Source organism: Hevea brasiliensis, chromosome 15, assembly GCF_030052815.1.
Source record: "Hevea brasiliensis isolate MT/VB/25A 57/8 chromosome 15, ASM3005281v1, whole genome shotgun sequence".
Taxonomy (NCBI): Eukaryota; Viridiplantae; Streptophyta; class Magnoliopsida; order Malpighiales; family Euphorbiaceae; genus Hevea; species Hevea brasiliensis.
In genome coordinates this window covers 52,107,392-52,178,716 of record NC_079507.1, presented here as the reverse complement: position 1 = coordinate 52,178,716, position 71,325 = coordinate 52,107,392, and the positions used below count along the sequence as shown (strand labels likewise).

Sequence of the window (71,325 nt, the reverse complement as noted above, 5' to 3'; positions counted from 1 at the left end):
AAGGCTAGCTAGCTCAAATATATGGATATCCATTCACATCCTCTTCTACTGGCACACCTCAATACTTCTCCAGAGAAGGAATCAAAATTCGAAACTAATTACCCCCACTAGTCGTGCTAGTGAGGTGTTCAAATATGTGGTCATGATATTGTGGTTTCAAAACTTATCTTAACAATTTGCTAAACATTGTCATTTCAAATATACACAATAACTTCCAACAATTTAAGTCAAAACATCATAACTAATGTCACAATTAAATTCTCAATAATTCAAAGCAAATGTAAAATACATATTTCATTCACTTTATCAACACATTTTAAAGCATAGTGATGTTGTGCACAAACCTCAAACGAGTCGTCCCTTAGCCTCGACTCGGTTCCTCGGGTTCCTTCCCGATATTCTTTTCAACTGAAACACACAATTTTACAATGTTTCAGTACTAGAACTTAACATAAATCCAAAATAAATTTAGCTTCACTTATACCTAGCTCTAACGTGCTAAATTCGACGTTCTTTAAATTTTGTGTTTTGGGTTACTATTCACTGTACTATTCAAGTCAAATAGTTGACTTTCTAAGACTTAATAGGTATAGGAACTCACACTTCACCCACATACCACATTTTGGTCATTAAACTTGTTGGTTTTGGTCATTTTCTCAAAGCTTAGGTCATTTCGGCAAAATTGCCAATTTTCGGTTTTGGTGCACTTAGTTGCACTGTTCCATTGGTCGATCTACTGTTGGAATTTGACAAAACTTCCTTCATAGAAAATGTTCCTTATTGTCTTAAGTGTATTCTCATTTTTGGATCACCTCAATCGGAGTTTTGTAGCTCAAGTTATAGCCAAAATAAATTTACTGTTCACGTGCACTGTTCATACTGGTATCTGGGTTCTAGCAGATTTTTGATCCAACTTTGTTCAGTAATTTGGTCAAGTTAAGTTCATAATTTGGTCTAACTTTCTTCATATGAAATGTTCTACTATGTCTTAGGTTTCCATCGGTTCAAGAATCGCCTAAATCGGAGTTTTCTAGAAAGAGTTATAGCCATTGGAACTTTACTGCTCAATGGCAATTCTGCAGAGTTGCAGGTTTGGTAACTCAACTTTGCTCAATAATTTGAATGGGTTAGTGGCATAATTTGGGGTGGTGTTCTTCATGAAAGTTTTAAGTCTATATCTTATCTAATTGCTGGAAAAATTTCAGGTCAATTTGACCTGTTCCTCGAGTTATGACTTGGTCAGTTTGGTGCAGTGGCAGCCTGCTCTCATTTCACTTTGGTCAATTGTTTCACTAAGTTTTGGTCAGTTTTTGGGCATGGTTCCTTAATGAAAATTGTGTTATTTTATGTCTATTTTCATCTCCAATTGGTGACATATCAACTGGACTTGTAAAATTTGAGTTTTGGTCCTTCAAAGTGGGTTGGGTCATGCTGCCAGCAGCATGACCATTGGACCTACGAATTTGGTTTTCATTTTCACAATTTCCACACATCTCTTTTGGTCATTAATGACCATTTTTCATCTCACAATAGACCAAAATCATCAGTTAAACATTTCTCCAAAATTTGCCTCAAAACCCTAGGCCTCCAAACCCTAATCTCACTAATTTTTGCATTTACTTGAATTCTAATTGTATATGTGATACTCATCCATTCATTTACACTTAACAACTTTATTGTTTGCATCAAAACATCCATTTCAAACATAACCCTAGCTGTCCAATTTCATACATAGTTCCTCAACAATTGTTTTTCTTTTCATATTTTCCATGCAATTCACATTTATTCAACCTCATATCCATTCATAATACTTAATTTAAAAGAGAAAATGGACTTACCTAAATTTGTGAATTTCCACTTCTTCAATCCTTCAATTTTCCTTATCTTTTTTTTTTTAATCTTCAAATCAAAGCTCAAGGGAAATTTTTTTCTTAAGGGAGTTGTGAAATTAATGGAGGTTTTTAGGGTTGTGAGAGCTTAACACAAGCTTTCATGGTGGAGGAAGAAAATGAGAGAGATGAGAGAAAGAGAGGAATCGGCAATAAGGAGAAAGAAAGAAGCAAAATGAATTTCTTTTTGTTTTTTTATGTTATTTATCTCTTAAATTAGCCATTTGACTTGGTCAATTATTGGGCAAAATTAATTTTTATTTTGACATCATTTGTGATGTCATCAAGATGATGAAATAAAGCTTTTTTTTTTCTTTTTCATTAATTTTTTCTATTAGTTCTTTAATTTAATTCTCGATTCCGAAATTTTCTTTTCTCCGATTTTATTTGACAGTTAGGTCAGAAGTCAGCTCTCGGGGTCAATTGACCAAATTGCCCCTCGCCGGTTCATCCCGGTTTGCAAATAATTCCATATTTCTTTTGGTTCCTTGACCTAATTATTTGACTGACTTAACAGTTCTTTTTCGTGATTTTCTCTTTTCCACTGTGTCCATAAGGGTCCTAAGGACCGCAGCGTCACTTTTTACGGTTCGAAATTTGAGTTTAAAATGACTTCGCAGTCGTTCCCGAGGAGGTCACTCATCGCTGTGACTCTCGGCTCGTTTAACCTCTTATGTTCTGTTTTTCTTATTTATAGTTAACTAATTAAACATTACTAATTATTTGTGTTTATGGCTTCTCAAGTTGTCTTAAGTGTGGCTCTAATCTCTTTAATTGTCCGGACCGACACCGGTCACCGGAACAATGAAATATACCAGGCTATACCAATAGGGGTGTTACACCAGCTCATTTAACTCGACTATATTTTATTTCTAAATTTTTCCTAAATTTTTCTTATTAATATTTGAGTTAATTATGATTCCTCACTTTAGTTTAAATATTTTTCCAAATGTTCTAGCTATCCAGACCGACACCGGTTACTGAAACAGTAGAATGTACGGAGTTGCTACAGTGAGAGTGTTACAACAAGTGATATAATTTGAGTTAGCATATGTGCTGATATCTGTCATAGTGATATGTATCCTAAGAGATGATGTGATTAGTCTTTATAAGGCCATATGGCATGTCTAATTAGTTTAAGGCACAAGTACATAGAATGAATCATGATAGTGTAGCTGCCCTAAGTGAGGGTGTGAGTACCACTATGACTGTTATCAGTCGCCTAGTTAAGGCAAGTTTATGGTATTAATTGAATGTTCTATCAGGATAATTTTTCATATGGTTTTTATTGAGGTGTAAGGGGTTAGAGATAATAGTCTGTTGGGACGTATCATAGTAACCTATGCAATGCTCTCATTGTTTATGCTGTAAGCTGCAGATTACAGTACGTACATTATATTATTGTGTAGAGCTGTATGCATCCCTACGGTGTTTCATGATGAGGTTTGGCAGATAGATTCTGTTTTGGTATAGTGGCACTATAACAGAATTATGGTCTTATAGAGGAGTTAGGAAACTCCTAATTATGGTTTAAATTCTTAAGATGAAGTATCAAAGGTCACGGTTGAGCAATAACCAGAATGAGTGCTCTATTATCCTAACATGAATATAGAGTTACAACATGAGTAGTCATGGGATTAGACGTTTAGTATGGTTGCAGTGCAAGGATGGCACCTACGAAGTGAGATCATTTGGTTTTTGGTATGGGATCTTGGACAATTTTAATATTATGATGGATGATTTGCCTAAAATTTAATAAAAATAGTATCTCTTTTGTGTGACAATGAGGTACAAAGTACGATTTTGCTCCCTAAAGGAGACCGTAGGTTATGAATAATGTTCATAACCTATGAAATAACATTTTAAGAAAGTTTATAATATGATAATGAAGGAGCGGAAGCATGAAAAATATAAGTTTAGATCATTGAAATAAAAAATTTTCATCTAGAGTCACATGCATCATGCAAGATTCATTTTAATTTATTTGATTACAATGATAAACAGCATATTAAAACTCTTTTAATATGTCTTTGGATCTGTATTTGCTATTTAATATTTTAGAATTAATCAGATTAATTTTAGAACCCTAGATTAGATCAAGAACAAGTGCACTAACCTCTTGATTCACTGCAGTGTGTTTGGCACCTTTGGGATGCGTCTTTAGGACACCAGATGTTATCCATCTAGCTTGTCCACACCAAACAGAACACTATAAACAATTTCTAGTATTTTTAATTCAAGAGATTATTTACTAATCTCTTAGAATTGATGAGAGATGAAGAAGAAGAGAAGGGAGAGGTCTCCAAGGTGGCGGCACAAAGAGAAAGACAGCAGCTTGTTATGTTTTTCTTTTCATAACAACACTTATATAGCTAGGTCACTACTTAAAACTCTTGCCACATGTCACCTTCTGATTAGCTCTAGGTTTAATGACTCAATCACATTGTGCCAAGTGTCAAACCTATATTTAATCTTGACTTTGATCATCTTACATGGTTAAAAGACATTTGGCAAGCTTATGTGTAGTGCTATATGTTACCATCTCATGGTGCCACATGTCACCCTGTGAAATGACCAAAATGCCCCTGTGTCTTAATTTTGAGTTCTCAACCCAAAATAATTATTTCTCTTCTTCTAATCAATTTATATCAAATATAAATTAATTAATTAATTTCTATCAATTAATTTCTCATTAATTAAATTCATATTTAAACACTTTAAATATAAGTTTAACTTATACATCCAATAACCTAGATTTGGTTTTAAGCCATGCTAGGGACTTTGCAATCTAATTATAAACCAAACATATTTAATTAATCAATTAAACTCTTTAATTAATTAATTAAATCATATTTAATTTGGTGATTACTTGTGTATGTGTGTGACTTACAAGGCTCATCACTAATTGGCAATGAGACATGATATCAACTCTTAATATCACCAGAACTCTTTCTTACCATATATGATTTCTCTAAACCATTTTATGCACCTCATAGACCATGGTTAACACCTAGCATAGCATGTCATGGCCACCCAATCAGTAATAAGGTTTACTTTAAATGAACCTATAATCATATGTTACCATGCACTAGAATCTCTCTATTACAAAATCCCAACTCAAGCTGGAGTCATGGTTTATGTCAAACCCCATTTGCTATGAATATTATGTTCTCTTTTAATTCCAGTTCTTGATTAAAAGATTTTCTCATCAGAAACTCTTTTCTGATTAAATCTATCTGTCTTGGCCAGGAACTTGAAACATCAAGAACAATTAAATGAACATAGGGTTTTATCCCTATTTACTTAGAGGAACAGATTCCATCTTGATCAACACCTACCTCCATATATAACTAATAAGAGCCAACACATGCCCATATACCCATACACAGTACAAGTATGAAAGCAGTATCAAACTCAAACCACCTATATACAAGATAACTGTGCTACCTCAGGTCTAAAGATTATATGCACTAATATGATTTGTGACAATACATTGATAAGAGTAAACTCTATGTGCTTGTCATAAGTGTCACTGGTTCGGCCTACTTATCATTTATAAGTGCCTATCATGTTTGTTATATGGCATGAGACTCACCATTCCATCTTATTTACATCCCATATAAATAACTTGGGAACAAACATGATTACAATCTTTCTAGATAAGTCATGTCCTTATTGTGAAGTATCCTCGATTGTGAATCTATTTATGATACTTTGTGCTAGAAATACTATCACTCATATTCTTAACAACTTAAGAATAGAATTTCTAATAAAATATCAATGGACCTTTTTTATTACACATAAATATATTATGTAAACGGAAAAGTAAAAATGCCTTTTATTAATAAAAGATATACAAGATACATACTAAATGATATGCTCTAGGGCATACTACTAAAAATCTCCCACTAGCACTAGAGACATTCATTACAATATCTTAGACCCATATTCTCAAGATGTCGGTCTAGCTGAGTCTATGACATGGGCTTAGTGAATGGATCAGCTGGATTTTCAGCTGATGCTATTTTCTGCATGGCTACATCGCCTTGCCCAACTATTTCTTTGATAATGTGGTAGCGCCTTTCTATATGTTTGGATTTCTGGTGAGACCGGGGTTCCTTAGCTTATATGACTGCTCCATTATTATCACAGTGAAGTGGAACTGCTGACTCAATGGAAGGAACTACTACAAGTTCTGTCACGAACTTCTTTATCCAAATAGTTTCCTTTGCAGCATCTGATGTAGCAATATACACAGCCTCGGTAGTGGAATCTGCAGTCGTACTCTATTTGGAACTTTTCCAACTGACTGCACCTCCATTACAAATGAACACATATCCAGAGGTAGACTTTCTATCATCGATATCTGATTGAAAATTAGAATCAGTATAACCATCCAATTGCAAGTCTCCCCCTCCATATATCAAGAATAAATCCTTAGTTCTTCTCAAGTACTTAAGGATATTCTTGACAGCTATCCAGTGTTCCAAACCTGGATTGGATTGATACCTGCTAGTCAAACTAACAGCATATGTTATATCCGGCCTAGTACACAACATTGCATATATTAAACTTCCAATAGCCGAAGCATATGGAATCCTGGCCATTTTATCTCTTTTTTCAGGTGTCTTTGGAGACATCTCTTTAAAAAGGTGGATACCATGTCTCACTGGTAACAATCCTCTCTTGGAATCAAGCATGTTAAACCTCTTTAACACCTTTTCCAAGTATAGACTTTGGAATAAACCAATTATTCTTTTCGCTCTATCTCTATAGATGCGAATCCCAAGAATATAGGTTGCCTCCCCTAAGTCTTTCATGGAGAATATATTTGACAACCATACCTTTACAGTTGTCAACATACCTATTTCATTACCCATCAACAGTATGTCATCCATATATAAGACAAGGAAAGTGATAGCACTGTCACTAACCTTCTTATATATACATGGCTCATCCTCATTTTTTATAAAACCAAATGACTTAATGGCTTCATTAAAACGGATGTTCCAACTTCTCGAAGCTTGTTTCAACCCATAAATGGATCGCTTTAGCTTACATACCTTGGAACCATCTTGGGATTCAAAACCCCTAGGTTGTTCCATGAAAATGTTTCCTTCAATGTATCCATTGAGAAAAGCTGTTTTGATATCCATCTGCCAAATCTTATAATCATAGTCTGCAGCTATTGCTAATAGAATCCTAATTGATTTAAGCATGGCAATAGGTGAGAAAGTCTCCTCATAGTCGATTCCTTGCCTTTGGTGAAACCCTTTCGCTACTAGCCTTGCCTTATAGGTCTCTACCTTTCCATCAGAACCAATTTTCTTCTTGAAAACCCATTTGTTCTCTATAGGTACAATACATTTAGGTGGGTCAACAAGATCCCAAACTTGATTCTTATATATGTAATCAATCTCGAATTTCATAGCATCAATCCATTTTGAAGAGTCTATATCTGATATAGCTTCTTCATAGGTAAGTGGATCATCTCCTGGATCTACTTTTTCATGACTAGACAACTCTTGTTCTTCTTTATGAAAGAAACTATATCTCACTGGTGGGTGAGATACCCTGGTTGTTCTACAAGGAATAGCTGTAGATGTTTCATCAATGGGTGTAGGTTGACTAGATGGATCTATATCCATCTGATCTGTTGGTTGATCAGAATTCTCCAATTCTAACTCCATTTGCCTTCCTTTGCCTCCTTCTTGAACAAACCGTTGTTCCAAAAATGTGGCATCTCTACTTATCACAACCTTTTGTGATGTAGGCAAATAAAAATAATATCAAAAATTATCTTTTGGATATCCAACAAATCGACCCTTTTCTAATCTAGTTTCCAATTTATCAGTATTCAGCTTTTTGATATAAGCTGGACAACCCCAAATCTTAACATGCTTAAGACTTGGTTTTCTTCCATGCCATATCTCATAAGGTGTGGAAGAAACTGATTTTGATGGAATCCTATTCAGAACATACAAAGCTGATTCTAATGCAAATCCCCAAAAGGAGATTGGCATATCAGTATAGCTCATCATACTATGTACCATATCCAATAGGGTACGATTTCTCCTTTCAGATACACCATTCAGCTGTGGTGTTCCTGGAGGAGTTAGCTGGGAAACAATGTCGTTCTCTCTCAAGTATTCATCAAATTCAGTACTCAAATATTCACCTCTACGATCTGATCAAAGAGCTTTAATACTCTTTCCTGTTTGATTTTCTACTTCAGATTTAAATTCTTTGAACTTTTTAAAGGATTTATGTTTGTATTTCATCAAATACAAATACCCAAATCTTGATTTATCATCAGTAAAGGTAATAAAGTAATGAAAATTGCCTCTAGCCATTTCCTTAAATGGACCACATACATCACTATATATTAGCTCCAAAATATTTTCAGCTCTTAGCTCTTATCCAACAAAGGGTGATCTAGTCATTTTGCCCTGAAGGCAAGATTCACAAGTTGGAGTAGGCTCAGAGCCCAATGAGGATAGAATCCCCATTTTCTCTAGTTTTGCAATCCTGTCTTCTGCAACATGATAAAACCTTAAGTGCCAAATATATTTTGAACTTGAGTTGATTTTCACCATGGCATTGCATTCATTTAGATCACTTGCATTCATTTTGTGTTTGTCATTATTATCCAAATAATAAAGACCATCATTCATATAACCCGAACCAATATATTTATTTTCAAAATAAATATTGCAAATATCATCTGTGAATTGAAATTCATAGCCATTTCTAGTCAAACTAGACATATAAATGATGTTCTTAAAAGCATCAGGTACATATAAAATATTATTCAAACACAAAACATGTCCAAACATGTAAAAAGATTTATATCCTATGGCTAAAGCTTCAACAGTTGAGCCATTGCCAATCTGGACTCTAATATCTCGAGAACGCAAGCTGCTACTATTTACTAGTTCCTGCATATCATAAGAAATATGAGAACTAGCACCAATATCTAAAACCCAAGCTATAAATGAACTATGAGTATCATCAGAATCTAAATAACAAGATATGGACATACCTTCCGAAGGTGTATCCTTCTTGTTCTTCAGAGAAGTAAGATACTCGGGGCGGTTCCTTTTCCAGTGCCCATCCTTCTGGCAGTGGAAACACTTTCCTTTGCCTCCATTAGCTTTAGTCTTCCCTTTCTGTTTAGCTATTTTCTTGAAAGGACCAGGAATCTGAGGTTTCTTTTTCTTATTGCCCTTCTTCTTATTGGACTTTCCAGCAGAAGAAGATGCAATCAAAGCTATCTCTTTTTCTTTATTGCCCGGCATATTCTTTTAAGCAATAACCAGAATGTTGAGTAAACTAGCCAAGGTGCATTCCTGTTTAGTCATATGGAAATTTGTTATAAAATTCCTAAAAAACTCAGGAAGGGACTGAAGGATCAAATCCGTTTGCAGTTGGAAATCTATGTTAAAGTCAAGATGTTCCAACTGCTCAATTAGCCCAATCATCTTGTGGACATGATCTCTAACATTCTGTCCCTCAGACATCCTCATGCGGAATAGCTACCTAGATATCTCATACCTAGCATTCCTGCTGTGCTCACTATACAACTCTTGTAGGTGAAGGAGGATCTCACTGGCACTCTGCATGTTCTCATGCTGCTTCTGTAACTCATTACTCATGGAAGCAAGCATGTAACACTTAGCTCTCATATCATGCTCCTTCCACTTGTCCAAAGTTTCATGTTCCTCTTGAGTGGCCTCTGGAGGTAAGGGACCAGGAACATTTGAGTCTAGAACATATCTTATATGTTCAAGGTTCAGGACAAGTTTCAAATTTCTTAGCCAATTAGACAGATAAGGTCCTGTCAAACTATTGCGATCAAGTATGCTGGCAAGGATATTGGATGGTGGTGGTTGTTCTGTGCTCATTATTATCAGAAAATTAACTGCAAAAAATAACCAGATTAATTAGTAAATATATCATATAATTAACCAAAATGATTATGGTCTTTTAATCAAATTGGTCCTCCCACTAACTTAGCGAATCCTACACTTCCAAAATAGAAAACGGAAATCCTAGTTGGATGGATTTATAATGGGTGATTGAATTCTTATAATTTTATTGATCAGCCTCAGGTACATCCATTATTGGAATTACAATAAACTATAAGTGAGCAACTCCTTGCCCATCACATCTCATGTGAGGTTCAATCCTTTACCCAAAATCTCAGGTACATCCATTATTGACTTATCTTGCATTAGTTAAGTTGATCCCATTGAGCCAGTAATTATGCAAATAATTTTAACGTCCTCAGGTACATCCAATATTGGCCACTAAAACATTTACATATTTACAATATCTCATGCTTAACAATTATTTTTAAGAAAATCTCTTAAATTAATTGCATCTTATGCAAGTATTTAAAATTTCTTAAAATAATTGCCTCAATGGAGGGTCCATGTTATAATTACTTTAATTATAGCATTTTCAACTTAATCATTTGTTTGGAAGATTTTATAGTCGTCCTAATTACTATTATGGTCTCACTTTGCGCATTATCCATTTAGCATACATATATCATATAGTTGCATACATTCCCATACATCTCATGCATTCATGGATAAACAGTAAATGTGGTATGGTCATGGACTTTTCTAAGGGATTCAATTCTGAGCCACCAAGAATTGAATCAGGGCATTCCTAGGTGCATTTCATTCATTCATATTACAAGAGTTGCTGAATGAGTACATAATCAATACTTGATATTGAATTCCTCCCACTGGTCCCACCAATGCTCTTGACCTCATTGATCTTCTTGCAATCCAATTACATAGTAATCCTTGGCATACCAAGGCGAATTTACTGAAGGAACGGAAGCGTGAAAAACACAAGATTATACCATTGAATTCAAAAATTTTCACCTAGGGTCACAAGCACCATGCAAGATTTATTTTTTATCTATTTGATTTCAATGATAAACAACATATTAAAACTCTTTTAATATGTTTTTTGGATCTGTATTTGCCATTTAAGATTTTAAAATTAATCAGATTAATTTTAGAACCCTAGATTAAATCAAGAACGATTACACTAACCTCTTGATGTCAGGCGTGTCTGCGCTTTGAGATTCGTCTTCGTGACACGGATGTTGTCCCTCTAGCTTGTCCACACCAAGAACACCTATGGCAGCCCTTGAACAGCTTCTAAAGCCTTTTCTATTAATTAGAAATTCAAGTTCTGCCTTTTAAGAGATTAGAGATGCAAATAGGACACTAGAAACAATTTCTAGTGTTCTTAATTCAAGAGATTGATGGCTAATCTCTTTGAATTGATGAGAGATGAAGAGAAATAGCTGGAGAGGCTCAAAGTGGCGTGACATATGAGAGGAGAGGCTGCTGGTTGTGTTTTCTTTTCATAACCCCACTTAAATAGCTAGGTTAACACATTAAACCCTAGCCACATGTCACCTTTTGATTAGCTCTAGGTTTAAGTGACCCAATCACATTGTGCCAAGTGTCAAACCTATATTTAATCTTGATTTTAATCATCTTACATGATTAAAAATATTTGGCAAGCTTATGTGTTATGCCATGTGTCACCATCTCATGGTGCCACGTGTCACACTGCAAAGTGACCAAAATGCCCCTGTGTCTTAATTTTGAGTTCTTAACCCAAAATAATTATTTTCTTCTTCTAATTAATTTATATCAAATATAAATTAATTAATTAATCTCTATTAATTAATTTCTCATCAATTAAATTCATATTTAAACACTTTAAATATAAATTTAATTTATACTACACATCCAATAATCTAGATTTAGTTTCAAGTCATGCTAGGACTTTGCAATTTTATTGCAAACCAAATCTATTTAATTAATCAATTAAACTCTTTAATTAATTAATTAAATCATATTTAAATAGGTGATAACTTGTATATGTGTGTGACTTACTAGGCTCATTACTAATTGGCAATGAGACATGATATCAACTCTTAATATCATCGAACTCTTTCTTACCATAAATGATTTCTCTAAATCATTTTATGAACCTCATAGACCATGGTTAACACCTAGCATAGCATGCCATGGCCACCCAATTAGTAATAAGATTTACCTTAAATGAACCTATAATCATATGTTACCATGCACTAGAATCTCTCTATAAAATCCCAACTCTGCCGAGTCATGGTTTATGTCAAACTCCATTTGCTATGAATATTATGTTCTCTTTTAATTCCAGTTCTTGATTAAAAGATTTTTCTCATCGAAACTCTTTTACGAATAAATCTATCTGTCTGGCAGGAACTTGAAACATCAAGAACAATTAAATGAACATAGGATTTTATCTCTATTTACTTAGAGGAACAGATTCCATCTTGATCAACACCTACCTCCATATATAACTAGTAGGAGCCAACAGATGCCCATATACCCATACATAGTACAAGTATGAAAGCAGTATCAAACTCAAACTACCTATCTACAAGATAATCTGTGCTATCTCAGTCTAAAGATTATATGCCTGATATGATTTATGACAAAACATTGACAAGAGTAAACTCCATGTGCTTGTCATAAGTGTTACTGGTTCGGCCTACTTATCATTTATAAGTGCCTATCATATTTGTTATATGGCATGAGACTCACCATTCCATCTTATTTATATCTCATATAAATAACTTGGGAACAAACATGAATACAATCTTTCTGGATAAGTCATGTCCTTATTATGAAGTATCCTCGATTGTGAACCTATTTATGATACTTTGTGCTAGAAATATTGTCACTCATATTCTTAACAACTTAAGAATAATATTTCTAACAAAATATCAATGGACCTTTTCTATTACACATAAATATATTATGTAAACGGAAAAGTGGAAATGCCTTTTATTATTAAAAATATGTACAAGATACATACTAAATGATATGCTCTAGGGCATACTACTAACAATCTCCCACTAGCACTAGAGCCATTCATTACAATATCTTAGACCTATCTTCTCAAGATGTCGGTATAACTGAGTCTGTGACATAGGCTTAGTGAATGGATCAGCTGGATTTTCAGCTGATGCTATTTTCTGCATGGCTACATCGCCTCGCCCAACTATATATCTGATAATGTGGTAGTGCCTTTCTATGTGTTTGGATTTTGGTGAGACCTTAGTTCCTTAGCCTGTATGACTGCTCCATTATTGTCACAGTGTAGTGGAACTGCTGACTCAATGGAAGGAACTACTGTAAGTTCATTCACGAACTTCTTTATCCAACGACTTCCTTTGCGGCATCTAATGCAGCAATATACTCGACCTCTGTAGTGGAATCTGCAATCGTGCCTTTATTTGGAACTCTTCCAATTGACTGCACCTCCATTACAAATGAACACATATCCAGAGGTAGACTTTCTATCATCGATATCTGATTGGAAATCAGAATCAGTATAACCATCCAATTGCAAGTCTCCACCTCCATAAATCAAGAATAAATCCTTAGTTCTTCTCAAGTACTTAAGAATATTCTTGTGACTATCGATGTTCCAAACACGGATTGGATGGATACCTGCTAGTCAAACTAACAGCATATTCGATATCCGGCCTAGTACACAACATTGCATACATTAAACTTCCAATAGCCGAAGCATATGGAATCCTGGCCATCTTATCTCTTTCTTCAGGTGTCTTTGGAGACATCTCTTTAGAAAGATGGATACCATGTCTCACTGGTAACAATCCTCTCTTAGAATCAAGCATGTTAAACCTCTTTAACACCTTTTCCAAGTATAGTCTTTGGGATAAACCAATTATTCTTTTGGCTCTATCTCTATAGATGCGAATCCCAAGAATATAGGTTGCCTCCCCTAAGTCTTTCATGGAGAATGTATTTGACAACCATACCATTATAGTCGTCAACATACCTGTGTCATTACCCATCAATAGTATGTCACCCACATATAAGACAAGGAAAGTGATAGCACTGTCACTAACCTTCTTATATACACATGGCTCATCCTCATTTTTGATAAAACCAAAGGATTTAATGGCTTCATCAAAACGGATGTTCCAACTCCTCGAAGCTTGTTTCAACCCATAAATGGATCGCTTTAGCTTGCATACCTTGGAACCATCTTGGGATTCAAATCCCTTAGGTTGTTCCATGAAAATGTTTTCTTCAATGTATCCATTGAGAAAAGTCGCTTTTGACATCCATCCGCCAAATCTCATAATCATAGTATGCAGCTATTGCTAATAAAATCCTAATTGATTTAAGCATGGCAACAAAGCAGAAAGTCTCCTCATAGTCGATTCCTTGCCTTTGGCGAAACCCTTCGCTACTAGCCTTGCCTTATAGATCTCTACCTTTCCATCGTAACCAATTTTCTTCTTGAAAACCCATTTGTTCCCTATAGGTACAATACCTTCGGGAGGGTCAACAAGATCCCAAACTTGATTCTTATACATGGAATCAATCTGATTTCATAGCATCAATCCATTTTGAAGAGTCTATATCCGATATAGCTTCTTCATAGGTAAGTGGATCATCTCCATGATCTACTTCTTCATGAGTAGACAACTCTTGTTCTTCTTCATGAAGAAAACCATATCTCACCGTGGGTGAGATACCGGTTGTTCTACGAGGAACAGATGTAGATGTTTCATCAATGGGTATAGGTTGACTAGATGGATCTATATCCATCTGATCTGTTGGTTGGTCAGAATTCTCCAATTCTAACTCTATTTGCCTTCCTTTGCCTCCTTCTTGAACAAACTGTTGTTCAAGAAATGTGGCATCTCTACTTATCACAACCTTTGGTGAAGTAGGCACAGAAAAAAAATCCAAAACTATCTTTTGGATATCCAACAAATCGACCTTTTACGATCCGGTCTCCAATTTATCGGTGTTCACTTTTTGATATAAGTCGGACAACCCCAAATCTTAACATGCTTAAGACTTGGTTTTCTTCCATGCCATATCTCATAAGGTGTGGAAGAAACTGATTTTGATGGAATCCTATTCAGAATATATAAAGTTGATTCTAATGCAAATCCCCAAAAGGAGATTGGCATATCAGTATAGCTCATCATACTACGTACCATATCCAATAGGGTACGATTTCTCCTTTCAGATACACCATTCAGTTGTGGCGTTCCTGGAGGAGTCAGCTGAGAAACAATGCCATGCTCTCTCAAGTATTCATCAAATTCAGTACTCAAATATTCACCTCCACGATCTGATCGAAGAGCTTTAATATTTTTTCCTGTTTGATTTACTACTTCAGATTTAAATTCCTTAAACTTTTCAAAGGATTCATGTTTGTATTTCATCAAATACAAATACCCAAACCTTGATTTATCATCAGTAAAGGTAATAAAATAATGAAAGCCCCCTCTAGCCATTTCTTTAAACGGACCACATACATCACTATGTATTAGTTCTAAAATATTTTCAGCTCTTAGCCCTTGTCTAACAAAGGGTGATCTAGTCATTTTGCCTTGAAGGCAAGATTCACAAGTTGGAGTAGGCTCAGAGCCCAATGAGGATAGAATCCCCATTTTCTCCAATTTTGCAATCCTATCTTCTGCAACATGACATAACCTTAAGTGCCAAATATATTTTGAACTTGAGTTGGTTTTCACCATGGCATTGTATTCTTTTAGATCACTTGCATTCATTTTGTGTTTGTCATTATTATCCAAATAATAAAGACCATCATTCATATAACCCGAACCAACATATTTATTTCCAAAATAAATATTGCAAACATCATCTGTGAACTGAAATTCATAGCCATTTCTAGTCAAACTAGATATAGAAATGATGTTCTTAAAAGCATCAGGTACATATAAAATATTATCCAAACACAAAACATGTCCAAACATGTAAAAAGATTTATATCCTCAGGCAAAAGCTACAACACTTGAGCCAATGCCAAACCTGACTCTAATATCTTGAGAATGCAAGTCGCCATCGTTTGCTAGTTCTGCATATCATTAGAAATGTGAGAACGGCACTTGATATCTAAAACCCAAGCTATAGATGAACTATAAGTATCATCGAATCTAAATAACAAGATATGGACATACCTTCCGAAGGTGTATCCTTCTTGTCCTTCAGAGAAGCAAGATACTGCAGGCGGTTCCTTTTCCAAAGGCCCATCCTTTTGGCAGTGGAAACCCTTTCCTTTGCCTTCATCAGCTTTAGTCTTCCTTTTCTGTTTAGCTATTTTCTTGGAAGGACCATGAATCTGAGGTTTCTTTTTCTTATTGCCTTTCTTCTTGTTGGACTTTCCAGCAGAAGAAGATGCAACCAAAGCTACCTCTTTTCCTTTATTGCACGGCATATTCTTTTGGGCAATAACCACATGTTGAGTAATTCGGCTAAGGTGCATTCTGTTTAGTCATATGGAAATTTGTCACAAAATTCCCAAAAGACTCGGGAAGGGATCAAGGATCAAATCCGTTTGTAGTTGGAAATCCATGTTGAAGTCAAGATGTTCCAACTGCTCAATCAGCCGAATCATCTTGTGGACATGATCCCCAACATTCTGTCCCTCAGACATCCTCATACGGAATAACTGTTTAGATATCTCATACCTAGCATTCCTGCTGTGCTCACCATACAACTCTTGTAGGTGAAGGAGGATCTCACTAGCACTCTGCATGTTCTCATGTTGCTTCAGTAACTCATTACTCATGGAAGCAAGCATGTAACACTTAGCTCTCATATCATGCTCCTTCCACTTGTCCAAAGTATCATGTTCCTCTTGTGTGGCCTCTGGAGGTAAGGGACCAGGAACATTTGAATATAGAACATATCCTATATGTTCAAGGTTCAGGACAAGTTTCAAATTTCTTAGCCAATCGCATGATTAGGTCCTGTCAACCTGTTATGATCAAGTATGCTTGCAAGGATATTGGATGGTGGTGGTTGTTTTGTGCTCATTTTTATCAGAAAATTAACTGCAGAAAATAACCAGATTAATTAGTAAATGTATCATGTAATTAACCAAAATGATTATGGTCTTTTAATCAAATTGGTCCTCCCACTAACTTAGCGAATCCTACACTTCCAAAGTAGAAAACGGAAATCCTAGTTGGATGGATTTCTAGTGGGTGATTGAATTCTTATAATTCTATTGATCATCTTCAGGTACATCCATTATTGGAATTACAATAAACTATAAGTGAGCAACTCCTTGCCCATCACATCTCATGTGAGGTTCAATCCTTTTACTAGCCCCTAATGCTCAAAATCTTAGGTACATCCAATATTGACTTATCTTGCATTAGTTAAGTTGATCCCATTGAGCCAGTAATTATGCAAATAATTTTAATGTCCTCAGGTACATCCAATATTGGCCACCAAACCATTTACATATTTACAACATCTCATGCTTAACAATTATTCTTAAGAAAATCTCTTAAATTAATTGCATCTCATGCAACTATTTAAAATTTCTTAAAATAATTGCCCCAATGGAGGGCTTATGTTATAATTACTTTAATTATAGCATTTCCAACTTAATCATTTGTTTGGAAGATTTTATAGCCATCCTAATTACTATTAAGGTCTCACTTTGCACATTATCCATTTAGCATGCATATATCATATAATTGCATACATTCCCATACATCTCATGCATTCATGGATAAGCAGTAAATATGGTATGATCATGGACTTTCTAAGGGATTCAATTGAGCCACCAAGAATTGAATCAGGGCATTCCTAGGTGCATTTCATTCATTCATTTTACAAGAGTTGCTGAAGGAGTACATAATCAACACTTGATATTGAATTCCTCCCACTGGTCCCACCAATGCTCTTGACCTTCCTTGAACTTCTTGCAATCCAATATTACATAGTAATCCTTGGCATACCAAGGCGAATTTACAAGAACTTAAATAAATGAAATTACAACCCAAAAATATTACAAACTTAATAATACATGCCCAAAATAAATTAAAATAAATTAATTAATTTACAATCCCAAAGAAACATAAAAGAAATAAATCCAATCACATTGGTCTTTTATAGTCCATGATCATCCATCATGCATATCACTATTTAACAATTAAATAAAACATACATTCTTAAATTAAATTGAATATCTCATATTCAACTTAAAATTCCAGATTTGAATATGATTCAAATAAATTTAAAAATTCAGATTTGAATCTCATTCAAACAAATTTAAAAATTCAGATTTGAATCACATTCAAACAACTTCAAAAATTCAGATTTGAATCACATTCAAACATTTTTTAAAAAATCAGATTTGAATCACATTCAAATATTTTTAAAAAATCAGATCTGAATTTTATTGAATCAATTTTAAAAAATCAGATTTAAATATGATTCAAACAACTTTAAAAATTCAAATTTGAATCTCATTCAAACAACTTTTAAAATTCAGATTTGAATCACATTCAAACATTTTTTAAAATTCTGATTTGAATCATAATTTAATTGTGTGATTAAAACAACTAATTAAACACTTTAATTAGTCAAAGAATAGGCCTTAGATCATACAACAATTGCAGAATTAAAAGCCAAACCTTGAATCACCCATGGAACCATTGTTGCCGCCACCAATGGTGGCTTCTCCATGTGTGACGCCACATCTCATGATCCAACCAGCAATGAATCTCTTGATCTCATGATCAAACACACAATTAAATTATATAATCAACAATCTAAATGGCAAATATAGTGGCTCGATACCAATTGAAGGAACGGAAGGCGTGAAAAACACAAGATTATACCATTGAATTCAAAAATTTTCACCTAGGGTCACAAGCACCATGCAAGATTTATTTTTATCTATTTGATTTCAATGATAAACAACATATTAAAACTCTTTTAATATGTTTTTGGATCTGTATTTGCCATTTAAGATTTTAAAATTAATCAGATTAATTTTAGAACCCTAGATTAAATCAAGAACGATTACACTAACCTCTTGATGTCTTTGCAGCGTGTCTGCGCCTTTGAGATTCGTCTTGAGGACACGGATGTTGTCCCTCTAGCTTGTCCACACCAAGAACACCTATGGCAGCCCTTGAACAGCTTCTAAAGCCTTTTCTATTAATTAGAAATTCAAGTTCTGCCTTTTAAGAGATTAGAGATGCAAACAGACACTAGAAACAATTTCTAGTGTTCTTAATTCAAGAGATTGATGGCTAATCTCTTTGAATTGATGAGAGATGAAGAGAAATAGCTGGAGAGGCTCAAAGTGGCGTGACATATGAGAGGAGAGGCTGCTGGTTGTGTTTTCTTTTCATAACCCCACTTAAATAGCTAGGTTAACACATTAAACCCTAGCCACATGTCACCTTTTGATTAGCTCTAGGTTTAAGTGACCCAATCACATTGTGCCAAGTGTCAAACCTATATTTAATCTTGATTTTAATCATCTTACATGATTAAAAATATTTGGCAAGCTTATGTGTTATGCCATGTGTCACCATCTCATGGTGCCACGTGTCACACCGCAAAGTGACCAAAATGCCTCGTGTCTTAATTTTGAGTTCTTAACCCAAAATAATTATTTTCTTCTTCTAATTAATTTATATCAAATATAAATTAATTAATTAATCTCTATTAATTAATTTCTCATCAATTAAATTCATATTTAAACACTTTAAATATAAATTTAATTTATACTACACATCCAATAATCTAGATTTGGTTTCAAGTCATGCTAGGGACTTTGCAATTTTATTGCAAACCAAATCTATTTAATTAATCAATTAAACTCTTTAATTAATTAATTAAATCATATTTAAATAGGTGATAACTTGTGTATGTGTGTGACTTACTAGGCTCATCACTAATTGGCAATGAGACATGATATCAACTCTTAATATCATCGAACTCTTTCTTACCATAAATGATTTCTCTAAATCATTTTATGAACCTCATAGACCATGGTTAACACCTAGCATAGCATGCCATGGCCACCCAATTAGTAATAAGATTTACCTTAAATGAACCTATAATCATATGTTACCATGCACTAGAATCTCTCTGTTACAAAATCCCAACTCAAGCCGAGTCATGGTTTATGTCAAACTCCATTTGCTATGAATATTATGTTCTCTTTTAATTCCAGTTCTTGATTAAAAGATTTTTCTCATCAGAAACTCTTTTCTGAATAAATCTATCTGTCCTGGCCAGGAACTTGAAACATCAAGAACAATTAAATGAACATAGGATTTTATCTCTATTTACTTAGAGGAACAGATTCCATCTTGATCAACACCTACCTCCATATATAACTAGTAGGAGCCAACAGATGCCCATATACCCATACATAGTACAAGTATGAAAGCAGTATCAAACTCAAACTACCTATATACAAGATAACTGTGCTATCTCAGGTCTAAAGATTATATGCACTGATATGATTTATGACAAAACATTGACAAGAGTAAACTCCATGTGCTTGTCATAAGTATCACTGGTTCGGCCTACTTATCATTTATAAGTGCCTATCATGTTTGTTATATGGCATGAGACTCACCATTCCATCTTATTTATATCTCATATAAATAACTTGGGAACAAACATGAATACAATCTTTCTGGATAAGTCATGTCCTTATTATGAAGTATCCTCGATTGTGAACCTATTTATGATACTTTGTGCTAGAAATATTGTCACTCATATTCTTAACAACTTAAGAATAATATTTCTAACAAAATATCAATGGACCTTTTCTATTACACATAAATATATTATGTAAACGGAAAAGTGGAAATGCCTTTTATTATTAAAAATATGTACAAGATACATACTAAATGATATGCTCTAGGGCATACTACTAACATTTACAAGAACTAAATAAATGAAATTATAACCCAAAATTATTATAACCTTAATAATACAAGCCCAAAAATAAATTAAACTAAATTAATTAATTTACAACTCAAAGAAAACATAAAAGAAATAAATCCAATCACATTGGTCTTTTATAGTCCATGATCATCCATCATACATATCACTATTTAACAATTAAATAAAACATACATACTTAAATTAAATTGAATATCTCATATTCAACTTAAAAATCCAGATTTGAATATGATTCAAACAAATTTAAAAATTCAGATTTGAATCACATTCAAACAAATTTAAAAATTCAGATTTGAATCACATTCAAACAAATTTAAAAATTCAGATTTGAATCACATTCAAACAAATTTAAAAATTCAGATTTGAATCACATTTAAACAAGTTTAAAAATTCAGATTTGAATCATATTCAAACAACTTTTAAAATTCAGATTTGAATCACATTCAAACAACTTTAAAAATTCAGATTTGAATATGATTGATACAACTTTAAAAATTTAGATTTGAATCACATTCAAACAACTTTAAAAATTTAGATTTGAATCACATTCAAACAACTTTTAAAATTCAGATTTGAATCACATTCAAACAATTTTTAAAATTTAGATCTGAATCACAATTTAATTGTGTGATTAAAACTCTAATTAAACAATTTAATTAGACATAAAATGGACATAATTATGAGCATTAGATTATACAACAATTGCACAAACATTGCCCAAACCATGAGCACCATAAGAAGTGCTCAAACCATGTGCACAAATGGAGTCTTCATCAAGCCACCACCTTTATCATTGCAACTAGCAATGGATCTATCATCTCATGATCAAACCACACAATTAAATCACATAATCAACAATTTAATTGGCAAATATAGTGGCTCTAATACCAATTGAAGGAGCGGAAGCATGAAAAATATAAGTTTAGATTATCGAAATCAAAAATTTTCACCTAGGGTCACATGCATCATGCAAGATTCATTTTAATTTATTTGATTACAATGATAAATAGCATATTAAAACTCTTTTAATATGTCTTTGAATCTGTATTTATCATTTAAGATTTTAGAATAAATCAGATTAATTTTAGAACCCTAGACTAGATCAAGAACAAGTGCACTAACCTCTTGATGTACTGCAGTGTGTTTGGCACCTTTGGGATGCGTCTTTAGGACACCAGATGTTGTCCCTCTAGCTTTTCCACACCAAGATCGCCTATGGCAGCCCTTGAACAACTTCTAAAGCTTTTTCTATGAATTAGAAAATCAAGTTTTGCCTTTTGAGAGATTAGAGATGTAAACAGAACACTAGAAACAATTTCTAGTATTTTTAATTCAAGAGATTGTTTGCTAATCTCTTAGAATTGATGAGAGATAAAGAAGAAGAGAAGGGAGAGGTCTCCAAGGTGGCGACATAAACAGAAAAGCAGCAGCTTGTTATGTTTTTCTTTTCATAACAACACTTATATAGGTCACCACTTAAAACCCTTGCCACATGTCACCTTCTGATTGGCTCTAGGTTTAATTGACCCAATCACATTGTGCCAAGTGTCAAACCTATATTTAATCTTGACTTTGATCATCTTACATTATTAAAAGACATTTGGCAAGCTTATGTGTAGTGCCATGTGTCACCATCTCATGGTGCCACATGTCACCCTGTGAAATGACCAAAATGCCCCTGTGTCTTAATTTTGAGTTTTCAACCCAAAATAATTATTTCTTTTCTTCTAATCAATTTATATCAAATATAAATTAATTAATTATTCTCTATTAATTAATTTTTCATTAATTAAATTTATATTTAAACATTTTAAATATAAATTTAACTTATACTTATACATCCAATAACCTAGATTTGGTTTCAAGCCATGCTAGGGACTTTGCAATCTAATTGCAAACCAAACCTATTTAATTAATTAATTAAACTCTTTAATTAATTAATCAAATCATATTTAATTTGGTGATTACTTGTGTATGTATGTGACTTACTAGGCTCATCACTAATTGGCAATGAGACATGATATCAACTCTTAATATTATCAAAACTCTTTCTTACCATAAATGATTTCTCTAAACTATTTTATGCACCTCATAGACCATGGTTAACACCTAGCATAGCATGCCATAGCCACCAAATTAGTAATAAGGTTTACCTTAAATGAACCTATAATCATATGTTACCATGCACTAGAATCTCTCTGTTACAAAATCCCAACTCAAGCTGGAGTTATGGTTTATATCAAACCCCATTTGCTATGAATATTATGTTCTCTTTTAATTCCAGTTCTTAATTAAAAGATTTTCTCATCAGAAACTCTTTTCTGATTAAATCTATCTGTCCTGACCAGGAACTTGAAACATTAAGAACAATTAAATGAATATAGGGTTTTATCTCTATTTACTTAGAGGAACAGATTCCATCTTGATCAACACCTACCTCCATATATAACTAGTAGGAGCCAACACATACTCATATACCCATACACAATACAAGTATGAAAGCAGTATCAAACTCAAACCACCTATATACAAGATAACTGTGCTACCTCAGGTCTAAAGATTATATGCATTGATATGATTTATGACAATACATTGACAAGAGTAAACTCCATGTGCTTGTCATAAGTGTCACTGATTCGGCCTACTTATCATGTATAAGTGCCTATCATGTTTGTTATATGGCATGAGACCCACCATTCCATCTTATTTACATCCCATATAAATAACTTGAGAACAAACATGATTACAATCTTTCTGGATAAGTCATGTCCTTATTGTGAAGTATCCTCGATTGTGAACCTATTTATGATACTTTGTGCTAGAAATATTGTCACTCATATTCTTAACAACTTAAGAATAGAATTTCTAACAAAATATCAATGGAACTTTTCTATTACATATAAATATATTATGTAAACGAAAAAGTGAAAATACCTTTTATTAATAAAAGATGTACAAGATACATGCTAAATGATATGCTTTAGGGAATACTACTAACAGATAAGAGAGCAGATAGCCTTACATAGTTGTGGCAATGTGATAGATGTAGTACCTCTCTTACAGTCAGTTGTGCTACAAAGTATAGTAATGTCTTTTTAGGAGAGACAGAAGAGTATTAACGATGTTGGTGACCTATTGAATGGCATCTCAGATGGTATTATAGTGTGATATAGAGTTGTTGGCTCAAGTATCTTAGGGAGGGTACAAGCTCCATTGTAGGAATCATAAGTGATCAAATCAGGATAGATGTAATTCTTTTGAGCTTAGTGATGGGAATTTGGTACTCAGTACCTTAATTTCAACTGAATAAGTTGCAATGGTAGAAGGGATCCCCCTCTTTGGGGTAGTAGAAGGTAGTCTATAGTCTAGCAAATAGGAATAGAGATCACGCAATGTCACACCCTACTCCTCGTAAGATGTAACATGTTCCCGTAGTACACCTAATGAATTACCATACTTCACCTACCGGTAACCCATTAAATATACTACAAGGGATTTTAAAATAATTTTCGTTCATTTTGGAATTGGTGGGTAAAATTTTTTTCAAATATTAAAAACCTTTATTTAAAGTCCAAACATAAATTAAATTTTTGGATATTTAAGATTTCCGCAATTTTTACAAAAATTTCGGCAGAGTGCCGTCTGTATTTTGAGAAAACAGTTCTTCAAAACCTGAAAATAAAAACACTCCCAATATTTTTCTCAATCACAACTTCATTTGCAACCACCAAATTTCAAATCAACAACAATGACAACACTTCAACTCAAAATCTAAATTTCAAATCAAAACTTAATAACTCAAAACATTTCATAAACTCATGCACATTGCATTTTAAATATTTAATTTACATTCACTATTAAATTTACAAACACAAAATCTCAAGAATAATATTATTACAATTTTATCTGTACAACTGCTCAAACTACAGAGATACATATGCATACCATCATATTTACATCAAACTAAACTACCAGAGTATAGACAATACCCATACAGAAATTCTTCAACCGTGCTCCTCTCTGACTGTAGCAGCTCACTCTACTGCTATGTCCTTTTCTCTATCTGCGACAGTAAGTTAAAGCTATCGCTGAGTATATAAATACTCAGTGGTGCACAATAAAGAATAAAATGTATAATATAAGACATTTATGAACAAATCATCATTCAAAAATCTCATAATCGCATTTCACAATTTCTTTCTCAAATTGCATTTATAACAAATCATAATTTCAAGCTTAATATAGCACAACTTGATCAAACAATTTAATAAACATAGTGTTGCCAAACAATAACACAACTTAGGCCATTACACAAAATTTCTAAACATGCCGTGTGTACATCACTACAAGGCAAACACCCCCACTAATCGAAATCAATGAGGGAGGTGGCTAGCTAGCTAATGAGTACTCATCCAAACTCGCCCCTCAGACTGGGAAGCCAGAGAGGGAGGAAACTGATCAAATATCAAACTCACCCCACAAGTGGAGGAGGAACATATTAATATTGTCATGCCAAGTGTGAATTAAAAACAATTTAAATCAAAAGCATCATAAATACTTCATCATGGTAATGTCACAATTCAATATTTCAAATTATTCAAAACAATTTAAATCAAGTTATTCAAACATTTCATACAATTCACATATCATATTTCATTCCAAACTTTTCATTTTCAAAGTAGGCAACACACTATTTTTCAAATAAGACTTTCAAAGTCATAACTAAATTCAAAACCATTTGTTCAAATATTTCATAGAAATCAATAAATAATTTTCATTCCAAATTTCCATTGAAAAATAGGCAACACAACATTCTCGAAATTCACAATGAACAAAACACATTCACAATATATAACAAATCAATTTCCATTATGAAAACTATAATTTAAAAATTTTTGTGCACAAACCTGATGCGAGTCGCCTATCGGCCTTGACTCGATTCCTCGGGTCCTTTCTCGGTGTTCTTTTCCACTGAAACACACAGTTTCACAGTGTTTCAGTATCATAACTTACCATAAATCCAATAATTAATTCATAAATACTTAATTCTAGCCCAAATATGCTTAAACTAACGTTCTTAGAAATTTTCATTTCGGGGTTACTATTGACTGCACTATTCAAGTCAAATTGTTGACTTTTTAAGGCATAATAGGTATGGGAACTCCAACTTCACCCACATACCACATTTTGGTCATTAAACTTGTTGGTTTTGGTTATTTTCTCAAAGCTTAGGTCATTTTGGCGAAATTGCCAATTTTCGGTTTTGGTGCTCCAAAGTTGCACTGTTCCATTGGTCAATCTACTGTTGGAATTTGGCAAACCTTCCTTCATAGAAAATGTTCCTTATTGTCTTAAGTGTATTCTCATTTTTGGATCACCCCAATCGGAGTTTTTTAGCACAAGTTATAGCCAAAATACAATTACTGTTCACGTGCACTGTTCATGCTGAGATTTTGGTTCTGGCAGATTTTTGGTCCAACTTTATTCAGTAATTTGATTAAGTTAAGTTCATAATTTGGTCTAACTTTCTTCATATGAAATGTTCTACTATGTCTTAGGTTTCCATCGGTTCAAGAATCACCTAAATCCGAGTTTCCTAGAGAGAGTTATAGTCCTTCAAACATTACTGCTCAATGGCAATTCTGTAGAATCGCAGGTACAGTAACTCAACTTTGCTCAATAATTTGAATGGGTTAATGGCATAATTTGGGTTGGTGTTCTTCATGAAAGTTTTAGGTCTATATCTTATCTAATTTCTGGTAAAATTTCAGGTCAATTTGACCTTCCTAGCTCGAGTTATGACCAAATGAACATTTACTGTTCATTTAGTCAGTTTGGTGCAGTGGCAGCCTGCTCTCATTTCACTTTGATCAATTGTTTCACTAAGTTTTGGTCAGTTTTTGGGCATAGTTCCTTAATGAAAATTGTGCCCTTTTATGTCTATTTTCATCTCCAATTGGTGGCATATCAATTGGGCTTGTAAAATTTCAGTTTTGGTCCTTCAAAGTTGACTTGGTCATGCTGCCAGCAGCATAACCATACAACCTCCGAATTTGGCTTCACTTCTAATAATTCAAACACAACTTATTTGGTCACAATTGACCATTTTTCAGTTCACAATAGGTCAAACATGCCATTTACTCATTTCTTGCATTTTTGGTTCACAAACCCTACGTTCAAAACCCTAATTCATGTCATTTGTTGCATTTAGCTACTTTCAAGGTCTTTAATCATAACCACTCACTAATTTAAGTTTCTAAACCCATTTAAACCATTCAAATCATGCAAATCACCCTCCCCCTTCATGCTGGCCGAATTTCAGTTTGGTCCCTCAATAAATTCTCTTTCCATTTTAAGTTTATTTACAAGTTAATCAAGCTAAAAATGCAACAATTAAATTAACTTCACATCTTAAATCACTAACCTTGTTAGGTGTCTTTGAGCTTTCCTTTTTTCCTCTTTCTTTGATGACCAATCTCCTTCCCAAGTGACTAGAACAAGTTTTTATGAAGTTTCTATGGAAGCTATTGAGGTTTAATGAAGGATTGTAAGCTTGAGTGCAAGCTTTAATGGAGGATATCCATGGGGAAATGAGGGAGAGTGAGGGTGGCAAGGGAGAAAGGAAGAAGAAGACTTTTGGTTTTTTTGTTTTTCTTTTCTTTATTTATTTTGTCTTATGGAAGACCCCAAAAATTCATTTAATCAAATTATTAATTATGGGATTTATGGCATCATGCATGATGTCATGCATGATGTCATATCCCTACACCTTTTTCATTTTCTTTTTTTTTCTATTTATTTTTCTATTAGTTCTTTAATTTAATTCTCGATTCCGAAATTTTCTTTTGTCCAATTTTATTTGACAGTTAGGTCAGGAGTCAGCTCTCGGGGTCAATTGACCAAATTGCCCCTCGCCGGTTCATCCCGGTTTGCAATTAATTCCATATTTCTTCCGGCTCCCTGACCTAATTATTTGACTGGCTTAACAGTTCTTTTTCATGATTTTCTCTTTTCCACTGTGTTTATAAGGGTCCTAAGGACCGCAGCGTCACTTTTTACGGTTCGAAATTTGAGTTTAAAACGACTTCGTAGTCGTTCCCAAGGAGGTCACCCATCGCTGTGACTCTCGGCTCGTTTAACTTCTTATGTTCTGTTTTTCTTATTTATACTTAACTAATTAAACATTACTAATTATTTGTGTTTATGGTTTCTCTAATTGTCTTAAGTGTGGTTCTAATCCCCTTAATTATCCGGACCGACTCCGGTCACCGGAACAGTGAAATATACCTAGCTATACAAATAGGGGTGTTACACGCAATGTATGCATGGCCGTTGTTTCTTGAGCTTCTTCTCAGCTTCTTACTACCCAAAACAAGAGTATACTCTAAACAGAATAATGTTAAGGACAATAAGTTAGTGGAGACAAATCACAAAATGCTAGTAGATAAAGGAAGTGCATAAATGAAAATTAGGACAGTTAGTTACAGATATAACATAATTCAAATATCAGTGGAAGTGCTAGGTAGAGTGGTCAGAAGACAAAGTCTAAGTAACACAAAGATGTGATGACCTGGCAAAGACAATGAAAGATACAATTATTTAGTATAGCTATCAGGTCAGGAAGAAGAATGGACCTTGGAATAGAATAGTTAGAGTTTTGTTCTGGATAAGATAATAAAAAAATAAATTAAAGGACAACCTAAAGGGTGCAGAATAAGAAGAATGGAGTTAAGATATAGCTAGGTGTTGTTCTTGGCAATGTAAACGATAAGGATGGAGAACCCAGAATGAGACCACATTAGTGAGAATAGTGATGGAGATATAGAACCTAGCGGTGTGAAACTCAGAGTATGACGTAGTTGGGGCAGTGCCAGGGGCCGGAATGTAGAGCTTGGAGTTGTAGGATTGGATTAGACTCGGTCTGTTCCCTATTCCTAAGGTGAGGTGGGTAGTAATGGACAAGATTCCTTTAACCTATTGACAGTACGAGAAGAGTTAGGCAAGGACTATAACTTGAGCAAGTTATGACTAGATAGTGTACAATAGTGACCTGAATTGTCTTGTTAGGCTGAGGAACAAAACTAGTAAACAGTAAGTTGATTAAGGTCAATGTAAATGGATCATATAAGTATGATGAGAGAATATAAGGGTGGGCAATGACACAGAGGCTTTAGGTTAGACTGTAAAGATGGTGAAACGGTAGTCAGAGGTTGTTATGAGGAATTAGACGGATGTTCTCAGCGTGACTAATAGAGTCACTTGTGCAGAAGTATTAATGATGGAATAACAGTAGAGGAAAAGAATATAGGAAGAGATAGCTATAGATAGTACTCACAAGTTACAAGGAAGTACAGGAATCAGAGTAATGACAATAGGTATAATTGGAGTTGGTTCTGGAAGAATCTGTAAGTGGGAGATATCTTCTAGAAAACAACAAAAGATAAGGAGACTAAAAGAATGATAATAGGCATAAAGGAAAAATGGAATACGAAAAGAGATAGTAATTATAAAATAATATGTTAGGTAAGGCAATGGTACAATAGAGGGTTGGTGTGGCTGATACCTCATAGAAAGAGCTCAATAATTGCAAAGAGATGATGAAAATTTGAAGAGGAAGACTAAGAGATGTGAGTTAAACATTGTTTATCAGATAATGGCGTGCTGTTAACTGTAGGATAAGATTTCTCCTTCTTTTCAAGTTAGCTCATGCTTTTGGTTCTAAAAGATTATGTTAGGAAGGGAGATTGCATGTCGAGGTGACCCAATTGATTGTGAATTTAGCAGGCACCAGTTCATACACAATCTCCTGAAGCGAAAATGACGGTAAGGGCATACTTAATGCCAAGAATGAAGGAATGATCAAGGTGGTGACATGAGTTAGAATTAGTTCATAGTTGCAAGTGTTGGGTGAAATCGAATTTAGAATGGCAATTCTTATGTTGAGTTATATGGGTATCTATTAGTTGGAGGATATGCTATCCACATATAAGATTTGAAGAATGAAACATTTGCAGATGGTTAGATTTAAGGTTGAAGTGTGGAAAGGTGTGGGCAATAAATGTAGTTAAATCAAGGGGAATAAACACATGAAGTATCTTATTTGGGATTGTGGTACATCACATATTTTCTGCTACCATGTTAGTTCAAATGGAATTTATGGGTTCAAAGGGTCCTATCCAACCATTAGGGGTGTGCAGTTTTCGGTTTTAACCGAAAAACCGAACCGAACCGATTAATTCGGTTCAATCGGTTCGGTTTTAAAATTTAATCGGTTCGGTTTATAATTTTGATAATTTCGGTTAATCGGTTCGGTTCGGTTATTTTCATAAAAAAATAAAAAAAAACCGAACCGAACCGAAATTATTAATATATATAGGAAATCAAAAAAAATCGAATCGAACCGAACCGAAATCAAAGAAAACCGAACCGAACCTAAAGATTTTTGAGTTTTGATTTCTAATTTTTTTTGTTTTTATATTTTTATTATTTAGATTTAATGTTAAAAATATGAAATTTTATAAATTTCGGTTTGATCGGTTTAAAACCGAACCGAACCGAAATTTATCGATTCGATTCGGTTCGGTTTTCTCTTATCAATCGGTTCGGTTTGATTTTTAAAATTTTCGATTTTCGGTTTTCGATTTTATCGGTTCGGTTCGGTTCGGAACCGAACCGACCGTTTGCACACCCCTACCAACCATGCATGATGAGTAATTTACTACAAAGGGTAATAATGAATAATAATATTTTAATGGTTAAAACATTTCATAATGTTTTAATGAATAATATTTAATAATCTCTATATTTTTTTGAGAAAGTTTAATTTAATTTATTTCAACTTTTTATCCAATTTAACTTAAAAATTTTAATTTAATCTCAATTTATCTTAAAAATTAAATTTTATTTATTTAATTTTTTTAGTTTAAGATAATTTCTTGATTTAAGTTCAAAAATTAAAAAATTTAAATTCTTTAATTTTTTAACTTTTAGATTAAATTAAATTTAAATCAAAATTTTAAAATTAAATTAAATAAAAAATTAAAAATAAATTAAATTAAACTTTTCCACCAAACAAATATGAAAGTGTCAATTAAATTTTATATTGCCGTGTACTGTATATTAATATTATTATTATTATTAAAACAAAAGTTTATCACAAAAGGAACTAATCAGTTCCGGGATCACATGACACGTGTCAAGCAAAAAACAGATCAGCGTTGTTGACACGCTGGAATGAGTGGGCCCGGCGGCGTCTCTGATAAACTCGCGCTTGCCTCTATTGTTACCCAGAAACGTCTTTATCACCACCACTCCTCCTCGCCCACCGTTTGCTCCTCCTCTTCTCCCTCTCAATCTCGGAAGTATCCATTTTTTTCTTTTTCATTTCTCTTTCTAATCATCGAGGCCTCATCTCTCTTGCCTGAACCACCTGATTCTCTTTCTCTCACTTGTTGTATTAGCTACTTCAGCCTTTTCACATCATGATCACTAGGGCTCAGAATCGAATCCGAGCTTAAAAGCAAATGCCTGCTTTTTAGTTCAATTTTTGGTTTCCTTTACGAGAAAGAAATGTCTGTTGCAGAGCTAAAGGCCCGCCACGTTGCTGCCACTGAAACGGTGAATAGTCTTAGAGAACGCTTGCAGCAGAAGCGCCTTCTGTTGCTAGACACTGATGGTATTTTCTTCTTTCTTTTTTTTTTTTCTACTTTCCTTAGATTTTATTGCTTTTTTTTTTATGCTCGCGTTTGTCGAATTGGCTGTTTGTGTTCGTTTCCTCGTTTTTTTTTTTGGAATTTTTTTTTTCTCTAAACATAGATCTGATTGAAGTTGTGGCAGTTGCGGGATACGCGAAGGCGCATGGGAAGTCTTCTGTAAGCTTCGGGGCCACCGATCTGGTGTGCTGTAGGACGCTTCAGGGACATACTGGCAAGGTTAATCATAAACGTTCAATTTGTACTTTTTTTAATTTGTTCATATTTGCTTGTTTTCCTGTTGGATTTACTTGTTTCTTTTTATTTTGTGTTATTTAGCTTATGTTAATTGGTGTAGTGGTTAATTTGTTATGCTCTTTGCTGCTCCTTTTGAAATGTTAGTTGTTAGGATTAGAAATTAGGAATTGAAGAATGTGGGGAGGGTTGCCGCTTAATACCAATGGTGGCTAAGGGGCCAAAATGGAGAACTGCGGGAATGAGTAGTTTTTGGGAGAAAATAAGCAGTACCTTTTTTTTTTTTAAATTTATGCATTGAAGTCGGAAATGTATAATTAGTGAGGATCTTTTGAGAGGAAATAATATTAATTTAACTCCGAATTCTACTTGAATGAAGCTGAAAATATAGGAGCAGATGGCAGAATCTTACCTTGTTAAGGATATTGCAGAGGTGATTTGCTATTTTGTGGGTTTTTAGTTACAAAATGTTGATTAAACTGCTGCATCTTGAGACTGGTGATTGTTATGCATTCGAAGGAGAGTGGGCAGAGGGAAAGGAGAAACCAATAGCTTTCACATTTGTGACTTGTGGCTGGTGAGTGGAGACCAATATTTTCGACATTGTGATATCTTTGCTGATGCTTGTTCAGCAAGCTCTCAGATAAGACATTTGACAAGTAAAGGCATGCTGACTATCTTATGATGAAAAGAAGTATGTGTTTGTGATCTGGAGTCTAAATATTTTGTCTGTGGAATAGAAGAAATGAGAAGTACTTTAATGACCATACCATCTATTGGGATCCACCATATCCCTATAAATCTGCTTATCACTGTATGTTAGACCGAGAGTAGTGATAAGAGAACGGGTTAACTTCCCATCTCTGAGGTATCATGTCAATTATGGAACAGTCTTCAACATCATCATCCAACTCAGTGAAGCATGGTAACTTGTATCGGATATATTGAGTCGCAGTGTGACGTTCGGGCTATTGAGTTACTCGCATTCAGTTCCTAGAGGTTTATCTCATCACGTTTTTTCCTATATCTAAAATAGTAGACATAGAATAGAGCCTTGTTTACACATAAACTCCATTTTTTATCATCATGATTATTAGAAAAACCCTAAACAGTGGTTGAGTATCTTCTCAGATTCTCAGTGTATTCTTTTAACCCGAATCTAACGGGCTTTAAGATAATTAATTGGTTCTTTCATGTTTGCTCAACCAATTTGGTAGTGTGCATATGGCTGATGAGAATAATCCTCAACCAATTTTATATTGTCTTATTGAAGTCTCCTCTTCCTTTTCTTTCTCTTTTCTCTTGTTTATTTCACTTGTTTAGTTTCCTCATATTCACACTTGGCCATTGCCTCAAGGAAATTCAAGTTAACACGTGCTTGATACTACTATTTCATTGGAAAATCCACAAGAAATGGCAGTCTATAATGGAATTTTCTAATAAGGGCTTAATTGCCGACAAGAAGAGTCAAAAGGTTTTGCCATTTATGGATAATTTGAAACTGAATCCTAATATGTCATCCCTTAATCTATTATTGTAGTGGGAAATACTGTTTGTTAGTTATCATATTAATATCTTGTTAACTTTCATGCTTATTCTTATGGTTTTGTATTTCATCTTGTACATATTCTCTCCCTCTGTCTCGCACACACTTCATTACTCTCACATTTTCTTGGCACAGAAATCTCAACTAAAATCAAATATAGAAATAATTCTATATGCACAACCTTACATGTGCATAGAGTTGTCAGCTTCTATGTTAGATGGAAGATCCTGATTCTATGGCTGAAATTCTTGTCTCTAAATTGTTTCCCATTCATGTGCTACCAAGCTGAATTTTTATCATATGTTATTCATTTTCTTCCAGTTGTTTGGCAGGTTTAAGTTACAAATGATTATTGAACCGCAGGTTGTATCTGATGGAACAAAAAAACCTTAAAATTTACATCATTAAAAGTGTGGATATCCATCTGTTTATGTGAGATTTTGACATCCTCTGTTACTTGTGAAAGTAGTTTTGATATGTTAACATTAAACTTCAAAGAACCAAGTGAAAAAAAAACTCACTCAAAGTGAAACAATGTGGTCACTCATTATTGTGAAATTGGTTCTTAATCTTTAAAAATTTTGCAGGTGTATTCATTGGATTGGACTCCTGAAAAGAATCGAATTGTCAGTGCATCTCAGGATGGGCGGTTGATAGTGTGGAATGCCCTAACAAGCCAGAAAACTCATGCCATAAAGTTGCCTTGTGCTTGGGTCATGACTTGTGCCTTCTCTCCAACTGGTCAGTTTGTTGCTTGTGGTGGTCTTGATAGTGTTTGCTCTATTTTCAACCTCAATTCACCATCAGATAAGGATGGGAACCTGCCAGAATCAAAGATGCTTAGTGGGCACAAGGGTTATGTTTCCTCCTGCCAGTATGTGCCAGATGAGGACACTCATCTAATTACAAGTTCTGGTGATCATACTTGTGTTTTGTGGGATATTACAACAGGCCTTAGAACTTCCGTGTTTGGAGGAGAGTTTCAGTCTGGACACACTGCTGATGTACTAAGGTATGTTAGGTGATTCACAAGTTGACTTCGGGCTTAATGATTTTGTCATCTTGTCCTTGAAGGATGTAATTTTACAAGAAATTCTTTCTTGTGGGTTCCGAATTTTAATAGTTTCTGTTTAGTGCAGCTGTGTACAAAATTAATATTCTAAAATTTTGATCACTTACTACTTGTGAATGAAGGACTAGATTGTTCAATATATCCAAGAAATCTTGTAGTTCGTACTCCAGTAGTTATTATTATTATTATTATTTTTTATGTTGGGAATGTGGCATCCCATTGATTTGCGCTCCTCTTTATCACATGAAATGGAATAAACATCACACCTATTAACAATTGAATAACACCATAATGACCTTGGTAACAGAAGCAAAAGTATTTCTTTTTTTTTTTTTTACACTGTATGGCGGCAGAAACTTTTTGTCATAGTACTCTTTCCATGGCTGTTTTTAAAATATTAAGCATTCAACATTTCAGTGTTTCTATTAATGGATCAAACTCAAGAATGTTTGTATCTGGTTCATGTGATTCCACTGCCCGATTGTGGGATACCCGTGTTGCAAGTCGAGCTGTGCGCACTTTTCATGGGCATGAGGGAGATGTCAATACTGTGAAGTTCTTTCCAGATGGCAATAGGTTTGGAACCGGATCAGATGATGGAACTTGCAGGTTGTTTGACATTAGAACTGGGCACCAACTCCAAGAATACTATCAACAGCATAGTGACGATGAGGTTCGACATGTGACCTCTATTGCATTCTCCATATCCGGAAGACTTCTCTTTGCCGGATATTCAAATGGTGATTGCTATGTTTGGGATACTTTATTAGCGCAGGTATACACTTACTTTATAATTGAGCACGATATGTTTTGTTCTTATGTTTTGCAAGGATTGAATTTTCTTTGTTGCACAAGTTAGCTTCCCTAAATCAGAAGTTATTCTTGCATAGAATTTTCTAAGCTCTACATAAAGCTGTGCTGTTTATATGTGCGTGTGTGTGTGTGTGTGTGTGTGTCTCTGTGCCATTGTTACGGTCATATACATTGGAGCAATTTTTTTGTCCCTTAAACTAATTTTAACAAATTTCCCTGTAGATCTAACATAATGTTTGTTTATTTTAGTATATTTCCTGTCAGTATAAATTTTAGGTTGTCATCTTTTGCAGGTTCAGTTTAGTTAACTCATCTTGCTGGTTCTTGCATATACACTGGTCTTTCTTGTGCATTTGTAATTCTGTCATGGATCATTTATTGGAAAAAGGGTTAATGACCAAAAAAAGGTTTAGTCATTATTGTGAAATTGAACTGAGATTGTTTTTTTTTTGTGGGGTAATAACTCTTTGGAAAACGGTAACATATAAACAGAGTTCAGATTCCCCACCTTAACTTTGTGTATATATATCCTAAAGTGCATTGCAGGAAAGATTTGGCCTTTATTCTTAAAAGGAAATGGAAAGTGCACACATATGCCATTTTGGTTAGTGTCACAACCTGATGATTCCGAACCTTACATTTCAATTTTCCTTTGTTCTTTTCCCATTGATGCATCTGCATGTTAGCTTGAATTGTGGCCAATTTTAATTGGCCATGATAGTGAAACTATTGACTTGAATTACAATTTTGTTATTTTGCAGGTTGTTTTGAACCTGGGATCTCTGCAAAATTCACATGAGAGCCGGATAAGCTGTTTGGGCTTGTCAGCAGATGGAAGTGCCCTGTGTACAGGAAGTTATGATACAAACCTAAAGGTTAGTCTGGAGGACTCCCCCATGGTTTTTCATTTGATGCCATGTGATTTATATGATAGAATTGCTTCCTCAATATATGACTGCTTAAAGAAACTTTTTAAAACTTCGGTTATCCTAGCCTTTGTGTTGGGATACCTTGCTAAAAGTGTTAATACCTGTGTCAAGTCTGTTAGGGAGGAGTTTTTTAGAGGTCAGGTGTAGATTTTTAAGATAATTGTAATTAGTTGACATGTTTGGGAGCAAGGTTATTTAATGAGGTAAGGTTTTTGAGGGTTTTTGGAGGTTTTGAAAACCTCCAAAACACTTAATAGTAATTTTATATTTCCTATATTATCCTCTTTATTTTTTTTTAGATTATATATTTTATGTTAACCATGTTATCCTCCAACAGTGCTGATGTTGGCATGTCCAAAGGATCAAAGATTGATACCATTTCCCTTTTTTTTCAAATTATAAAATGTTAGTTTTCAACTTGTTGGATTATTGCACTTCTCTTTGCATTTGTTAGATTATGCTGATTTTCTTATGTTTATTTCTAGATTTTATCTGAAAAAACAGTATGAATTTTTTTTTCAAGATTTATTTTCTTGTATTTAGTTTTTTCTTAAATTTTATTTGGAAAATCATATTTGTTAAAAAATAAATATGATTAATTTAAATGTTAAAATATATCTCCTTAAGTAATAAAGATATTTTTGTAATCTCATACTTTACCTTACCTTTCCATATCTTCCTTCCACAAACAATATAAAGTTATTAAACTATCATTTACTGTACCTTTCTTTCAAACAAAATAAGATTAAAAAAACCTTACCTTACTTTCCATTATTTTATCTTACTTTACTTAAAAAGAACCTTACCTTACCTCCTTACACTTCTTTTTGTGAGTCCGGACCCCAATGCGATAAAATGGGCTCTTTATATATTAGTTTAACTCCTTATTCCTGCACATGTCCTGTCTATAAATTATCACCCATTTAGATGTAGACTATTCTATTTTTGGTCTTCTAAAACAAGTATTGTGTGAACCTAAACATCTGGAATGATTGTCCAGAGAAAACTAAAAAATTGGCAAGTTTTTTTACTGCATCGAATAATCATTCCTTTCTATTCAAGCTGTTTTATCATTGTTATGATTCTATGTGCATATGGATAAACATTAAAATTTAATGCAACCTATCCTGCTGGAAGCACGTAAACATTTTGTTTTCATTCAATCTGTTTTATCCGTTTTATCATTGTTATGATTCTACGAGCGTGTGGATGGACATTAAAATTTAATGCAACCTATTCTGCAGCATGCAAACATTTTGTTTTTGTTCTTATATAAAATAAACTGTGCCATATATCATATCTCATGAGCGTCTGTCAGGGAAAAACGAGAAGACTTGTATATCAACCTGACGGAAACATCTTATCTTCTTGCTATCACTGTTAATGTTGAAATTTTAAGTTTGTTTATCAGTGTGAATGGAACCTTTTAAATTTTCTGATATGGTGTATAATTAATACAACTTTTATGTTGACATTGCATTAATAGTGTTAAAGTTTGTTTATCAGTATGAATGGAACCTTTTAAATTCTCTGATGTCGTGATGAATTAAGACAAATTTATGTTGAATACGTATCTCTTGCTGGTTGTAAATTTGTAATCGACCTGTGTTGAGAACTGGAACTTTTATTTATCTATCATGTCAATATGGTATCCAACATATTATGTTAGTAGTGCAGTTATTTGCTTTATAGTGAATATAACCTTCTTTTATGTTAGAATTGGCAATAAACTTTCAAACAGATTTAATGTTTTCTCTCACTCACACAGATTTGGGCTTTTGGAGGCCATAGGAAGGTGATTTGAATTTCTTTGCAGTTCTCTCTTATGTAAGGCTCATTGGTTCCTGCTACCGTCAATGCCTTGTGCTTCCTTGGTAGAATTTCAATATGTTGTGTAAGTTGATGTGAAGAAGGCATAATCGGTACTATTGCCTCTAGTAATCTCTAAATGAGAAAACTGAGTTTTAAAGGAAGAATGGGGAAAATGTTGCAGGAAAACGTGAATAGTTGGGCTTGCCCTGGCTGGAGGTCTATCGGCCTATTGTTTTTCCTCCCTTTGTATTCTTTGCCCATTTATTGTAACAGGAAAACTGGGTTCTCGAGGACTACTCGTTATTTCTTCAGTAAAATCGATTAAATAGTGCCCAAGACCACTGTACTTAATCCTGTGAGAAGAGAACCTGACTCGTTATCTTCTAAGAATGTGCATTTGTTTAGCTTAAATCTAATTCTTATAACTTTTAACCTAACCCTATGTTAATGTTGTCTGGACCGGCAAAAAAAAAATGTTGTTTGGACTAATTAACTATTTACTTTATTTGTATTAAAAAAGGGTAATATACAGGTTTATATAGCACTTCTTTAAAGAGGAGGATTTTGCTATTAACAATTATCAAAAGGACGTTAAAATGCATACTCTTAGACTACCAACGGGCATCTTCTAATTCTCGGTGAGATTATTGCTGATTTAGATGCCAAATTAGATAATTTTTTTTTCAAGTGTAAGACCAAATAGGATAAATTTAAAAAGACAGAGTACTGAAGAGGGGAGGAGATAAATTGATATGCAGAAATAAAGACTTGACCGAACAGTTATGTATCCATTTGACCATTCTAATGCTATAATTACCAGCCATTTCAAGTCACAAAGCTTTGATGCTGAAACAAAATAGAGGGCGATGCCTCCCAAAATTCATATCAGATAATCTCAGAAGTATATCAAACAAGCTTGATGAAACCTATATTTAATCCCACTTAAAAATTTAAAAGGAAAACAAAATAGAATCCTCTTTTGGATCTGATTTGCGTGATGCACGATTATTATTGCCAGTTTAAAAGACTAGAAAAGCTCTGAAGTAAATGCAAATCACCGCCCCTAGCAAAAGCCCAGCTCCCAGTCCCAAGGGACTGATTTTTCTATAACAAGCATTATCTGCCTGCTTGCAGCCATCTGCCGCTGATCCCATTCACAGAAACTGAAATAACAGTCAAAGCATACGACTGCAACAATCACTTGATTAACCAATTAGCCGCTTGCTACTATCTCATGGATGGCATCACTGACAGATTCATCTTCAGATCTGACAGCCAGTTTCATTGCAACCTCCTTTGGACCATCAATTCCAAATTGCAAACTCACAAGAACTCTCACATTGCCGATGAAAACACCAGAGAGTAGGCAGGAGTGTGACCTTGAATTGCTAGGGACAACCTCTGTGCCCTGGACATTCCCAGACAATGTAAAACATACTGTGAGGACATATCCAGAAACGAATTTACACATTGAGAAAAGAAAAAAAGGACCAAAGGCAATTTTATAGAACTGGGAATGACAATTTGAAAGATCATATAAAAGTTTGCTGCTTGCATCATGCAGTGCCAATAAATAACAAAAAAAAAAAAATAGAAACATCACAGGTTCAGCTCTTTATAATCCAATTTCTTGATGTGCAACAAGAAAACAAGGTTTTAGGCCAATTCTTGTATCCCCCGCATATTCAAACATCTCCAGCAATTAACTGATGAATATGACATTAAATAACAACAAACTGACCTCACAGGGCTGCATGCCAAGAAGGCTGATGACCGCACTAACAGCTTCAGCCAAGCTCTCCCTTGGGCCAAGGCCATATTCATCCACACGCTCAAAATCAGGGCCCATGCTTTCCCATGCATTCCTGAAATTGGAGACCCCAACTTTCATCATGTAATCTGCTGCAACCACTTCCAGGTCCTCAAGTTGGTATTCGTCCTCTACACCATCATCCTCTGCTTCACCAGTAGTTGGATCAACCTGGAGAAAAGCACACAATCAAGAAATGAGAATCCATATTATAATTGACTTTTCTGTACCAGCAACTGCTTGAAAAGTTTTTGTTGGACTATCTTAAACACACTATTATAAGACTACAGGTAAAAGGCACTTCAAAAAGTAACTCCCTTCATAAATATGTGCCCAAATAATAACACTTTTAACAACAAATAAAGCTCCAGAGAAAGTACACTTCACTTTAGGAAGAAGGTAAGACTCTACCTCATTAACAATGAATTTCAATATATTTGAAAACTTTCCAACTGCTGGGACTCCCTCAGGCTTCTCAAATGCCACAAAAGTTTCTCCAGGTGAATCGTAAGGAAGAGATCTTAAAGGCTTGGATGCTACCTCAGAAAATTCCTCTGCGTCTGAAGCATCCACAATAACAGTAACCTGACAACAAATGTAAACATTATAAAGACAACTCTGAGCATACAGGCTTGGGAGAAGATGAATTAATTGCTATAGAATCAGTCATTACATTTTCCAGTAATTGGTCTGGCATTGTGTTGGTGCAATTGTACTGGAACACAACATGCCCATCAAAAATGTGCTTAACAACATTAACAGCATATTCTGTCTCTGCTTCTGTAAGCTCCACAGGTGCTGAGGACTGTTTAAGAAAAATACAGAAATAACACATAAATAATGTCAAAGAATTCATTAAATACAAATTGTAACACGCAGATAATTTGTTAAAGAAACTTACCTTGAAAAGCTTCCCAAAGTTTGAGAACTCTGGGATGGAGGAAAGAAGCCTTTCATAAGCATCAACAGTAGATGGAGGGCCAATTGGAGGTGCACCGAGACCAGTTGGCTTCTTGCCTGGGGCTTTCTTCTCAGCAAGTGGCTGAGACTTAACTTCCTTTGGCACAGAATGAATATCAAAAGGCTCTTCAGAAGGTTCCTATGCCAACAATAAATGCATTAAAATGATGACAACCAAAACACACAACAGGCAGAAAAGGAAGTAACTATTTCTAGTCAAAAGGAATGTTATCCCCTACTTCATAAATATTATTAATGTTGATTAGGCCATAATCTAATTAATGCCTCCACAACTATGCTTTACTCATTCTCATTGCCAAAAATAATGTTCCAAGTGATCTAGATTTTACTACTACACCATTATACTAGGTTCTAAAGACTTGATTTTATAATGTCTTTATGCGTCACTTGCAGGCCATAGGATGAACATTTAGTGAGTTCCTAGATGTTGTATCATCTACTTAAGAGTATTTCCATAGAAGCATGGTAAAGACAATGATGTCAGTGGCCCCTTTGAAGTGAAAGAAATAGCCATATATAATTGGGGGTTATCATTGTCTTCATCTCCTAAATTTCTCATCCCTAAAGGATAATACATTTATTAAAGTTAAAAGTTTATTATATTTTTTTTAAATATATTCACAGTAAATAAGCAGTGAATATTGCCATTTGCGATATGGAAATAGAACCATCTGATAGAATGAGACTTACATAATTTTTCAAACTTGTCTCAAGGTTAACTAGTGGGATATCTAGCGGTCCAAAGAGAAAAGCTTGCATGTCTTTATCAGTTTCAACGACTTGACCATCACCAGCAAGGGTTTTAAGATAAAGCGTAGCCCTATCACGAACCTGCAAAACAAGTCAGTGGATATAATCACTTAAAACAATCCTAACAACAAGGACAACAATTTTAAAAGGTAAAACAATTGTCACAGGAACAATGAAGAAAGAGATTATAGATAGCAATACAAACTCGTATGTGTACATGCTCCCAAAAAAATGCACAAAAAAATCAATATGGGAAAACTTCAGAAAATTCCACTGTTGTATAGAAACTCACCTCATCATCACCATCAAAGAGGCAGCGTCTCAGCAGAACAAAAATGCGTGGCTGGATAGAGTGCACAATAATTTTAACTCACAGTCAGTAACAGATAATTCACCCAGAGTAGTTGAAGCAGATTACAGATGCACACATGCTAATAATACCTTCAATGCATCAACTAAAGCACCAAACTTTGCTAATGTGCTCACTGCAGCAGCCCGAACAGTTGCATTCTCAAGATGCACGCGATTGTAGATGTAACGTATATATTTGCAGGGATCTGAGGTCTTTGGCCCTTCAATCCCCAAGAAATGGAGTATCTAATAACAAGATAAGAAGGATAAATTACAGAACAAAAAAAATAACAAGAGTTCAATCAACTAGAATCGCATCGGTGGACAGATGCGTCACCTGTGTTGAAAGGTATGTAAATTCACAATCTTCAATGAACTCACACAAATGAAGCAATCCACTTTCCTTTGCTTCGGGGATATCTCTAATGAGGATCACTATGGAATCTACAATTGCCTTTTTATACTCAAAGCCACCTTCTTCTCTGAGGATGTTGCTTAAAAAGTTCATTCTGAAAATAACATTACAAGGAAGAAAAGAACATTAACTTATGTTGGTAATGACTAACAACAAAAGCAGGTATAATATTACTCACAGTGATCTGTACTTCAAGGGAAACTTCAAACAAAGTGACCTTATGGCTTCCACCACAACAATTTTGAACTCATCAGCAATATCTGACATGAAATTTGTTATTTGCTTCATCAGGCGATCCACACTTGATTCATTTCCTGTCTTAAGCAGTGTTGTGATTGCAAGTGTGGCAATGCTTCTGTTCTGATCAGAAATTAAACTCTCCATATCAATGTTGCAGTTAGTGACAGCCATTGGATGAGTCATGGCCACCTGCAAAATAATGAAAATTTCAGCACACAATTCTTTGAATCCTAAGGATCATTCCACTCAAACAAGTAATTCCCCAACAACCAGTGTTCTTTACACCAAAACATTTTGACAAACAAACTGCACAAGTATAGCCTTTATTTGCTTAAAGAAAAATCAGTCTACCTTGTTCAGAGTGCGGACTGCTGCAAATCTCAGCACATGTTTGGAAGAACTCAAAAAGAGCTGCAGAACAGTGATTGCCGGAGTCAATTCTCGGCTTGTCACCCCACTGAGCTCTGTAATAGCTCTGGCAGCCTCAAAAATCACCATCTCAGCCTTATGGCGTAGACAACCCTCAAGAAAATCATAGAAAGGTCGGTCCCCTGATTGTGTGTTAGCAGCTGACTCACGAATAACCTGGACATAATATTAATTTCATTTTATAGCTGCACAATAAGAATTAGAACTATCGGAAACACGTTGAAGGACAGTATAATCACCTGACTAGTATAACGTATCAAGAGGCATTGGGCCAATGGAGAGCGAACAGTTCCCCTGGTCAAACTGGTAACCAACTTACTAACGGCTAGTCGATCATTCTGTCGTATCTGCAAGCATAAAAAGCACAAACATCCTTAAAGCATTAGTCCATTCAAGTCCACAAACAAGCTCAACAACAGTTTCTGCTCTACGAGTACGAAAAGCACACAAGCTACCATAAAATGCACTTTCCCAAGTCTCAATTGTCATGTCAGATATGTACCCAAAAACATGATAATGTCCAGAACATTGCCTTCTGACCTTGTGATGCTGAGAAATTTTAACTAAGATTTTCCCAGAAGTTCTCAGAGTCACATCAAAAAAAGTCTTATACGAAATTTTTATAATTTCCAACATTGAACATAGTGTAGCTACTTATTGCTAATAGAACTAAAATCACTACTAATACAAACAAGTATAGACTCAGATACTAAATTAAGTGATGGTAAACCCGACAAGGCAAACATCCATAAATTAACAGTGCAAACACAAAAAATTGATATGTATGAAAATAAAAGAGTAAATACCCATACTTAACACGAATTGGAATAGGAAACATAAATATAGAACAACTACGTAATTAAATGATGATGAGTGTAAAGAATGCTAAGGAAGATTTCAGTATGCTTGTATATGTGGTTAGAAAATAAAATATTTTAAGAAAAAAAATCTGGCAAGTAATATTTGGAAGTGAAGTTGTTAATATTGCAACGTAAACACAAAATCACTCCATGTACGCAAAACAAATCACCCCTTAGCAAGTTTATTTCCTCTATCCATTGATCTTCAAAAACAAACTTTTATTCAGGTAGCCACGTTAAGAATTACATAACATATTTGGTTTGAATCTTACAACATTACATGTAGTTTAACATAAACCTACGAATGCTAATCAAACTGAAAACTCAGCATACCTGATGGAGCAATGCCAGGGCATGAAACTGTACAAGGGCAGCTCTAGACTGCACAGCTTCCTGAACCTCATTACTCCACCTCTTCACTATCTCCGGGTTTGTCTGCCAAACAGCCAATAACATATTAGAACCTTCTGGAATGAATGATTTAAAAAATACATAAAAACAACCTTGCTGCTAAGGCATTCAACAGTACCTGTAGTAAATGGATCCCACTAACCAAGGCTGCACTAGCAACCACTGGATTCTTGTCAACAATAGCTTGTTTCAAATATCGCTCAATTTGGGTGAGTAGGGTTCCATCTGTTATACGGCAAAGCACACGAATAGCATTTGCACGGTACATATCAGTCTTGCTATTCATGTCCTTCATAAGGGAGCTTGTGACAATGATAACCTTTTGCAGAAAGGAATATAGTCAATATCTAGCACAAAACAATATATGCTAATAACACAACAATATGAGATGCTAATTATAGCAGAGCAAATAACCTCATCTGACGATGGGGATAACTCCTTTATCATCAAATAGACCATTCTCCTCAAACCTATATCTCTTGATTGAAAAAGCTTTGTCACAGCAAAGAAAACTTCTGTTGCTTCAACCTATAAGAATAATGCAGAAAGGCATAATTCTGACAAGGTTTCATTATTCTGTAACACGATATATGAAATAGTGGTTTGTAGGTGATCTTGTTGATCATGAAACAATTAAGATGTATGCTATCTAGCAGAAAAACTTAACCTTGGTGAATGTTTCTCCTTGGTTCAAAAGATATAGAAGCTTTGTGATGACCTGCAAGCAAATAGCATACAAAAATCCATTAAAAATTCCTGAATTCTCTCCCTTCTGATGCGTGTCTAATGTTGATTGGTGTTGGTTGTTAAGCTTTAGGGCAGTTATTCTAAACTGATGTATAAAGGAACTCTTAGAGACTTGTAAAGCGAGCTGTTATGAATGAATTCTTGCATTCTTCTCTGCAAATCTCTTCTCTTCCTGTAACTCTTCTGTGTTTTCTTTTCTTTCTAGTTCAATTCTGTTTTAGTTTGCATCAATGGTATCAGAGCTTCAGATCCTCGGCTATGACAAACGATGGAATAATATCTCGAGACTTTCTTTTCTCTCTCTCTCAGTTCTTCCTTCCTCTCTCCCTAATTCTTTCTTTTCCAAAACTGTAACTCATCATTCTATTGATTCTTTCCTCTGTATTTTCTTCCTCTTCCATTCTTGAACCTAGCCCTCTCCCCTGTTCTTAAAATTTTTCTGTTCTCTCTCCTTTTCTTGGTTACGAAACCCATCCATTAAGATTCATCTACACTTTTCTCATTCTATCTCTACATTTCACCCATTTGATTACACCAAATTTCTGCCATGGATTATGTTCCTTTCTCAGTTACAAATAACTTATCAGAATTGAATGATAGAAGGTGTAAGGGCTTGTGCTTGTGGTGTTATGAGGAATTTACCTCTGGCCATAATTGTGATAAGGCACCATTTATGGTGAGTATCATAAATGACATTCTAGATGAAGAAGGTGATGATGAAAAATAAGGAAGAATTGCAAGAAATCCAAGAAAATGTTTCTGCCATTGATGATACTATTCAACAAGACTGGCCGTCAACAGTTGTTAATGGCAATGTTCAACAAGAATACCCACCAATCTTGCAGCCTCTTGATGTTCTAAATGGGATAAAGAAGACCAAGATTCTGAGAATTCAACCTTTTCTTTGCTTCAAATATCACTTTCGGACGATCAAAATTTTTTACAGATGGAAGATCATGCAACTATGCCCGTGCTTTTGGTTTGCCCAATGCAAGAAATTCATTATGTGGAAAAGCAATCAATTCCTGCTGAGAATCTTCCTCTTTGTACCGCTGAGCCTAATAAAGTTTGGGTTAATATCCTTAATAAGAGATGCGAAAGGCTTTACCAATTGGATAAGCCAAAAAGTGAGGTTTGAACTTTCTTGGATATCCATGATATAGTTGGATTAATTAGAGGTGCCCATGAGGGGCAAGAATTGGAAAACAGTTTTTCATCTCACAGTTGTGCAGTTGATAGCAGTTTTCATTTGTTGAAGAATGTTTTAGATTCATTTGTTGGTATTGAAATGGATGCCATGGATTGTTATGAACAATATTTTGAAGTATACATGCTTCAAGATACTGACGTGTACTATTTTCTTAAGGCATCAAATTGGATTTTGGAGAATGTTTATCCAGATTATACGCTGAGGGTTTTTTTGGGGAAGATTAGATGCAAGATGAAATCAGTATTAAATCATTCCATTGGGCATTTGAACAAGATCAAATGCAAGATGAAGGAGCTGCGCCAGAAAATTTTTTTTCTCTTCAAAATTCAGCTTCCATTAGCAGAGATTTCTTAGACATTAGAATTTGTTTTCAGTTTTCCTTGAGGACAAGGAAACTTAAGGGGGAGGTATTGATGCGTGTCTAATGTTGATTGGTGTTGGTTGTTAAGCTTTAGGGCAGTTATTCTAAACTGATGTATAAAGGAACTCTTAGAGACTTGTAAAGCGAGCTGTTATGAATGAATTCTTGCATTCTTCTCTGCAAATCTCTTCTCTTCCTGTAACTCTTCTGTGTTTTCTTTTCTTTCTAGTTCAATTCTGTTTTAGTTTGCATCACCTTCCTTATTCTTTCTCTCTCTATTAGCACAAGCAGGTCCTGCATATTGCAATTAGAAAAAATGGCAGTATAAAGAAGAAACCTGAGAGCACTTTCTTGGATCAAGCTGAGGGTCATTAAAAACCCTAGCTTCCTGAAGAACAGCTCCCTTCTCGATTCCCAAAAAGGGAGAATAATCCGCTGTCAAAAAATAAACATTGCACAATTATGCATGTTATTGCATCTTTCGACATACTGAACTATGATTGAAAACACACGTTAATTTGCAGTTCATCAATCTAGGAGCTCTATATTACTATTCCACATTATATAAATTAAAATAGCAAGTGCACACAAAGAATCTACATTTAGATATAGTGCGAGTCAGCAAATACAAAGCTCTATCAGATCCCTAGAAATGAGAGCCTAAATTGTCAAACATATAAGCTTACTCGATAAATAATCACACTCTCTAACAAACAATACCAATTAACAAGAAGTACAGGGCCATATCAATTAAGAACTAACAACTAGAACAAGAGCATGAGCTCTCAAAAAAATGACATATTATAATAGAATACACTAGCAAACGTCTCTAAAATTGGAGAAACAACACAGATCTAGAAGTTAACAACTGTTCTAATGCTGGTAAACCCAAGATTTGGAAATTAAGCCCAAAACTGAATAGAGGAAAGGAAATCGAAGTAGGAAATGGAAAAAGAAATGAGATAGAATCATAAGAGAAGAAGACAAAAACTGATCCAATACCTTCGTCGTCGCGGTCGTCATCTTTCTTTATGAGAGGCTGAGCCATTGCTAAATCAAATTGGTCTTCAAGATCTGGCAAATTTTGTAATTGGTATTTATAGATACCCGCTCTATTCTTCTCTCTATCTGTGAGAAGTCTCTGTCCCTTCTATAAAACGCAGCAATGAAATTTGGAAGACGAGGGACCTCTATTTCTCTGCAAGTTACCGTGCGTCACCTTGAACATCGGTTTAAACAAAAAAATCGAACCCAATTAATTCGGTTTGATTTTTTGGTCTAAATGATTTAGGTCAATTTGAGATTTTGGGTAATCTCCGTTTTCAATTCGATTCAGATTTTTCTGACAGAAAACCAAATTAACTGATATATATGGCCTTTTTTAGACTAATGCTAATCTATGTGAATTGATTTTTATGTATGATGATATTTATTCTTCAATCAATTTGATTGTCTTTAAATTGGATTGATATTTGTCAGTTTAATTGATTCAATTATTTCTTTAATATCTATTTGGTTCATTTAAAATTTTAAGTTCAACCAGTTTTTAAATTTTGCTTAGTTAATTCGATTTAAAATCGAACCGTCTAAATGCTTCCTTACCTTGCATTATAGCTTATAAAAAGCATGGATGATGCATAAAATATTAAAAAGTGTGACTAATTGCTATTATGAGATTCCCTTAACAATTCAGTATATAGTTTTACTAGATTCATCATTTATTAGGATTTCTTTGAGCTTAATCTAGCTGGTCCTCTTCTATATTCTCTTTGAAATTGTGCATTTCTATTTACTCAAATATAGTGTTTGTTCGGTATTAAGTTTTGTATAATCCAAATTATTTTTATGAATAAATATACTATAATTTAAAAAAAAATTATTTTATTTTTTTAATATTCTTATGATTAAAATTTATCAAATTTAATTTTAAATTATTTTTTAATATTATTTAAATAATATATATAAAAAAATATTTTTCTTAACAATAATTCTAACGACAATACTAACCAAGCCTATAGTCTCACAAGTGTACTTCTTTTTCATAGATGGCATTCATTGATATCATAATTGTTTACTATGAAACTGACAATAGCCACTATGGTCTCCTCTTTTTTTGGGAGGTGTTCTCATTTCCTCTAACCAAATGCACATACTCCTTATTTTTTATTGCCATCAACACCTAAGATCTTGGCATAGTTAAGGAAGTAACATTTTCAATGTCCAATTTCTAAGTGAAATTTCAAAACCAAAATTGCTTTTAAGGGAAAAGTATAATTTTAGATATCGTTAAAAAAATAATTTGTTATTTTAATGTTTTAATAACTAAAACTTATTAAATTTAATTTTAAATTATTTTTTTAATTCTATTTAACTAACTAACATAAGTAAAAATATTTTTCAAATCGCAGTTTCAAAAGTAATTTCAAATAGACCTAAGACTTCTAAATGGACCTGAGCAGCAATCCCTCCACGAGTCTAACTTATGGTAATTATGTTTTCTCTCTTTCTATACTCCTTTCTTTTTCTTCACCATCTTTCTTCTCTTCTTTCTTTTTTTAGAGGAAATTTGCTCATGCTATGAGTGTCATCTTCCTTAATTAATGTACTTCTTTGCCTTGATCATTAATTTATTCAGAATGCCTAGTTATTGGTTAAGGACACAAAAAAACACCCTTAAAATTGCATAAAATTCATATTCTCCAAATATACAAAATATGTAAGTTGCCTAAAATTGAGCCTTGCTTTATAGGATAGTTGTAGTTAATTAGGTAGGCTTTACAAGTTCTTTAAGTTTTCCATTGAAAATCCATGTGTTTTTATCTAATGTTATGTTATTTGATTATTGATTAAGTGAGATTGACTAGGTAGAAAAGACATATCGAATATTCACCAACCATAAGATATCTTTCTCAAGCTTCCATGAGAAATATACAAAATCCAAATATACAAAAGAAGTATGAGTTGTTCATGTTCATATAGAGGCTAATTTAGCCCTAGATTCCCCTTGTTAAGCAATTTGCTAAGAAAACAGTTAATGATATATACTTAGTGGCAGGGTTTCATTAATAGTCCATAACTTGAATGTGTTTACCTGTTGTCTCTAAAATTCTTGTGCAAGCTTTCAGGTCATTGATTTCATAGTGGCTGTTGTAACTGAATTTGCACTTGCTTTTGTCCCCTCTTACTCTTTATTATATATTATAATGTGTTCAGATGTTGTGTGGAAGTTTTGAATAATTGATTTCCCTTAGTACTTCTTTATCTATTAGCAATATTACATAGAGGGTGCTTGAATTAGAGGTAAGGGAGTATTTGTATGGTTTATGTATCAATCATAATTAGAGGGTGTTAGCAAGAGAAAGAGGAAAATTATTTTAAACTTAGCATACTTTCATTTTCATTTATGTATTTAAATAGCATTATCTTAATGACAATAAATTAACAAAATAATATGTCGGTATATTTTAAAGAAATAACAAGTTCCTTTATGGTAAATAACACACTGCTAGTCCTTAGCTAATACCTATAATAGCATGACAATCCAATATAATTGCTGCAAGTAGATCATAGGAGATATAACCAGGACACATTAATCTAATAGCCTCCATCGAGTCTGATTTCAAAATTGCGAATCGATAGCCTTCCTCCCAAGCTAATTAAAGCAAGCACCACATGGCATGTAACTCAATTACAAGAATGAAGCAAGAGCCAAGTTTGAAAAGGAATCCTTTAAGCAACTGGTCCTTGATATAATGAGTAAGACTGGGCACTAATAGGCCTTAAATTGCCCACGATAATTCCATCAACATTTATTTTAATCTAACCTAAGAGAGGATTTTTCCCATCCATGAAAAGTAATAATAGAAGCAGAAAAAGAGGAAGTAGAGATGTTGTGAAAGGCCAAAGCTAGACAATAAATTCATTCAACCAGCCTACTCACCTAAATATTAGAGCCTCCTATCACTTGCTTACATTGCCACTTCCAAAGTTGCCAAACTGCAAAAGGAAATGTTGTAGCCCAAGATAGGACCCTGAAAAAAACAATGGGCATGATGAGTCATGTTATCAAAGACCTAGGTATGAACATCCTTGATTGTAAAGAATCCTAATTGAACATTAATCAGCACAATCCCTAAGGGGATGGAGAGCTAACTTAAAGAACATATTATATCATTGGAAAATATAAAAAAATAATAATAATAATACACATGTTTCAGTCCTTTCAAAATTGAGTAGTTAGATGCTAGTCCTAGATAGCTAGCAGGGGAAAAATGGAAATCTGGATGGGCTCTCAGTTCTCCAAATTTAACCAAGGTTAAAGCCTAAGATATCTAAAAGTAAATCATTAAATATAGCTATATAATCAAAGCAACAAAAATATTATCACTTGTAAGCAACACATTATCACTTGGTTATCACTTGTAAGCAAATCAACACATTATCACTTGTAAGCAAATCAAGAAAGGGGAACAACTCTGATAGTGTCCACCAACTCGTCTAAAAGATGATTGCTTAGAGAGGATAGATCCCAAAAGTCATCGTAGATAATTAAAGAGACAATTAAATTGTGCTCATTATTCTGGATAATCACCTCTGGCCACTAAGATAGAGGTTAAGAAGACAACCATTTGTTCTCCTACAGATTAATTGAAGTGTATGAACCAACCCGCCACCTATAGAAAGGAGAAAGAAAGTGATAAGCCCAACAAAAAAAGCATTAAGGAGAAGAGTATGAATTTTAGCCTTTTTTTTTTTTTGAAAAAAACAATAAAGCCATTACTAATACTTCAAAAAGCCCATAATATGTATTACGAAGCATAAGGCACTGTAACTTACTGTTCCACTCAATAAAGTCCATACCAATTTTCCTAGCACAGCTACATTAGAGAAGTGAGCTTGACAAATACCCAATTCCCCTAATTTCCAGGGTTGGATGACATAAGACCAATTAACAATATGAGCTTTTCTAAAAGAAATAGGTGATTGATCGAATCTAGCTTATTACAAACAAAAGAGGGTAACCAAGTAGTCTACGTGCTATAAGTAGCAATAACCAAGAGAGTAGATTCTGTAAGGATTTTTCTACTAGTAGAACTTAGCAATTTAACTTTCCATTCTGTCAGCTTATTTTGGACATTATCTAAACGTGAGAAATATAGGTCTTTTATAACAGATTTTTCTTGCCTAGACATAATCTTACATAGACCCAAGATACAAGATATACAATAGGACTCACCTATCCCACATGTTTTGTGTCTTTGATCCATAGTGGATTGGGTCTAGATAAGAATTTTCCCTTGTAACATAGCTTGAATCCAAAGAAACACCCAAAAAATTTTCAATAGTCTTAGACAAGGACATATTCAGAACAAGTTTAATTTTTAAGACAATACGAATGTAAGTGTAACCTAAAACATAGAACCTCAACTTCAGGAGGCTCACACTTTAACCTAAATTGTTAGAAAATTCAAACAATGTATCTTTAACAACGCGACCTGATCCATAGTGCCTTTATTCGTCAATAAAAAACAGATGTAATGTACTAGGACAATTCCATGTAATAGTAATCGGTCTCTATTTCTTTCTAATAACTTTTTTATAATTAAAGTGTGTTAAACGATCAAAACAAATAACAAAAAGATGGAGAGATAAAGGGTCCCTTGATGCAAACCAGTATTAGGAGAGGACCAAGGGAGAGGCTGGCCACTAAAGAAAATCAATAAAGATGTAGATCCAACGCTATTCGAGATGTAGATGCAGTTCATAATCAATGAAACCCACAAAGACGGAAATCTAAAATAGACAAGGGTTTGTTCAAGAAACTCCCACTTGTCTTTATCATACTCCTTTTCCATATCAATCTTAATTAATATTGAGCCCACCTTAGCTTTACTATATTTAAATAAGTGAATCACCTCCCTAGTAATTAGAATATTATGAAAACCTAATATACCAAGGATAAAATTGCTCTATAAAGAGCTAACTAGGTTATCTAGAAAGAACGTAGCCGATTAACTATAACCTCTAAGAGAATTTTGCAGAGCACATTGGATATACAAATTAGCCATAATTGGCTAGCAGATTTCAAGCATTGTATTTTAGGATAGGAATAATGAAGATCTTAACTATCGAATCAATACAAGCATTCTTAAACGTTATCTGAATAAAATGAAAGGCATCTTCACCAAAAGCATCCTAGAACTACTTATAAAAGATAGATTGAAACTCATTTGGACCTGATGCTTTATATAATCCATACCACAAAATGCATGCCAAAACTCCTCATCAGTAATATTATGAGGTAAGGTGTCACATTGCTCAGTGGATAAGGGAAAATTTGCTTGCAATTGAAAAGGAGAGGATGACACTAGACATGTAAATAAAGTTTGAAAGCATTAACTTATCCCCAACTCAATCACCCTACTCCAATTTCCGACATTCAATTTTGTAACATCATCTACTCACATTGATAACGGCATGAAAAATACTTGGTGCATTTATCCTGATGCAACATTAGATTATAGCAAAATTTTTGAACCACAAAATCTCCTCCAATTGCAAAATTAAATTATACTTTAATATAAGTTGCGTTCTAGATGAACAATAGATACTGAATGACAGGACGGTAGTCATCTCAAAAAGGCAAGCTTAATTTTATTGCTACTATAATTATTGTTATTACTATCATTTATCATATATTGATATTACCACCGTATCATTATTCTCTAAACACCATTAATACAACTTATTTAAATAATATTAAATTATTTTCAATATATAAAATTTTAAATTCAAATCATAATAAGTTCAAATCAAATAAAAAAAATATTTTTGTTATATAGGGCACCACAATAAATTTAAGTTGTTATTTAACAAATATTTAGAGTTAGTTTGATTTGATTTATAAATCAATCAAATCTAATCACAAGTAAAAAGTCATAATTATAAATTAAAAATTCTATTTAAAATAAGTTGAAAATTATAAAGAAGAATAATTTATTTATAAATTATTTACTTATTTTAAAATTATTATTTGATAAAAGAAAAGACTATATTATCTAATAATTTATAAAAATATCAATATTATCCTTATTTAACAACTACAACGCACATATCTTTTTTTTTATTTTAACTAATTAAATTATTTTAAATATCTTTTAACCAAATACTTAAACTGCTTGAAAGTTATTTTAAAGTAATTTTACTAAATAATCAACTACTTATTTTTAATTTGACTTGTAGTTAAAAATAATTAATCAAATCAAACACCCTAGAAAAATTATTTATATAATATTTATTATTTGGCATTATCTATAGTTACTATTTATTTTTCCTATAAATAACCTCACTTAATTTCGAATTATGTATATATAATAATAATAAAAAAACCTCTATCAATCACTTTATACATAACACTAAACTCTCTTATTGGATGGAATGAGAAAAGTGTAAATACTGAAAGAGTAAAAAAAGTAAAAAAAGGAAAAAATAAGAAATGTTATAATAAAAAAATATTAAAAAGAGTATATAAATAAAAATATTTATAATTTTTTTATTCCTTCTTATACTATTAATTTAAAATATAAAAAAAATTAAAATAAAAAAAAAATAAAAAATAAAATTCATTCTTACTTAATCTTACCTTCCGTTAACAAACATCTTTTTAAATAAGAGAAAAATAATTAATTACCTCTTGCTCTCTCTGTTTGCCCCTCACGCTCGACTAAACAGAACCTGAAGAAACAATAAATTTTCAAAGATTTGATATTGATGATTTGTCAGTGGGCCTTTCACGTAACCTATATGGTTATAAGGCCGTCAATCCAGAATACTATATATTTTAAAAATAAAAAATAAAAGAAAACAGTGATAATGGACAAAATTACAGGACAGTCCAACCCAGCTTTGCATGACAAAGAAGACTAAGAAACTAGAAAGGTCGGACCTTCTTCTGAGGAAAGGAATTAAACAGCTCGTCGTCTCCTAGTAGCTGTGTAATCTACACCAGGTACTGCTCTTGGGCGAAAAATTTACTTTCCTCTTTCCCTTTCCATCTCCAAAGCAGAGTTTAAACAAACAAAAACGTCACAGATCGATCAATTCGTCGTCCGTTCCATCAACTAGTCATGCCTTCTCGTCGGAGAACCCTCTTGAAGGTCATCATACTCGGCGACAGCGGGTTAGTTGCCTTTACGTTTGTAATTATTCTGTATAGTTGCAAATTCTAGGGTTTTGTTTGGTAGATTAGGCGGATATTTCGAGATCGTATGAATTTTTCGAGTTGAATTTTGATCTGATTTAGGAATTCTTTATTTTCACTTGTTCAAGTTGTCGATGCTCGATTTTTGTGACTGACTTTTTGTTTTTGTTAAATATGAATCTGATGATTATCTGTTTTGGCTAGGTATTTTGGGTAAAATTAAGTGTTTGATTATTTTCTGTTAATGCGAATTGTACCTATGAAGTGATTTGAACTGTTGTGGCTGTCTTAGTTGCTACTAATAAATGTTCTACATTGTTTTTGGTGAAGTTTAAGTTAATAAATTGCATTTGATTGTGATTTACAGGGTGGGAAAGACCTCTTTGATGAATCAGTATCCTTCAGGCTTTCAGCTATTGGTTATGTGATTAGTGATTTATAATTGTCTCAATAAAGGGAAAAAGCATTGCCATTATAAATCAACTGTGCCTTTTTTCTTTTGATATTATTTTCTTGACTTGGTGGTTTTTAGATATGTAAATAAGAAGTTTAGCAATCAATACAAGGCGACAATTGGAGCTGATTTCTTGACTAAGGAAGTGCAATTCGAAGATAGGCTCTTCACTTTACAGGTCAGTCGTAGTGCTTTGCCTATCCTGTGGAATTGTGATGTAACCTAAAATTCACTTATGCACTAAAGTACCTCATGCATTGACTTCATATGTTTTTTTCCTTTGGTTTGGAACTTTGGATTAGAGTTTATGTTTAAGGAGTACTTTAATGCTTTTTAGCTGTAGAACTTATATTTTCATCATTGACTTTTTTTATTTTTTAAAGTCTTTATGTTGTACATTTTTCTTATGTAATCAATAAAGTGGGCTGTCAAAGTAAGGAATCATGGCACAGATGTTTGGAATAGATTCCATTTTGAGATAATTGAAAAAGTACTATCTCTGTTGAAAGGTTATATACCTTTCTCAATGCATTTCTTTAAACAAAGACACATTAGTAGCTAGGAAGTGCTAAAGCTGAGTCTTCAGTTGCTCTTTTATTTGCAGCAAGCCAGAATTGATATTGATATAATTGAATAATTTTTGAGCTGAGTCTTAGAGATTTCTTGAAAAAATTGGTTATACTTCATGATAAGGGGCTATATATTCGTGGCTCCTATGTGAGTGATTAATAGCATATAGCAGGAAACCAATTGGTAGTGATTGCACTCATCACAGACTGTTGTAGGGGTAAGTTAATAGATTATAGAATTGGTATATGCATTGTAGCATAACATTCTGTGACTTCAATCATCTAACACTGTCAACAATCTTTAGATTAATGGCTGAAATTCAATGCCACAAGATCTGAGCTATGTTTTGGACTTGGGTTGTTTTGAAAATATGAGGTTTTCTCAGTAATTCTAGGAAAGATGTCCTCTATGTGGTGACTAGGCACTAGAGGTGCATAGGACATTTGATTTTATGTTTAGCAGTTGTATTGGCAATCCATCAGCAATGCAATTTTGAACTTGCTAATCTTGTTTCATTATCAACTTCCGGCCCCTCAAAAAAAGGTAAATAAATAAGAGAGAGAATCCATTATGCTTATGGAGTATTGGTTGGTGCTTATCATGAAACAAATCGTTCATTGATGTCTTGTTATCAAGAGATAGGTGTTTGGACTTTAGTGATATCCTTATTGGTATCATTCGTCATTCGCGGGACATCTTGTTCGAAGTTGGTAATGCGTGAGTTTTGTATGCTAAGGCCATATGTTGGTATTCTGCTTGCACGAATTGCTCCATTATAAAATATTTAGTGCAAGTTGATTCCATTATTCATTGCTGGTACTGTGAATTTGTGAGCCTTGTCACATGTGCCATTGGATTATGAGTTGATTTCTGTGCTTGGGTAGATCTGGGATACCGCTGGCCAGGAAAGATTCCAAAGCCTTGGTGTTGCATTCTATCGTGGTGCTGATTGCTGTGTTCTTGTATACGATGTTAATTCAATGAAATCTTTCGACAACCTTAACAACTGGAGGGAAGAATTCCTTATTCAGGTATTCTTTTATCTACTACAAATTTGTAGGGAAGCATATTGAACAGAAACCATTATTTTGTTAGTTTTTTTTCTTGATAATTTTATGCATCTGCAAATTTGTCTGCCTGCAGGCAAGTCCGTCAGATCCAGAGAATTTCCCATTTGTTGTTCTTGGAAACAAGATTGATGTGGATGGTGGAAATAGTAGAGTGGTATGTATCTTCTTGAATTACTGCACTGTACTTTTGTGCATATACTTTATATGTCCAAATCAATGACATTGCTTCTTGTGAATTTCAGGTTTCAGAAAAAAAGGCACGAGCTTGGTGTGCCTCGAAAGGGAATATCCCATACTTTGAGACCTCTGCCAAAGAAGGCATTAATGTGGAAGAAGCTTTCCAATGCATAGCAAAGAATGCCCTGAAGAGTGGGGAAGAGGAGGAGATGTAAGTTACAGAACTAATCATCTTCATCTGCAATTCTGCACACACTTGTACAGCCTTTGTTTTATGTACAGCCTTTGTTTTTATGGTGATTACTATGTTTAGGAATGCACAACTGCACATGTAGTTTGACAAGTTACTAGTTTGATAAAATTTTGAATTGCACGTTAAACTAAAAATACCTATGAAGGAATGTCATGTTATCCCAAATATCTATTGTAATTAATAGTTCTGAAACATATCTATTGATCTTTTAGAGTAGTTCTACATTTGGATTAGCTAGTGAGAAAGTTTGAAAATTGATTCAGTACCCCTGTTTGGTCCCATGTGACTCCCAAAACCAAAACTGTGTTTACTTCAATAGTAAATGTTGCATTTTCATTTTGTGAAGCACAAACCATGGTGCCACAACTCCTTCAAATTAGATGATTTGACTATTGCAGTGAACTTGCTAAGAGCTACAAGTTATTATCCATTTTCTATTTGAACAAATTTAAAAAGACTCTGATATCATTTTTGGTTTTGCTTCTGGTGGCAAATTTGTGGTTTGAAGTTATTTGCCAGATACAATTGATGTTGGAGCCAGCAGTCAGCCTAGGTCAAGTGGATGTGAGTGCTAAATTGTGGCTTGATCTTCAGCATCAATAAACTATCTTTACAAGTCTTACAAATGATTTGGCCTCTTCTAAGGCATTCTTATTGATATGTAAAAGATTATAATGTACATTAGCGTTTGTGGGAAACAAATTGCTCCCATTGGTGTCGGTTCTGGTGTCTTTCTGTAAAACTGCTTTCTTTGATAAGTTTGTGTTTGATTTCTTCTTAGGAACTATTCTATTATCATTCGCTATTTTTCTTATTATTATAGTGCTGTTCTGTTCTTTCAATTGTCAAACATATTCGAATTCTTTCAAGAAAAATTTCCCCTTTTTGCGATTTAAGTGTTCTATATTATATTTAATTTGTTTCTTTAAATGATAAGAAGGCATTTAAATTCTTTTAACTCCATCCGACGAGCTGTGCATGGTTTTTGGAGTTTCGAATTGGACTGTAGAACTGTATCGGTATTAAAAAAAAAATAGTTACTGTAAAAATTAAATCCAACTTATATTTACTGTTGTGTATATAATTTAATGTTTTCTTTTATATTTTTTAATTTTTTGTAATAATTTTAATTTTGAATATATTACATCATCTTTAAAAAAAATTAAATCATCTTATAATCTTTAATTTTATGACAAAATTTATTTGTTAATTCTTAATTGTGTATGTATTTTTTTTAGAAATTACATAATTAAAAAACATGTAAAATATAATATAATATTCTTATTAAGAAATATATTTTTGATAATAATATTATTAATTTTATAATTATTTTTTTATTAAAAATTTAAAATTGTATTTTTTTTATTTTAAAATGAACACAAAAAATATTATAATTTTAAGTGTACAAATCAAGATTTGAAATAAAATTAAAATTAAAATAAAATTGAAATTATATCAAAATTTCTTGAAATGGAACGAAAATAAAGTTTCGGCCTAATCCTTAAAAGTAGAACCTGGACTGAACACACTTAGATTAGATGGAAGGAAGGGAATGATAAGAGGCCTAGAAGAAGGCCGATATAGAACAAAAGTCCAAATAAATAAGCCTCCACTCAACTCATTGTAATAGTATCTTTGAACATCTAACGGGCACCCCAATCTTCCTGGTTGATTTTTTTTTTTTTTTTTGCAATTTTTTTGGTCTGTACATTTCCAATTTCTGAATATTTAGCAGAAGACGTTATTTGTGTAGGGAGATCTCTCTTTTATGTCATCTATAAGTAGACGAACCGGATCAGTTCAATTCAGAATTGAAATTGAAATCAAAGTTAGTTAATCCAAAGTTAAGCTTGGATTAATTGAATTAGTATTGAATAAGGTGAAATTGATTTAATTTTAATTGCCAACAGTTGGAGTTAAAAATATATATTATCTATTCTAAACAAAGGAAAAACATAGAATAACAATGGCACGAAATAAGATACTAAGGCAAGAGAAATCTGATTAATGATCGATCATGTAATGTGACCGACAATTCTGAATGTTATCTGTTTGTATGTATTCCTCAGTGAAGAATTATTTAATTAGGGAACCATATCCCGTTGTCTACTTCAAGCATGGGTTCTGGCCTTCTAGGTCCCTACTTGTCTAGTTTTTTATATCCTTTCCCTTCCATTTTTTTGCCTATATATGTAGGTGGAAGATAGGTGACCTTCCTGCAAATTATGCAAGAAAAACAATGAAATCCACCTTCCCTCCTGTCATCACACTTTTCTTATTTCTCTTGGTAAGCATTTTCAGTCCATTAATCATTTTATTAGTTATATGGATATATATTGCTTTAAGAAACACTGTCAATTATTTTATCACTTGAGCGTTAAAGTGACTGTCATTAGATTATCGAACTCATTTCTTTTCTGTGACTTCAAGCAATCTTGGATCAAATTCATTCCGGTAATTAGAGAATATCAAGCAGTATCATATAAAAATAGTACAAAAAGAATTAAAAATAATGATGTTTTGTGAGGTATTATTATTAACATTTTCTTTAAACTCTGTTCTTGAGCAGGTTGCCAATACCATCAATGCAAGAAAAGATGTGGGTGAATACTGGAAAGGTGTCGTGAAAGATGAACCAATTCAAGACTCTGCTGTTTCCGAGAAGAAACCCAATTGTCACGCCACTTTTGTCAAGGATTTTGAGCCGAGGCCTAATGTATCAATTTGCCATGATGATACTTGCCTTAGGAAAGATAAGGATGTTGATGTCAAGGAAGAGTAAATCATTTGTGTATGATTTCGAACCCAGGCCAAATCTTTCAATTTACAACGAGTAAGAGAAGTGATCCTGAAGACTCATGATCTTAATTAGTGGTATGTGATGATGGTGCATTAATGCAGCATCAAAGCACTTGAAAAAAAGTGCTTAATGCTTAATCTATGTAATTAAGAAGCTTAATGCTTCATTATTATGTTGATTATGTGTTTCATGCATTATTTATTCTCCTAAAATGAGATATGAATGTGTTTTTATTTATTTTTTAAATAATGTGTGTTTAATATAATTTTATGATGCCTTGTATGATTACTTGGTCCATACAAAGTATAATTATTGTGTTGCGAAAAAAAAAAAAAATTTAACATAAATAATAAAAAAAATAACAATATAAAATTAATATTTGACACCATATGTAACAGTAAACAATGAATAATTTAAAACAATAAAATTTTTTATATTAATATTTTTGTATATATTAAATGGATCATTGTAAGGAAAAAAAAAAGGAAATACGTGGCTATTATTGTGAAGTTTTAGAGTTATTTTTAAAATTAAAGTTAATTGTACTAAAAAAATGTTACGTGGATACAAAGTGTTTCTATATAAAGTGAAGGTTTTCTTTTTCTTTGTTATTATTTATATGAATTGGGGTTTCCATTGCTTCTCTTAAATTCAAACTTAAAATAATAAAAATATTCATTATTTTCATTAAATGTTTTATCAGAAATTTAGAAAATAATTTATGATATTATTATTAAAATTAATAAAAAATGAAACTTATTCATTAATTATTTTAATTTTTTTAAGGTTTTATATACTTAATTTTTAATTGTATATATATTATATAATTAAAAAATAGTTAAAAGTATGTTATATAATATATTTATAATATTATTTAATATATTTAATTTTTAATTATTTACTTAAAAAATAGTATTATATATTGCATATTGATAATTAATTCTAAATTTAAATAATAATTTAAATATAATTTTTCATAAAAATAATTATATAAAATTATTTTAACAGTTAAAACTTAATTCAAGAACAAAAGTATTAAAAATAGAGTTCTCAAAAAAAAGTATTAAAAATAGAATTAATCAAAACTAAAATATGAAAATAAAAATATTAAAATCATGCCAAAAGTTTTCTTCCATTTTAATTGGGATCACAAGCCTAGAGATTGCTATCTCTCAAATGTACTATTGCCAGATACAACTTTGACACAACTCTACAATAAAACTCATTTTGCTTCCCGTGGAAGCAATAAATCAATCTCTGCTGATAACAATACGCAGAAAATGGTGTATTTCTTCTTCAGTGCTTGAGCCAAAACCCTCGAAGAATTCACTCAATGGAGGATAAACCAGCGGGGACCTCAGCCGCGGCGGGGATGGAGTCACCGGCGTCGGCCGAGCCCGCTTCCTCACGGCGGCGAGCCGGAGGCCAAAAGAGGAAAGGCAACGCGCTCTCAACATCCAGTTCTTCATCTACACCGTCGAAACGGGTCACACGCGAGAAGGGCCTGATCTCTCACCCTCCGATCCACAATGGAGGTCCGTTGACCAGAGCGCGCCAGAGCCCCAACAATTTGGCCCCTTCGGCTTCTGCCGGGTTGGCCGCTGCTGGATTTAAGCTAGAGGAGAAGGTGGCTTTTTCGGCGTCGGAGGCTGCGACGGTAGCAGCACTGGAGGAGGAGGTGAGTAAGTTAGAGGAGTTGCAGGCAGCAATAGAACTGGAGTTCGAGGGAATTAGATCTAGAGATTCTAACGCCCATGTGGTGCCTAGTCATTGCGGTGAGTGTTGTGGGAATTTAAATTTGTATATTTTACTTTAAAGTTGTTCTTTTTCCTCTTTGGTTTTGGGAATTTTGTGTTTGTATGGTTGCTGAATTAGGGGCATTTGCTTCAAGTAAGACTGGGATCTTAAATTTGGATTTGTTTAGGATTTCTCTTTTGTGTTCCTCGCTCTATTGAACTGGAAGCATTTTTTATGGAATTAGTAGCGCAAAATGGTGCAAAAAGCTTGAGTAGCTCCCTGGAACAAATTGTTGAGTCTCTGGTTTTGTTTAGCAAAATTTTATGGTTTTCTCCACTGTGGAATGGTGAGAATGATGAAAGTGCTAAACTTGAGACTATTAGTGACTTATGATTGTTTTTTCAATTTCTTCTTTCCCCCTTATTGATTGGTTGCTATAAATTTTCCATTTGGTTGCTGAAGAAAAATATGGGAGAAGAAAAAAGTAAGTGAAGAAAGAGTTAAAAAAAAAAAAAAACTCTTAGTTCATTTTGTGTTGGTTTGGTATGCTCAACTAGTGAGTGTGGTGAATTGAGGGTTCAGAATTTTCTCTTGGTTTAGTTGCCAACGCATAATTAGTCAGGTTGTGCCCTTTACTTTCTCCAGCGGTATTGGATTTGCATTCTTCTTTTAATTTCTTTTTGTTATTTTCTCAGTTGGTAATTTATTTTTGGTGCCTAATCTGAGTTGATTTGCTACTTTATAGCTTATTGAAGTAAAATCTTATTGTTTTTAAAATGTAAAAATTTCAGTGGAATAAGGCATTTGAGCTCCATATTTTGCTAAAATTGCCTTTGAAACTTCAATTCCTGTGCGTTTAGTCAGCTTTGCATCTTGGAAAAATTGTTAAATTGCAAGGTTCTTGAGAAGCTATTTAATTAGGCAATATTGCTTTGTTTGGATTACAGGTTGGTTTTCATGGACAAAAATTCACCTCCTTGAGGAGCGTTCACTGCCTTCATTCTTTAATGGGAAGTCCCAAACCCGGACACCTGATACCTACAGGGAGATACGTAATTGGATTGTGAAAAAATTTCATACAAATCCAAATGTACAGATTGAATTGAAAGATCTGTCTGAGCTTGATGTTGCAGACCTTGATGCAAAGCAAGAGGTGCTAGAGTTCTTGGACTATTGGGGATTGATTAATTTCCATCCATTCCCACAAATAGATTCTGCTGCCAATGCAGATGGTGATAGAGATGCGAGGAAGGACTTGTTGCTTGAAAAGTTATTTCACTTTGAAACCATTCAACCATGTCCATCTGTTGTTCCGAAGCCTAATCTTTCGACTCCTGCTATGGCATCTGGGTTTTTTCCTGAGTCTTCACTTGCAGAAGAGTTGGTGAGGGCTGAGGGGCCAGCTGTTGAATACCACTGCAATTCTTGTTCAACAGATTGCTCTCGCAAGCGCTACCATTGCCAGAAGCAGGTTGGCTGTTCCCTTGAATTTTTCTTTCTATAGAAGGAAGAAACACCTCGATGTACTGAACTATTGTCTTGGTAGAAGGTGTCAGTTCTGCGCCACTTGGACTCCAATTAGTGTCTGGTCATGCTCAAAACAAAATTTTAAAATCCAGAATTTCCCATTTGCCAGTATAAAATTTTTATGTTTAAAAAGGGGATAAAAATTCATGCCAAACATTGTTATAGGCTGTTAGATATTCTGTAATATTGCAACGACACATTTGCATTTTCTTATGCACATGATATTTTTTGCATAGTTGTGAGAAGTGGTGTTTCCTCAGTAGTATTTTTGTGTTTAGGACTTTTCTTCAAATAGTGACTTTTCTAGGATTGAATTTGGTTTGAATTCCTATCATTATTGAAAAATCCTGCTGAACAAGATGCTTATATCACAAACCAAAGCCATTATTTGTTTACATTTGGGGCATTGGAATGGCATAAATTAAATTTTTGTCTGAATCTTGCTGGCTTGAGTTGGATTTTTAAATTTGTTCACCATGATTTTCATAATCATTCCTTCTGATTATGTTCTTCTTGGACAGGCAGATTATGATTTATGTGCTGATTGCTTTAATAATGGGAAATTTGGTTCAGACATGTCTTCATCAGATTTTATTCTTATGGAACCTGCAGAGGCTCCTGGTTTAAGTGGTGGGAAGTGGACAGATCAAGAGACCCTACTTCTCCTTGAAGCATTGGAACTTTATAAAGAAAACTGGAATGAGATTGCAGAGCATGTTGCCACAAAAACTAAAGCTCAATGTATATTGCACTTTGTTCAAATGCCAATTGAGGATGTCTTTTTTGACTGTGATGATGATGATGTAGATGGGAGTAAAGAAACTACAGATCAACCTGCAAACAATGATGATACATCTGTTCCTAAGGATGGTACTGAAACAAGTGAGGATAAAACTGGTCCTAAGGAGGATATGCCCCTGACTTCTGAACTAGAAGCTTCAAAACCAGAAGATGCGGTTGAAGTAAAAGGCTGTCAGGAAACTGCAAACCCTAACAATGCCAGTGAAGCAATAATTGATGACAAATCTTCAAAATCAGAAGATACTAGTGAAGTGAAGGCTGCTCAGCATACCAGTGAAAATTTGGCACTTAAAGCGCTTACTGAAGCATTTGAAGCTGTTGGTTATCCTTGTTCTTCTGAAAATCGGCTCTCATTTGCTGAAATTGGAAATCCTGTCATGGCTTTGGTAAGTCAAATGTTAATATATGCTGAAAATTAGGGCATTTCATTGGATGCATCTGAAATTAACTCACTGTTACAAAGGAAAAAAAAAGTATATACTAATACAAATGTTATAGGGCGAAACTTTGGTGCAACAGTAAGGTTGTGCCTTTGTGTTTGAAATTGAGCAGTGGAAACAACCTGTGAAAAAAGCAGGGGGAAGGCTGCATATGATAGATGATCCTCCCCTGATCCTTTCAAAGTAAGGAGCCTTTATGCTGGGAATTCCACTCATACAAAAACATATACTGATGATCAACAAATAAGTACTTCCTTTTGAATGTGAAAGGAACTCAACAATAAACACGCTCTAAACAAAATAAGTTCTTCTGGCGTGTTTCAAATTTAAAGCAAAGCAAAAGTTTGCTATTTCTTTTTTGCCTTTCTCCTCCTTCGCTCCTATGGTGTATATGAAGAGTGAAAAAAGTTGTTTCTCTGTCTTCAACATGCATATCATTTTCCTTCTTCATTCCTTGCTCTCCCTTTCTTTGTATATGTCTTACAGCTCACCTTGCAAGCAGTAAAATATTTCATTTGCACTTTCACCTTCAAAATGTAGCAAATGTCTTACAATTTGCATGTTATTGGTTTCCTTTATAGGCAGCGTTTTTGGCAAGATTGGTAGGAAGTGATGTGGCTATGACTTCAGCTCGCTGCTCTTTGAAATCCTTAAATAGTGATTCTCCTGGTATGCAGCTGGCAGCAAGGCACTGCTTTCTTTTGGAAGATCCACCAGATGACCTGAAGGGACCAGCTGGTCCTGATTGGTATGTATATATAAACCTTTTTCCATGCCTTAAATTCTTTATGAAAAATTGTGGGTTTGTTTCTCATGTGATAAGAGATTTGCAGCAGTGCCATAGAAACAGCTAATCAAGAGGCTCAACAATACAACCATGAAGGCAAAACCCAGAAAGATTTGGTTGGAAGAGACTTATCAATTGACCACAATAACAAGAAAACTGAAGATTCTGCTCCAGAGGAAAAGCAGCCTCCGGATTCTTTGAATGATGAACCCACTGAGAAGGTAAATACTGCAAATGAAGCAGGCACTGCAATTTCTCATGAGGAAGATGAAAGTGGTAAATTGAAGGAATCTAGTGAATCAGAGTTTCAAAAGGACCCCCAGATAAGTAGTTTAAACGAATCAAATGCGATGCAATCCATGTCTGAGTGTCCCCCAAGTTCTTTTCAGGAGACAGAAGGATCTTCAGCGGCTGCAAACTCTCAGCAAATGGAAGTTTCCAAGGATATAGATATGGTGTCTGATTCGAAACCATTTGAAAATAATGAGCCTTGTCAATCAGCTGCACCAATGTTGGTTGAAGAGCTCTCTCAAGCTGCAGAGACATCAAAGAATGTAAAAATGATCTCAGATTCTCTGCCTGCAGGGAAGAATGTGCAACTAGTGAAAACAAATTCAGTGGGAGATCACTCTCAGCCCATAGATGCTCCAAAGGATATAGACATGTCGTCTGATCTGCCTTCAGAAGCAAAAGAGTCTCAGCAGCCAGTTGCACCAAATTCAGTGGTTGGAAATGGAACAACTACAGGTCTCTCACTCTCTCCTTCTATGTGTGCGTGTGTGGTGGGTGGGTGTGTGTGTGGCGTGTGAGGTTAACTACAGTTCTCTTGCTCTCCTCTTCTCTGTGTGTGTGCGCGTGTGAGAGAGAAAAGGTCTAGTTAGATTTATGATGGTGGAACTTGGAACATTCTCAGGCAAGATAGCAAATCCATTTTTGTTTTATTAAGAGATTTAATATGAACTTTGTTTATTTCCCCATCAATTTTATATCCTCATTTTGGTTGTTTGCAGCTGAGGACCAAAAGGACAGCAAAAAAGAGAAGCCTGATTGTAAGGAGATTAAAGATGACAATAGCATCGATAGATTTAAGCGTGCTGCAGTTTCTGCACTTGCAGCAGCAGCAGTGAAGGCAAAACTTCTTGGAAACCAGGAAGAAGAACAAATCCAACAGCTCGCTGCATCAGTGATAGAAAAGCAGGTATTTTCATGTTCTACTGGGCTCTCAATGTATTCGTCTATTGTTGATTGTAGAAATTTGACCTTTGTGATGTTTCCATTTGCTTCAGTTGCATAAGCTGGAAATGAAGTTGGCTTTCTTTAATGAAATGGACCACGTAATAATGAGGGTCAGGGAGCAACTTGACAGGTCAAGGCAAAGGCTATACCATGAGCGAGCACAAATAATTGCAGCCCGACTTGGGTTACCAGCATCTTCATCTAGAGGAATGCCACCAACATCACCCACCAACAGAATTGCAATGAACTTTGCTAACTCGATTCCAAGGCCTCCTATGAGCATGACTTCCCAAAGGCCACCAATTGTAAGACCCATCGGGACATTGGCTCCTACCCCTTCTAACCCATTTGTATCAACAACTGCAGCAGGAAGTTCAATTCGGCCTTCTGGCCAGGACAAGCTTTCTTCAGTTGGGACGAAGTAGTCTTTCCTCAGTAGGCATGCGAATGGAGTTCTATTGATTTTTACTCTACATTCAGTTACAAGCAGTTAAACAAGTGAGTTCTTTTCACTGTTCTTATTAACGAGTGAATTTTCTTCACTGTTCTTATTATATTCTAGAAATTGACAAGAATTTTGAGGCTTTTTTGAGAACTTGAAATTTGATCAGCTGACTGATAAAACTTGGAGTTGGATTTGAAGTGAAAAGGTTTGAAGAAGAAACATGGAGATGGGAGGAAACTGTAGGACTGATTTTGAACTGGCTGGCCCTATTTTGGGCTTCTCATTGGTCTTAAGAACCTGGATACAATTATTTTTAATTCATATCGAAGGAAGTAATTCTAGTTTGAAAAATATACTTGTGAACTAGTCACTCGTACCTTTAAGAAGCTATAGCATATTAGTATTAGTAATACTTTACAGTTAAAATGGGAGGAAACTGGGAAGGTGTGGTTGCCACCTGCCCTTGTATGATACGATGTACTACTTTTAACTGTTGCATGAAATAATTTAACATAATTTGCCATTGACATCGCACAGACTTTTCATGATAAATGTATCACTAAACCCAAAATTCAAAATTCAGTTATAAGATTTGTTTCTCATACTAATTGCTTTTTATTGTAGAGAATTTAAGTTTGGGCTACATAATCCTTGATGCATTTTTCATGGTGTATCCAGTTATCGAGGCCATAAATGTGAGGCAGTTTATATTTGTGTTTACTGTTTAGCTGGTATCTCATCCTTGAAATTATCCCAGGTGGAAACGGCTGGCATCTTCCTTTGCGAAGCACTGTTGGAGTGTTGGTCTTGCCTATTGCTAAGAAGCTTGGAGATGGGGACTTGCCGGCATACATTTTATGGTAAAGCCTGTTGGTCTCATTTGTAACAGCAAGTGTGGGGATGAAAATTCAACAAACTTACGGCTTGGAATTTTGCATGTGGTTGTAATTTGTAAGGTTTAGTCAAATATGTTTTAGACATACTAAGATAAGTGTTGTCTATAATGGTATGTAAAATTTCTTACCGCTCCCAGATTGTAGGTTTTAACATAGGTAATCTTTTTTCCCAAATTTTCAATTAGTATTATATTGTATAACCAGAGCAATTAAATTCCAACCAGTCATATATGCATAATCTAATCCGTTCAGGACATGAGTGAATGTATTATTATGGAAAAGACTTGTGTTTATTTTTTTTTTCTCAGAATATAGTAATTCATTGATTATAAAAAGGGCTGCAGCCCAAATACACAAGGCTGCAAGCAAGCCTGCTAAAGAACAAGCATCGCAATTAGACAACCCCAGCTCACGATAAAGCTCACCTAAAGATCTAAAGGATAGCTAAAGGCCCAGCTTGCTAAATGGCTCAAGCCCATCTCTACCCCTAGTTAAGGTAGAACATACAGAGTATTGATGTGGCTCTTCTGCACCGCCTCCATCGTTGCCACAATCATCAATGACCGGGGACCTTGAGCAATGAGGGAAGAACAGGGTTGTGAAAGGCTAGAGGCAGTTAAAGAGATCCAAAACGTTATGCACGGTGATAAAATTAAGCAAGTTAGGATCTGAAGCAACTAACAGAAAACAAAGATACATGGGTGAGCAGAGACCAAAAGGTGAGAGCCAAGGATTGTGGGAACCCAAGAGAAAACTGTCTGTACCATAAGTAGTGAGAGGGCGTCGATAAGTTAAATCAACAAGCGTCTCATTCGCGCTTTATTTTTCCAGTCACCAACGAGGGGAGATGAAACATTCACGCCCTTGAGACAATGAACACAAGGTTAGCCAACACCAAATGCTTCTTCACCCTGTCCAAGCAGCAACCCGATTCCTATAGAGTCAAATCCCTTTTGAGGTGCACAGCTTGCATGCCACAACTAGAACAACCAAAACAACAAACGACAGTGGATGTAAATCAACCCTCACAAATCTACTCCATTCCACCACAAAAGAACATGCAAACTTATTTATGCACGCTACTCCACCTAAATGAGAGTCTCCCTTGCCCTGTTGGGGCAGGGGAAACCGCAGGCCGGCAATGATAGAGGCTAAGAACCTCAAAAGCAAGGAGCTGGACGAGAGGAAAACCAAGGACGAGAAAACCAAAGAGTTAATATACAACAAATTTGCAAAGCTCTATTAAGTCCTAAACAAAAAATACTAAAAAACCGATCAAATTGAATTTACTCAATTCAGATTCAATTTATTAGTTTAAATAATACTTAAAGGTTTTTTAAAAGAGTCCAAAATTATAATTAGTATATTTATTATTAAATATATCAGTATCTAAAATAAAATATTAGAAAATCCTTATCAACATAGTTCAGACAATTTAAACTTTGCATTAAGTTGGCTATCTACAGACAAACAAATAACCCCTTTTAAGAAATGCTTTTCTATCCACAAAATTAAAAGAAAAAAATGTTTTTCTATTTGTCCATTGTATGATTTGCCTTTAAGAAATATAAATGGGAAGTAGCAATTTGCCTTCTGAAACTTTGCTATCAGATGGCGAATCACGCCAAATTAACTTGTTTGGCAAATTAGCCCCCGCTGTATTCCCTTTCCACAAGCCTTGACAACATCTCATCATAAAATTCTCCTCCCTTACCCACTGCAGTCTCCAGCCACCCCATAGTAGTTCAGAAATCATCAGATTTCCTTTGGCAACCACGGTTCAGGCATATAGCATGATATTTACAAGCAATAAAGATCATGAAGCTCATACAATTTCAACCTCGTTTTCCATTTTCTAATTTAAGAAGTTATTACACGTTTTGCATCATTTAGTTAAATAACCAGCATCTTTCATTCTTCACAAATGGTATGAAACAGATTTTAAAAATGGGAAGAGCTTCATTCTTGCTTCTATAGCACAAACTTTTATGCTCGTGATGGAGAAAAAATCTTGATTTTCTTTTAATCATCTTGTTTTCCACAACACTCTGCTTGAAACTGAAAGATTTCAAGCATCATTTTTTCTCTTCAATTTGAAGCCAAGGAATTTAGTTTCTTCTCAGATAATTTTGCCCGCCGAAGAGCTTCCAAAGCCTCAGCTTGCTTCCCTGAACGTTTCAAATTCACTGCCTTTAACTTTTCCGCCTTGATCTGCTCTTCCAACTGAATCCTCTCTTGACCAACATTTTCGCCCTTCTGAGGATTAAGTTTTGCAGAACCTGGTCTCTCTAGGCCTTGTGATGCAATGCTAGCATCCTCAATACCAATTGCCTTCAGGGCAGATAGGAGTTGAGGATCGAGAAGATCTTCAACCACTGCATTGTCCATTGGTTCTGCCATACTGACAGAAGACCTGCTGGAATCTTGAGAAGCCGACTCCTCCAACTGTGCCTCAAGAGACTTGGCCAATTCAAACTCAGCTTCTGCTTCTTCCATGCGGCCTTCTCTTCTCAGTTTCAAAGCTTGACGTTTGTGGCTAAGGGACTCCTGTTGTAACTTGAAACGATCACGCCCAGACAATGGTTTTGGAGCCAAAATGGGTGCACTATGTTCCTTTTGTTGAACAGGAGGATGAACATTGGACAAAGATACTGACACATGTTGAGTACCAGTTTGAGTCTCAGAAGAATCTGCCTCTAAACTCTTCTCCAAAATCTTTGCCTGCCTAAGTTCTTCTCGAGCCTCCAACAATTTTCCTTCTCTCTTTAAAGCAACTGCGTTCCTCTTACGAGCCAAAACTTCTTGCTGAAGGGAATTTTTGTTGTTTTGAGAAGCTAATCTCCGAGTAGACTTGGTTTCATAAGTTTGTGGCTTGTCGTCTGCGTTAACAGTTTCCTCACTCACTTCAGCTGCAACACTTGCTTCACTCCCAAGATTTTTAGGGGGACTTGTCAAGGACCTTGCATGAACATGGTTCTCAACCTGACATGAAACACCAGAACCAGAACTGACTTTATCATCTTTTCTTGTTAGAATTCCAGGGGAACTTGTCAAGGACTCAACCTGAACATGGGCCTCAGGCATAAATGAAACATCAAAACCAAAATTGGCTTCAGCTTCTGGTTTTCCAGCTGGTTTTCGAGAACCTGTCTGGTCATCAACTGTCAGGAAGTCCATTACATTCCCAGATTGGTGACGTGGAGGAATGAAACCAAGGCCTTGATCTGCTCCTGCACTGCATAGAATTCCCATTTCACCCAGGTGATCTTGTTTGATTTCTGCTTTGCTACTTGGTGTTGCAGCTGAAGTGCTGGAAGAGGATGGGATTACAAATGGATCCGCAGTATGGCAAGAACTACCAGAAACATTTTTAGACAGCTTTCCTTGTGCAGTTACTGGTTCAAATTCTTCATCCTTCCAACCCAAATTTTTTAACATGGATACCATTGCGGGGTCATACATATCTTTTTCTGTAACATCATCTGCATCTCCATCCTCAACTACACTTTTAAGAGGCCTAATTATATCAT

General features: G+C 34.3%; 6 protein-coding genes across 13 annotated transcripts in view; 4 read left to right on the top strand and 2 right to left on the bottom strand.

Annotated features, from left to right (window-relative positions):
• The first annotated feature begins 30,997 nt into the window (after positions 1–30,997).
• Positions 30,998–38,248, top strand: LOC110634533 (guanine nucleotide-binding protein subunit beta-2). 5 transcript variants are annotated; one of them, XR_009144182.1, is made up of 7 exons: positions 30,998–31,394; positions 31,535–31,650; positions 33,799–34,223; positions 34,701–35,058; positions 35,633–35,700; positions 35,858–35,971; positions 37,794–37,837. XR_009144182.1 is itself a non-coding variant. In XM_021783574.2 (6 exons), the coding sequence occupies exons 1-6, from the start codon at positions 31,289–31,291 to the stop codon at positions 37,827–37,829; spliced, it is 1,143 nt and encodes a 380-aa protein (XP_021639266.2). In that variant the 5' UTR covers positions 30,999–31,288; the 3' UTR covers positions 37,830–38,248. The 5 variants fall into 5 exon arrangements, 4 of the variants coding, with proteins under 4 accessions (XP_021639266.2, XP_021639270.2, XP_021639265.2 ...); XM_021783574.2 differs by lacking the exon at positions 35,633–35,700 and having other exon boundaries at positions 30,999–31,394; positions 31,547–31,650; positions 37,794–38,248; XM_021783578.2 differs by lacking the exon at positions 35,633–35,700 and having other exon boundaries at positions 30,999–31,394; positions 34,788–35,058; positions 37,794–38,248.
• Positions 38,249–38,684: 436 nt separating this feature from the next.
• LOC110634532 (coatomer subunit gamma-2) lies at positions 38,685–47,731 on the bottom strand. The gene is made up of 18 exons (XM_021783571.2): positions 47,405–47,731; positions 46,740–46,837; positions 44,752–44,802; positions 44,499–44,612; positions 44,203–44,403; positions 44,007–44,108; positions 43,053–43,160; positions 42,736–42,969; positions 42,323–42,573; positions 42,067–42,238; positions 41,820–41,975; positions 41,671–41,721; positions 41,319–41,459; positions 40,549–40,746; positions 40,321–40,452; positions 40,059–40,232; positions 39,579–39,818; positions 38,685–39,245 (listed from the first exon to the last, which is right to left on the bottom strand). The coding sequence occupies exons 1-18, from the start codon at positions 47,448–47,450 to the stop codon at positions 39,051–39,053; spliced, it is 2,664 nt and encodes an 887-aa protein (XP_021639263.2). The 5' UTR covers positions 47,451–47,731; the 3' UTR covers positions 38,685–39,050.
• A 6,518-nt stretch (positions 47,732–54,249) lies between these two features.
• On the top strand, positions 54,250–57,906 carry LOC110649058 (ras-related protein Rab7). Of its 2 annotated transcripts, XM_021803461.2 has the most exons (8): positions 54,250–54,410; positions 54,494–54,581; positions 54,970–54,996; positions 55,135–55,234; positions 56,511–56,657; positions 56,770–56,850; positions 56,939–57,084; positions 57,635–57,906. In XM_021803461.2, exons 2-8 carry the CDS (start codon positions 54,529–54,531, stop codon positions 57,699–57,701), a joined length of 621 nt encoding a protein of 206 aa, XP_021659153.1. In that variant the 5' UTR covers positions 54,250–54,410; positions 54,494–54,528; the 3' UTR covers positions 57,702–57,906. The 2 variants fall into 2 exon arrangements, with proteins under 2 accessions (XP_021659153.1, XP_021659152.1); XM_021803460.2 differs by having other exon boundaries at positions 54,251–54,581.
• A 757-nt stretch (positions 57,907–58,663) lies between these two features.
• Positions 58,664–60,123, top strand: LOC110649061 (organ-specific protein P4-like). Of its 2 annotated transcripts, XM_021803471.2 has the most exons (3): positions 58,664–58,793; positions 59,323–59,413; positions 59,696–60,123. In XM_021803471.2, the coding sequence occupies exons 2-3, from the start codon at positions 59,366–59,368 to the stop codon at positions 59,906–59,908; spliced, it is 261 nt and encodes an 86-aa protein (XP_021659163.2). In that variant the 5' UTR covers positions 58,664–58,793; positions 59,323–59,365; the 3' UTR covers positions 59,909–60,123. The 2 variants fall into 2 exon arrangements, with proteins under 2 accessions (XP_021659163.2, XP_057992565.1); XM_058136582.1 differs by having other exon boundaries at positions 58,715–59,413.
• A 954-nt stretch (positions 60,124–61,077) lies between these two features.
• Positions 61,078–68,076, top strand: LOC110649056 (SWI/SNF complex subunit SWI3D). Of its 2 annotated transcripts, none has more exons than XM_021803458.2 (8): positions 61,078–61,701; positions 62,611–63,134; positions 63,712–64,377; positions 65,013–65,179; positions 65,268–65,965; positions 66,229–66,416; positions 66,505–66,952; positions 67,657–68,076. In XM_021803458.2, exons 1-7 carry the CDS (start codon positions 61,260–61,262, stop codon positions 66,877–66,879), a joined length of 3,060 nt encoding a protein of 1,019 aa, XP_021659150.2. In that variant the 5' UTR covers positions 61,078–61,259; the 3' UTR covers positions 66,880–66,952; positions 67,657–68,076. The 2 variants fall into 2 exon arrangements, with proteins under 2 accessions (XP_021659150.2, XP_021659149.2); XM_021803457.2 differs by having other exon boundaries at positions 61,079–61,701; positions 65,265–65,965.
• Positions 68,077–69,620: 1,544 nt separating this feature from the next.
• LOC110649055 (uncharacterized) overlaps positions 69,621–71,325 on the bottom strand; it is a 5,107-nt gene continuing 3,402 nt past the window's right edge. Inside the window, exon 3 of the mRNA XM_021803456.2 lies at positions 69,621–71,325. This exon is cut by the window's right edge and continues 1,938 nt beyond it. Within this exon, the coding sequence (XP_021659148.2) occupies positions 69,884–71,325 (1,442 nt within the window). The 3' untranslated portion in view covers positions 69,621–69,883.

What these genes read in the sequence shown, in the direction of transcription:
- LOC110649058 (XM_021803461.2), top strand. Translation starts at nt 54,529, where the DNA reads ATGCCTTCTCGTCGGAGAACCCTCTTGAAGGTCATCATACTCGGCGAC. An exon ending in AAGACCTCTTTGATGAATCA is followed by an intron (nt 54,997 to 55,134) that starts GTATCCTTCAGG and finishes GGTGGTTTTTAG; the next exon opens with ATATGTAAATAAGAAGTTTA. An exon ending in GGGAAGAATTCCTTATTCAG is followed by an intron (nt 56,658 to 56,769) that starts GTATTCTTTTAT and finishes GTCTGCCTGCAG; the next exon opens with GCAAGTCCGTCAGATCCAGA.
- LOC110634532 (XM_021783571.2), bottom strand. Translation starts at nt 47,450, where the DNA reads ATGGCTCAGCCTCTCATAAAGAAAGATGACGACCGCGACGACGAAG. An exon ending in CTTTAGTTGATGCATTGAAG is followed by an intron (nt 41,722 to 41,819) that starts GTATTATTAGCA and finishes CACTCTATCCAG; the next exon opens with CCACGCATTTTTGTTCTGCT. An exon ending in CAGACCAATTACTGGAAAAT is followed by an intron (nt 40,233 to 40,320) that starts GTAATGACTGAT and finishes ATTTGTTGTCAG; the next exon opens with GTTACTGTTATTGTGGATGC.
- LOC110634533 (XM_021783573.2), top strand. Translation starts at nt 31,289, where the DNA reads ATGTCTGTTGCAGAGCTAAAGGCCCGCCACGTTGCTGCCACTGAAACG. An exon ending in GGGATACTTTATTAGCGCAG is followed by an intron (nt 35,059 to 35,857) that starts GTATACACTTAC and finishes GTTATTTTGCAG; the next exon opens with GTTGTTTTGAACCTGGGATC. An exon ending in GTTATGATACAAACCTAAAG is followed by an intron (nt 35,972 to 37,793) that starts GTTAGTCTGGAG and finishes TCACTCACACAG; the next exon opens with ATTTGGGCTTTTGGAGGCCA.
- LOC110649061 (XM_021803471.2), top strand. Translation starts at nt 59,366, where the DNA reads ATGAAATCCACCTTCCCTCCTGTCATCACACTTTTCTTATTTCTCTTG. An exon ending in CACTTTTCTTATTTCTCTTG is followed by an intron (nt 59,414 to 59,695) that starts GTAAGCATTTTC and finishes GTTCTTGAGCAG; the next exon opens with GTTGCCAATACCATCAATGC.
- LOC110649056 (XM_021803457.2), top strand. Translation starts at nt 61,260, where the DNA reads ATGGAGGATAAACCAGCGGGGACCTCAGCCGCGGCGGGGATGGAGTCA. An exon ending in GGACCAGCTGGTCCTGATTG is followed by an intron (nt 65,180 to 65,264) that starts GTATGTATATAT and finishes AGAGATTTGCAG; the next exon opens with CAGTGCCATAGAAACAGCTA. An exon ending in TGGAAATGGAACAACTACAG is followed by an intron (nt 65,966 to 66,228) that starts GTCTCTCACTCT and finishes GGTTGTTTGCAG; the next exon opens with CTGAGGACCAAAAGGACAGC.